Source organism: Bufo bufo, chromosome 2 (assembly GCF_905171765.1).
Source record: "Bufo bufo chromosome 2, aBufBuf1.1, whole genome shotgun sequence".
Lineage (NCBI taxonomy): Eukaryota > Metazoa > Chordata > Amphibia > Anura > Bufonidae > Bufo > Bufo bufo.
Window position 1 is genome coordinate 308,843,995 of NC_053390.1, and position 72,089 is coordinate 308,916,083.

The 72,089-nt window shown below is 45.1% G+C and overlaps 1 protein-coding gene across 1 annotated transcript; it reads left to right on the plus strand.

Annotated features, from left to right (window-relative positions):
• The first annotated feature begins 17,860 nt into the window (after positions 1-17,860).
• On the plus strand, positions 17,861-43,573 carry PCK2 (phosphoenolpyruvate carboxykinase 2, mitochondrial). Its single transcript, XM_040416910.1, has 10 exons — positions 17,861-18,117; positions 28,495-28,749; positions 38,595-38,779; positions 38,966-39,169; positions 39,263-39,450; positions 39,578-39,740; positions 41,194-41,412; positions 41,492-41,629; positions 42,337-42,432; positions 42,763-43,573. Exons 1-10 carry the CDS (start codon positions 18,089-18,091, stop codon positions 43,215-43,217), a joined length of 1,932 nt encoding a protein of 643 aa, XP_040272844.1. The 5' UTR covers positions 17,861-18,088; the 3' UTR covers positions 43,218-43,573.
• The last annotated feature ends 28,516 nt before the right edge of the window (positions 43,574-72,089 follow it).

A 72,089-nucleotide genomic window follows, 5' to 3' on the forward strand; every position in this document is an offset into this window, starting at 1 on the left:
TTACAGGCATCACTGCTGCCATGTAAAGAGATACTGGTGGTGGAGTGGTGGAGGATTTAAAGGGGTTGTCAAGGTTTTCAAGTTATCCTCTCCACACTATAGGGCATAACTATATGATTAGTGGGGTCCGATTCTTCAACCCCCACTGATCCCAGGAACAGGTCCTGTTCCCCCTTTTTGATGGCGTGGCAGGCCACACATATGCCCTGCTGATCCGTTTATTCTCTTTGGGACCACTGGAAATAGCCAGCCCTGTACTCTGCCATCTCCAGCGACCCCATAGAGAATGGATGGAGAGGCAGGGCATATGCTCGACCTGCCACTCAATCAAGAAGGGGGATCAGTGGGGGCTCCAGCGTTCAGACCCCCACTGATCACTTAGTTATCCCCGATCCTGTGCATAGAGGATAACTAGAAAAGTGGACACAGGTCCTTTAACAGGCGACCATTTCTATTTTAGTTTGACACATATTTTGGGCCAGATTTAAATTTTTTATTTTATAAAAAAAATTTATACCCAAAGAAAACCTTTAAGGATAGGGAATGTGAAAAGGTCCAACAGCTATGACACGACAGGTGATAAGTGTCTGAATGATGGGGGTCTAACTGCTGGGACCCCCATGATCAACGGAACGTGGTCTTAAGACCCTTGTGTACATAGATTTGCGGTAATGTGATTGAATGTCTCAGGACCCCTTTTTTCATGATCAGTGGGTGTTCCTGCAGTCAGACCCCAGCAATATGATATTTATCACCTATCCTGTAGATACGCAATAGGTCATTATGGTAGGACAACCCTTTTAATTATACTGTAGATTGTGTACAATAGGAGGTTAAGATTTGGTAAATTTCATGCCAGACATTTATACTTAACAAGGGGTTAAAGGGTTTGTCTCACTTCAGTAAATGGCATTTATCATGCAGTTAATACAAGGCACTTACTAATGTATTGTGAGTGTCCATATTTCCTCCTTTCCATCACATTATACACAGCACGTATCCGTGGTTATCACCACCGTGTAATCCAGCAGTGGTGGCCGTGCTTATACACGATAGGGAAAGGCTGGAAGTGCTCATAGGCCAACACTTTTACCTATAGTATGCAAGCACGGCCACCGTTTCTGGATTGCAGAGTGGTCAAAACCATGGATACGTGCTGTGTGTAATGTGATGGAAAAGAGGCAATATGGACAATCACAACACATTAGTAAGTGCCTTGTATTAACTTTCTCTACATGATAAATGCCAATTGCTGAAGTGAGACAACCCCTTTCCAGTGTGCTACACTTAATAGGGTTAGGCATAAATGTCTTGGTGTGTGCATTGCGTGTTTCCTATGTGTGATTGGTGTGTGCTATATATCTTCTATGTATCAGTGGTGTATGTGCAGTATGTGACATGCATCAGTGGCATGTGACCCATGTATAAGTGTCTTGTGTGCCACATCTGTCCAATGAGTGATTGGTGTGCGCTGCATGTGTCTTGTTTCTGACGGACTTAGGCTACATGCACACGACCGTATGTTTTTTGCGGTCCGCAAATTGCAGATCCGCAAAAAAAACGAATGACGTTCAGTATGGCATCCGTTTTTTTTGCGGATCCGTTTTTTTTGCGGATCCATTGTAATAATGCCTATCCTTGTCCGCAAACTAGAAAAAAATAGGACATGCCCAATTTTTTTTGCGGAGCAACGAAACGGACATACGGATGCTGAGAGCACACGGTGTGCTGTCTGCGTTTTTTGCGGACCCATTGAAATGAATGGGTCCGCATCCTATCCGCAAAAAAAATGGTTCGGACACGGAAACAAAATACGGTCGTGTGCATGAGGCCTTGAGTGCAGGATATCCATATATGTGTAAATTCTGCCACATGTATGTTTGTGCATTTTTCTGTGAATGTCTACATCATACTTCATCTTTAATATTTCTGTTATCACTGTAAGTGCTCATGAACACGACTGTTGGATGTTTTGTGGTCTGCAAATTGCGGATCCCCAAAACATGGATACGGGGTGTGTGCATTCCACATTATGTGGAACAGAACAGCCGGCCTCTAATAGAATGCACACGGAGTCTTTTTTTTTTTTTTGCAGCCCCATTGAAGTGAAGTGAACGGTGCAGACATGGGAAAAAAAATAAGTTAGTGTGCAGGAGCCCTAAGGTGGGCCCTAAGTACCCCAGTCCGACACTGCTTGAGAGATTAGTGAACGAATAGCCAGTTCTGAAAGGAAAATATGTGCTTTAACCCCTGCTGATTAGGCTAACCAAAGCAGTGAGCTCAGCAGAATCTTAACTTCATGCTACGATTGACAGATATATCATAGGGGTATGTCCAGTATCTGCCAACTGAATAACACAGCAGTGAGAAATAGGAGTTTGGTATCTTCCTGGGCTTCCATGAACACTCCAAAAATATATCTTTAAATAGATTTGTGGCTACCTGAGGTAGGGTAATTGGATGCCCCCTTCCTTCTCATCTATATATAAAATGCATTGAGGTGGCCACTTTTGAAGTTATTTGATCTATGGCCTGTGCCAGTGTTTACCAGGTTACACATATTTCTCTATCAGATCGATATCAATTTAAGGTGTACCTGTCCTTAAAAAAAAAAAACTTTTGATATGTCATAGCGACATATCAAAGGTTTTGATTGGTGGGGGTCTGAGTGCTGAGACCCCCCACTGATCGCTAGAACGAGGAGAGAGAAGAGCTCACATACTGTAGAAAGCCCTCTCTCATCACTGCAGGAAATCTAATCAAGATAGTCTTTCTATTGCATCCATTTCCTGCAGCGAGGAGAGAAAACGTGCTATGTGAGCATTTCTCTGTCCTCTTTCTAGTGATCAGTGGGGGGTCTCAGCACTCAGACCCCCACCAATCAAAACCTTTGATATGCTACAATGATGGTTGAACCCACAAATTTGGTGGGACCAGCCAACTTCTTATGCGTGGGTGAGGAGGACTTCTTCTTAATTCCAACATGCTCAGCTCATGAGACATAAGCTGCCACCAGAGTTGTCTGGCAGCGTCTCACTCCCCTTTCAACATCGAAAACACGTGCATGCTCGCCCATATGTTTGGGGAGTTTGAAGGAAAGGTCAGATTTTTCCTTTTTGACCCTGTTGTTTTCTCTAATATTGGAGGTCTAACCATATCCTATAATTTCTCTGGCGATGATTATTCCTGTCTATGACTTACCTTATGTTGCAAGCTCCTTTGGTTGCAAGGAGTAATGTGTATGCAATATAAAAGGGTAATAATTAAAGGGGAAAATGGAATAACTTGCTTGACTACAGTTAACATGTTAGAAACGTGTAGACTTTTAGTTGCTTTAGGAGATGAAAAGCTATGGTTTGGCAGGAGGACTCGCCTACTGATTTAATAGTCATGTCTGTAATGTGGCAGTCCGACAGACTTTTGTCACAAGTGGATTATAAATGAGACACATTGTATTGCAAAAAAAATCGCAGTTAGTGTGATCAAGATGGCTGCTTCCATGATGAACAGTAGACAATAAGGTAAGCAAAAGGACCTAACCAAAACAGCTTGTACAATGTCTGCCGTGGACGGCTTCTGAACTGCACACATCCCCCACTAACCTCTCTACAGAAAGATGACACCACACACATTAAGTTCCTGGCGGTGAATCCATTTCAAGGTTTAGCTTCAGCTACATCCTTCAGACCACCACAATAGATAGGAGCACTGATCACACTGCTCACAGACAAAACCAGAATGGCCTTCTACTGACAGAAGACGCCATATTCAAACCCTTCATCTGAGGCAAAGTTCACTCATTGCTTGTGGCATTTTCCTCATGTAATTTGTTTTCAGCTACATTCACACTGCGTTTGCAGTTTCCGGATGCACTGGGAAAGTACCTGGCGTATAGTTCAAATATTCCTCCGATGGGCTGGTATATGCTGTATGTCTATTTTTCCTGCTTTATGGAATAACGCAGTCCGCCGAACTATCTCATATGAAATACAATGTAGACCACAAGGTATAGTTTTCTAACATGGAAGCCTATGGGCAAGGTATGCCACTGTGGTGGCATAGTTCGGAGGAATCCATTGGACCTGGGGAGAAGTTCTCCTCTGAGAAATCTTTCCACAAATTTAAGAGCATGGTCATGTGAAAATCATACAGGTCAATCTTCATGGTTTCCCTATAGACTCATGATTCATGCTATTAGAGGAGTTATCATGCAGATTTTCATACATTTCATGCTTTGTTCTACGACTTCCATGGTGTCTCGGGTCTATATCGTAGACATGCACGTTCTTCCCAGCAACTACTAACCTTTCAAGTCTCATAAGGATTGCTGATCGGTGTTCTATGAACTGGTCACTCACACCATAAGAGGAACATACATGTGGCAGAGATGTAAATATTTCACTACATTAATTGTAACTGATACCGAAAATGAACTGAGATTAAAGGGATTCTGTCATGACATTTTAGGCCTATAACCTAAACATATGGCCAGGTCCGTCCAAATAGCATGAATCAGAAACTGTACTTATTAAATGTGCCTGTGGCTCTATTAGCACATAAAACAGGTTTTTATAACCTGTCATTCACCTACCTAAGGTGCCCAAGGGGACGTCGCTTCATACTGGGTGCCCGGCTGCAGCCATCTCCGTCTGGTGCCCAGCGCCGCCTTCCCAGTTGAAATCGCCGCCTTCCTCACCTCAGCCCCGCCTCTGCAATCGTCCGGTCCCTCAGGTTATGCCTAGTGCGCACGGAGGCGGGGCTGGACGATTGCGGAGGCGGGGCTGAGGTGAGGAAGGCGGCGATTTCAACTGGGAAGGCGGCGCTGGGCACCAGACGGAAATGGCTGCAGCCGGGCACCCAGTATGAAGCGACGTCCCCTTGGGCACCTTAGGTAGGTGAATGACAGGTTATAAAAACCTGTTTTATGTGCTAATAGAGCCACAGGCACATTTAATAAGTACAGTTTCTGATTCATGCTATTTGGACGGACCTGGCCATATGTTTAGGTTATAGGCCTAAAATGTCATGACAGAATCCCTTTAAACTGGTATATCATCAAAAAATAAATCCTTTATTGAATATGAATTACATATATTAAATGAGAACATGATACAACAGATAAAAAAATGACTACACCTGAGGAGGTATGTCAGCACTGGTAAATCAAAGAGAAAAAGGGAGTGGGGTAGAGGAATGGAGACAAAAAAAGTAAGGCATTGCCGAAACACGCGTCGGGGTACGTGGCTCTCCTGAGGTGGATATCCCCAACATGTCTCTGTGAGTTTTTAGGGATGTGGCTATAGGCCCTGGTCTTTGATTATATCTACTTAGGTCATTTTTAATTGATGTTGTTACTGTGCCGCGGCCATATAACTATGGATATGGAGTTTCAGTTGTTATCATGCACTTGCACTTTGCTGTGTTGCCTGTGACCGTTTATTGATGTGGTGATTTATTTTCATTACACTCTTTATATGCACTTGCACTTTACATCCTTTTGGATGTTATATGTCTTTATACATACATATCAATTGGGGTCACGGATTTATACACAGCATTAAGTCAGCTGTTTTACTTTTTTGTCTCCATTCTTCTACCCCACTCCCTTTACCAGTGCTGACATACCTCCTCAGGTGTAGTCATTTTTTATCTGTTGTATCATGTTCTCATTTTATATATGTAATTCATATTCAACAAAGGATTTATTTTTTGATGACACACCCGTTTAATCTCAGTTCATTTACGGTATTAGGTGTATTTATGTACACTGAGCGGGTTTATATCAACTCTTCAGGGTCTTTTTACATAGTACATTCATAGATCATTTATTTGTATGTCTGTTTTTATTATTTTTTAACCTATATGTAACAATTTAATTGTAACTGGAGCATGTGAAAGGTGCTGAGAGTCCTCCTATGGGGCAAAGTTCTGCCCGTGTGTTAGGAGTTGTAGCAAAGTGGTCACATAACATGGCAATAGATATATCATAGCTGTCATTAGAAGATTTCTTTAGAGGAAAGCTTTATAGCAATCTGCCCTTTGACATGCCCATCTGGTGTGTTAAAGACAGATAAGCAGCTGCTGGAGACCTCTGGATCCACATTTTACATCTGTATCAGCAGCAGTCCGCGGGGGAGTACTGTGAGGAGGATGAGAGTGATAGTAGGTCTGGTAACGTTAGTTTTCCTCACAGGTCACAGTGGCAATCCTCGCACTGATACCTCCTAGGGCAGGGGTACTCAAGTACTTTTTGTAAAGGTCCACATACCTGAATCTGCTGTAGGATGAAGGTCTGAGATGCAAAACAAAAAAATATATAAGGAGGGATAACACCATTGGCGTGTAGCGCTGCATTATTATATATTTCTTTTTACAATAATCCACACCTCCAAACCCACCTAATCTCCTTTCTGCTGACCAAACAGTAAGAATGTCCTTTCAGTGCCCCCTAACAATAATGATGCCCCTTAGACAGTAAGATATCTCTTTAGTGCTCCACAGAGTATGATACCCCTAAGTGCACCCTCACAGCAGAGTGATCCCTTGGTGCCCCCACACATTATGATGCTCCTTAGTGCCCCTCACACATCGTGATGCCTCCTTAGTTCCTCCCAACAGAGTATGAATACCCTAAGTGCCCCCTCACAGTAGTAATGCCCTAGTTGTGCCTCCTTTATATTAATAATCCCCAATGTGCCTCCTTCATAGTAATAATGCCTCGTAATATTAGTAATGCTCATTGTACCCCTTAATAGCAATAATGCGCATTGTGCCCCCTTAATAGTAGTAATGCCCATTGTGCTCCCTTCACAGTAATAATGCCCTCTGTGTCCCCTCCATAGTAGAAATGCCCATTGTTCCCCCTTAATAGTATTAATGCCCTCTGTGCTAGTAATGCCCATTGTGCCCCCTTCACAGTAATAATGCTCTCTGTGCCCCATTCATAGTAGTAAAGCCCTCTGTGCACTGTGCCACCTCCATATTAGAAATGCCCATTGTGCCCCCTACATAGTAGAAATGCCCATTGTGCCCCCTTTACATTAGCAATGCCCATTGTGCCCCTTCACATTAGCAATGCCCATTGTGCCCCCTCCATAGTAGAAATGCCCATTGTGCCCAATCCATAGTAGAAATGCCTATTGTGCCCCTTCACATTAGCAATGCCTATTGTGCCCTCTCCAGAGTAGAAATGTCCATTATGCCCCCTTCACATTTGCAATGCCCATTGTGCCTCCTCCAGAGTAAAAATGGCCATTGTGCCCCCTCCAGAGTAGAAATGCCCATTGTGCCCCCTCTGTGTTAACAAAAAACAAAAACACAGCAACTACTCACCTTGTCCCGTTCCTGAAGCTCACAGTCCTCTCACCCCGGAAGACACAGATCGCACTGCAGCACTGTGTGGGCGTGGCTTATGTAGATTTCCGGGTTGCAGGCCCTGCCCACACAGCCGTGCAGCGCGATCTGTGCCTGCAGGCTAAATGGTGGAGCACGGAGAAGTCTTTCTGCTTCACCATTCAGAGCGCCACCGGCCTGGAGGAGGGGAGGAGCACAGGGAGCTAAGCGGTCCGCCAGTTGAGTACCCCTGTCCTAGGGCTTTGCAGTGACAGGAGGGTGCACCATTTCTTCCCACAGGGCACTCCTGCATGGTGGTGATTGGGTTGCCCTTGTTAAGGGTTTTGGGAGGGTGCGGCAAAGTGGATAGTGAATGGTTGAGGAGTCAGTAACCAGGCCCATGTCAGTCAATAAATAAGTCTCTCTTTACTAAAGTGCAGGATAGGAGTAGTAGTACATCCAACAGTATCAAAGCATAGTTCTGAGCAGTTCACAGTACAAATCCTCCCTAACAGCAATGCATGAATAGCAGCAATAATGGGGGTTGTGGTGCTCCTACCCTCTGTCTCTCCAAAGTCTCTCTCCCTGCAGTACTTAAGTCTGGCAATGAGGGTCTTAGTAGATGTTTCCGTAAGTCCTGGGGTGGGTTGTACAGAATTAGGGATCATTCAGACGACCATATGCTGCCCGTGCAAATTGCGGTCCACAATGCACATTGACACCGACCGTGGGGCAGCGTCCGTTCTGCAAAAAGATAGTCCAGTGAGACTTCGTTGAATAACTTCGGTACTTGATTTTTAAAGTGAAAAACCACTTTAAAACTGGGAATCAAACTCAGCTCAAGTTCTGAGGTACCAGTCGGAACCGAAGCCGAGTTCGGTTCCAAGTTTTAAAGTGGTTTTCCACTTTAAAAATCAACTACTGAAGTTATTCAACGAAGTCTAGTGGGACTTCGCGAATAAATGACTTTGCCTCATCGGAGCCCGTACATTTTAATGCTGTACGGAGACGAATCTCCGTACAGTATTATTCCGAAGTTTTCAGTGCAGCGACTTCGGATGCAGTATCCGAATTTTGCTTTGCTCATCACTACTGATGACTTATCCTGAGAATAAGTCATAAATATGTTTTTCTGGATAACCCTTTAAGTTACAGCAGGCCAAGCCATCTTACAGTGTTGAAGGGTGTGTTAGCAATGTTCCTTCTCTCAGCAGTAAAGTTTATTTTTTCTACCATAGACTAGTACGATACCTTGCTGTCTGTCTCCAATGCACAATTCTGGACCTTCCACCTTTTTCTCTTTCTGGAGAATTTTAATGCAGCAGTTGTTCTTTAGCTTAGCTTTAGAAACCTCAGAGGTGATGATTCTCTGCATTCAGGCCTAGTTCTTAAGGAGTAAACACGGGCCCTCTCTCTTCCTCAGCTGGCTCAGATTTTCCACTAACTAGGGGCAGACCCAGGTCCATCCCCTAGCAACCTAAAGGAACTGAGTCAAGGGGTCAACACTGACATCCATACAATGGTGTTAGGTGTACAATTACAGTAAATTAGAACATTTCACTTAGCTGCATCTCTTACATCCATATTATGGTATATCTATATATGGTTTCTAGTTGTATCTGAAATAATGCAGAAAGCATAGCTAAAATAAAGACAAAATGTATTAACATATTTGGATAATTCGCAAAAAAAGTAAGTTTTTTTGCATTAGGACAAAAAGTATATCCACAATATACATGATGCTGCTTTTTCCTGCTATGGCGCACTGCTCATGCTGTATCGGACTGTGTTTCTAGCAGAGGACTGTAGTCCATTGTTAGGGCCCACAATGTGACTGCACTGGCGCAGGGATATATGAATACCTCACAGCACTGTGAATGGCTGCCATGCTCACAAGACCTAACGGCACAATGGACAACACATGAGTACTTGTAAACTGAGACTAGAGCAAGTATATTGGGAATATACTTGTAGTCCTAATGGGGGTCAAACTAAACAGAATTTTGGGTAGATTTAGATAAGATCATCTGTATTTCATGACAGTATTTAGCAATGTATATCATGTGTGTGTCATGTATAAGGGAACCTGTCATCACCTTTATGCTGCCCATACTAACAGCAGTATAAAGTAGAGACAGGTGAGTTGATTTCAGCGGTCTGTCATTTATAAGTTACAAGTAAGTGGTTGCCGAGAACCAACATCACAAACATTGCAGACCAGGCCTGGAAAAGAGTCCCGGCCACCTGAGAAGAGTCCTGTTATCCATGAGTTCCTGCTCTCCTGCCCACCTGCTGATGACAATCTTCTACCTAGTTTTCTCCCTTTCTCTCTAGGAGAGAACTGCCAATCATCAGCAGGTGGGCAGGAGATTATGTATAACCAGGACTCTTCTCAGGTAGATGTGACTCTTCTCAAGGCCTGGGCTGCAATGATTATGATGCTGGTTCTCAGCAACCAATTCCTTTTAGCTCATGAGTAACACATCGCTGACATCAGCATTTCTGTCACTATTTTATGTGGCCCTCAGTGAGGTCAGCATAGAGTTGATGACCGGTTCCCTTTAAACTTGTAAAAACTGGTACATGAATATATTCTTTAATAATATTGTGAACCCTTGCCTGTATATATAACTGGAGCCTGTATATATAACTCTGCCCTATGCATGAAGCCTAAAGTTGGACAATCTTTCAGAGACAACCATCTCTCCTGACTCCATATCAACTTATCCAAACATGTTTGGTTTGGCTTGGCCGAACATGTATGTGTATTCTATGGGAAGAGCAGAGAAAGCCCCTGCCAGACACCTCTGGCAACGGTTTTTCTCCCAGGAGAACAAAAGGATCAGGTGAAAATATTCATTTTAACCGATCCTTCTTTCTCCTGACATCAACTGTCAGGGACAAGTCAGGAGCTCCCCATACACATTAGAGTGTTGGCCAAACCAGCTGTTCTCAGGGGGTTCAGCCGACAATGCACTAATGTGTATAAGGGAAGGTCCTTATACAAAGACAAATATTCTGCCTGATAATGATTACCATTGGATGAGAACATCATCTCATTACTTGCATTTACATGCAATAATTACCTTTAGTATAGGGATGAACGATCAGTACTATAACAATCATCTCCATATAGCTTTGATTTGTTGGCAGCACATCCTCAGTTTATACTGTGCGATGGGCTGCCGACAAATGATTTTCAGTTCTGCATAAAAGATGTGATAAGGTGGCAAACAAATGTTTCCTCATTTGTCAGAAGATCAGCAGTGTGTTTACATGGAACAAGTTTTGTTCTTCCCAATCGAAAGTGTACCTGAGTGTTCAAAAAAAGTTTGCATAATGGCTGTGCTTCTTTGTAGAATTATAACTGTGAAGGGATAGTTCTTTTTTGGGCTTCTCTAATGTCTCTTTCAGCCATATTATTCCCTGTTTCAGCTGCACAGCTAGATGCATTTCCCTCAAAAGCAGTAAACGTCTCCCTTCTGTGGAATCTGCCAGCACTGTACTGCTGTGACGTCCTTTCCCTTACTTCCCACTATGTTTGTTTTCAGCTCCAGAGCTCAAAGAAAAGATAAGGAGGGGAAAATCACACTTAGGGCTCATGCACACAAACAATGTTTGGACCCTTTCACTTCAATGGGGCTGCAAAAAATGTGGACAGCACTCTGTATGCTGTCCACATCCCTTGCAATGCAAAGAAAAATACAACATGTCCTACAGTATTCTTGTCCGTTATGCGTTTTGATTAGAAATCACGTCTGTCCTTTATACTTTTTCTCCTTTTATGATCCATTCTAGATTTTGACTTCAAAAACTGCATCAGGAAACCTGAACATTTAGTCATAAGGCATTCAATCAGATTAGTAATTTTTGTAAGGCACTCTTAAAGAGATTCTGTCAGCCAGATTTTGTCTACAGAGCTTTTCATATCATTATATCAGTCCCCTTGATCGAGATAAAAATATACTAGTCATACCCCCACCTGTCTTTTCATTTTTACTAAAAATCATATGCTAATTACCTTCATAAGGAGCCCAAGGGGCTGTCCCTTCGGCCGTTGGAGCCCAGCCGCGCCCCTTATCTTGGAGCCCAGGGCCGCCATGCTGTTAATTATTCACTCCTCTCCTCTGCTTTTTTTTCCCCCAGTGCGCCATAATCTAGCGCATGCACCCTTGATTCACATATCCGGGCCCGCACGGTGTCCTGGCAGCAGCCTCATCCAGGGGAATCGCACGTGCGCCAGCTGTCTGCGCACTTCGCTCGACCAAAAAGTGCGCAGACAGCTGGCGTATGCGCGATTTCCCTGGACGAGGCTGCTGCCAGGACACTGCGCACAAGCACAAAAGGTCCTATACAGGGATGGGAGGTCCCCTACACAGGCACAGGAGGTTCCCTACACAAGCACAGGAGGTCCTCTACAAAAGGACAGGAAGTCACCTACAACAGGACAGTAGGTTCCCTACAAAAGGACAGGAGGTCCCCTATACAATGACAGGAGGTCCTCTGTAAAAGCACAAGAGATCCTACACATGGACAGGGGGTCCCATACACATGGACAGGTGATCCCCTACACAAGGACAGGGGGTCCCCTACGCAAGGACAGGGGGTCCCCTACGCAAGGATATGGGGTCCCCTACGCAAGGATATGGGGTCCCCTACGCAAGGATATGGGGTCTCCTACACAAGGACAGGAGGTCCTCTACAATAGGACAGGAGGTCCTCTACAATAGGACAGGAGATCCCCACACAAGCACAGTAGGTCCCCTATACAAGGACAGGAGGTCCCCTACACAAGGACAGAGGTTCCCCTACACAAGGACAAGATGTCTCTTATTTAAGCACAAGAGTTTCCATACACAAGGACAGGGGTTCCCTTACACAAGGAGAAGATGTCTCCTATATAAGGACAGGAGGTACCCTACACAAGGACAGGGATTCCCTTACACAAGGAGATGTCTCCTATATAAGGACAGGAGGTCCCCTACACAAGGACAGGGGTTCCCTTACACAAGGAGAAGATGTCTCCTATACAAGGACAGTAGGTCCCCTACACAAGGACAGGGGTTCCCCTACACAAGCACAGGAGGTCCCCTACACAAGGACAAGATGTCTCTTATACAAGCACAGGAGGTTCCCTACACAAGGACAGGGGTTCCCTTACACAAGGAGAAGATGTCTCCTATATAAGGACAGGAGGTTCCCTACACAAGGACAGGAGGTTCCCTACACAAGGACAGGGGGTTCCCTACACAAGGACAGGGGTTCCCTACACAAGGACAGGGGTTCCCTTACACAAGGAGAAAGGAGAAGATGTCTCCTATATAAGGACAGGAGGTTCCCTACACAAGGACAGGGGTTCCCTTACACAAGGAGAAGATGTCTCCTATATAAGGACAGGAGGTACCCTACACAAGGAGATGTCTCCTATATAAGGACAGGAGGTCCCCTAAACAAGGACAGGGGTTCTCTTATACAAGGAGAAGATGTCCCCTACACATGGACAGGTGACCCCCTACACAAGGACAGGGGGTCCCCTACGCAAGGACAGGGGGTCTCCTACGCAAGGACAGGGGGTCCCCTACAAAGGATATGGGGTCTCCTACACAAGGACAGGAGGTCCTCTACAATAGGACAGGAGATCCCCCACACAAGCACAGTAGGTCCCCTACACAAGGACAGGAGGTCCCCTAAACAAGCACAGGAGGTTCCCCTACACAAGGACAAGATGTCTCTTATTCAAGCACAAGAGGTTCCATACACAAGGACAGGGGTTCCCTTACACAAGGAGAAGATGTCTCCTACATAAGGACAGGAGGTACCCTACACAAGGACAGGGGTTCCCTTACACAAGGAGATGTCTCCTATATAAGGACAGGAGGTCCCCTACATAAGGACAGGGGTTCCCTTACACAAGGAGAAAGGAGAAGATGTCTCCTATGTAAGGACAGGGGTTCCCCTACATAAGGACTAGATGTCTCCTACACAAGGACTAGATGTCTCCTACACAAGGACAGGAGGTCCCCTACACAAGAACAGGAGGTCCCCTACACAAGCACAGGAGGTCCCCTACACAAGGACAAGATGTCTCTTATACAAGCACAGGAGGTTCCCTACACAAGGACAGGGGTTCCCTTACACAAGGACAGGGGGTCCCCTACGCAAGGATATGGGGTCCTCTACAATAGGACAGGAGGTCCTCTACAATAGGACAGGAGGTCCAATACAATAGGACAGGAGATCCCCCACACAAGCACAGTAGGTCCCCTATACAAGGACAGGAGGTCCCCTACACAAGGACAGAGGTTCCCCTACATAAGGACAAGATGTCTCTTATTCAAGCACAAGAGTTTCCATACATAAGGACAGGGGTTCCCCTACATAAGGACTAGATGTCCTCTATACAAGAACAGGAGGTCCCTTACACAAGGACAGGAGGTCCCCTACACAAACACAGGAGGTCCCCTACACAAGGACAAGATGTCTCTTATACAAGCACAGGAGATTCCCTACACAAGGACAGGGGTTCCCTTACACAAGGAGAAGATGTCTCCTATATAAGGACAGGAGGTTCCCTACACAAGGACAGGGGGTTCCCTACACAAGGACAGGGGTTCCCTTACAGAAGGAGAAAGGAGAAGATGTCTCCTATATAAGGACAGGAGGTTCCCTACACAAGGACAGGGGTTCCCTTACACAAGGAGAAGATGTCTCCTATATAAGGACAGGAGGTACCCTACACAAGGAGATGTCTCCTATATAAGGACAGGAGGTCCCCTAAACAAGGACAGGGGTTCCCTTATACAAGGAGAAGATGTCCCCTACACATGGACAGGTGATCCCCTACACAAGGACAGGGGGTCCCCTACGCAAGGACAGGGGGTCCCCTACGCAAGGATATGGGGTCTCCTACACAAGGACAGGAGGTCCTCTACAATAGGACAGGAGATCCCCCACACAAGCACAGTAGGTCCCCTACACAGGGACAGGAGGTCCCCTAAACAAGCACAGGAGGTTCCCCTACACAAAGACAAGATGTCTCTTATTCAAGCACAAGAGGTTCCATACACAAGGACAGGGGTTCCCTTACACAAGGAGAAGATGTCTCCTATATAAGGACAGGAGGTACCCTACACAAGGACAGGGGTTCCCTTACACAAGGAGAAGATGTCTCCTATATAAGGACAGGAGGTCCCCTACATAAGGACAGGGGTTCCCCTACATAAGGACTAGATGTCTCCTATACAAGGACAGGAGGTCCCCTACACAAGCACAGGAGGTCCCCTACACAAGCACAAGATGTCTCTTATACAAGCACAGGAAGGTTCCCTACACAAGGACAGGTGTTCCCTTACACAAGGACAGGGGGTCCCCTATGCAAGGATATGGGGTCTCCTACACAAGGACAGGAGGTCCTCTACAATAGGACAGGAGATCCCCCACACAAGCACAGTAGGTCCCCTATACAAGGACAGGAGGTCCCCTACACAAGGACAGAGGTTCCCCTACATAAGGACAAGATGTCTCTTATTCAAGCACAAGAGTTTCCATACACAAGGACAGGGGTTCCCTTACACAAGGAGAAGATGTCTCCTATATAAGGACAGGAGGTACCCTACACAAGGACAGGGATTCCCGTAGACAAGGAGATGTCTCCTATATAAGGACAGGAGGTCCCCTACACAAGGACAGGGGTTCCCTTACACAAGGAGAAGATGTCTCCTATATAAAGACAGGGGTTCCCTTACACAAGGAGAAGATGTCTCCTATACAAGGACAGGGGTTCCCTTACACAAGGAGAAGATGTCTCCTATACAAGGACAGGAGGTCCCCTACACAAGGACAGGGGTTCCCTTACACAAGGAGATGTCTCCTATATAAGGACAGGAGGTCTCCTACATAAGGACAGGGGTTACCTTACACAAGGAGAAGATGTCTCCTATATAAGGACAGGAGGTCCCCTACATAAGGACTAGATGTCTCCTATACAAGAACAGGAGGTCCCCTACACAAGGACAGGATGTCTCTTATACAAGCACAGGAGGTTCCCTACACAAGGACAGGGGTTCCCTTACACAAGGAGAAGATATCTCCTAAATAAGGACAGGAGGTCTCCTACATAAGGACAGGGGTTCCCTTACACAAGGAGAAAGGAGAAGATGTCTCCTATATAAGGACAGGAGGTCCCCTACATAAGGACAGGGGTTCCCCTACATAAGGACTAGATGTCTCCTATACAAGGACAGGAGGTCCCCTACACAAGAACAGGAGGTCCCCTACACAAGCACAGGAGGTCCCCTACACAAGGACAAGATGTCTCTTATACAAGCACAGGAGGTTTCCTACACAAGGACAGGGGTTCCCTTACACAAGGAGAAGATGTCTCCTATATAAGGACAGGAGGTTCCCTACACAAGGACAGGGGTTCCCTTACACAAGGAGAAAATGTCTCCTATATAAGGACAGAAGGTACCCTACACAAGGACAGGGGTTCCCTTACACAAGGAGAAAAGAGAAGATGTCTCCTATATAAAGACAGGAGGTTCCCTACACAAGGACAGGGGTTCCCTTACACAAGGAGAAGATGTCTCCTATATATGGACAGGAGGTCCCCTACATAAGGACAAGGATTCCCTTACACAAGGAGAAGATGTCTCCTATATAAGGACAGGAGGTCCCCTACATAAGGACAAGATGTCTCCTATACAAGACCAGGAGGTCAATATAACAAAATAATAGCAAAGACAGGTGCACGCTGCGGTCTTACTAAACCCTCAAACTGATTTTAAAATTGAGAGATTAGTCAAAATATCCTACGGTGTAGGACATGTCTAAGCCCGGGCACCACGCCAAGGTTTGTCAAGTAGCCCGGGACCTAACACTCTCCTAACTGAGCCGTATGGGCAATACCAGGAGCCAGTGGGCAAATTACAGGAGCATGAGGCCGACTCACAAACAACTCACCAGTTACCTCCAGCATGTAACCATGCTAGCAATGGGAGGAGGGAGGAGTCTGCGAGTCCCACTCAAGACTGGCTGATATGGCTCAGGCCTCACAGGTGCACCTAAATGTGACCTGTAGAGGGAAAACAGGCACATTTAAATTGGAGTTTATACACCTCCAGGAATCTCTATATATACAAACTGAAAAGACTGGCGTGGTATTAAACAGGCAGGAAGTGCTCAAACCCACATGCAGCCGTGCATATATATATAGGGGAGCAAATCCTGCACTTGTGGCCCGTTGCTAATGGCCTCATGCTCCTGTAATTTGCCCACTGGCTCCTGGTATTGCCCATACGGCTCAGTTAGGAGAGTGTTAGGTCCCGGGCTACTTGAGAAACCTTGGCGTGGTGCCCGGGCTTAGACATGTTCTACACCGTAGGACATGTTGACTAATCTCTCAATTTTAAAATCAGTTTCAGAGTTTAGTAAGACCGCAGCATGCACCTGTCTTTGCTATTATTTTGTTATATTGTTATATTGATTATTACATCCACACAATTGCTACCTTTTGTAGGATGTCTATTGTGGTACTTGTGGTTCGCTGCGGGCATCCTCCACCGTATGCATTTTTGCTGGGGATCGCCATTAGCAACGGGCCACAAGTGCAGGATTTGCTCCCCTATATATATGCACGACTGCATGTGGGTTCGAGCACCTCCTGCTAATACCACGCCATTCTTTTCAGTTTGTATATATAAAGACCAGGAGGTCCCCTAAACAAGGTCAGGAGGTCCTCTACAATAGGACAGGAGGTCCCCTACACAAGGTCAGGAGGTCCCCTACACAAGGTCAGGAGGTCCTCTACAATAGGACAGGAGGTCCCCTACACAAGGTCAGGAGGTCCTCTACAATAGGACAGGAGGTCCCCTACACAAGGTCAGGAGGTCCTCTACAATAGGACAGGAGGTCCCCTACACAAGGTCAGGAGGTTCTCTACAATAGGACAGGAGGTCCCCTACACAAGGTCAGGAGGTCCTCTACAATAGGACAGGAGGTCCCCTACACAAGGTCAGGAGGTCCTCTACAATAGGACAGGAGGTCCCCTACACAAGGTCAGGAGGTTCTCTACAATAGGACAGGAGGTCCCCTACACAAGGTCAGGAGGTCCTCTACAATAGGACAGGAGGTCCCCCTACACAAGGTCAGGAGGTCCTCTACAATAGGACAGGGGGTCCTCTACAATAGGACAGGAGGTCTCCCGCTAATGATCTCCTCAGAGATCCCACAGAATCTCCCCTGACACATGTGAAGCCATCATGGCCGCAGGGCTGAGACTACGTGACGGAATGAGAACATGTGGAGGAGACAGCTACTTAAGAGCAGGGCATTGTTACATCAGCTGGGTGAGGGGAGGGGTGTTAGCTCTGGGGGAAGACTTTGGAGGGACGTGACTGTTGGGATGGGATCCTCCAAATGTGTCAGGGGGTGGGGAAAGCGCGGGGCTGGAGGCTTGCCGCCCAGCAGCCAATGGCCGGGGCACCGGCTATTCTAGGACATTGTGGCCGGGTGGAGGAGGGGTGGCCGGGTGACACGATGCCACGGGTGTGTGCGCTGGAAATCTCATACAGGATGTAACTGACAAACAAGACCTTTAGTCCAGTTTGGCCACCCCAAACCGGTCTGCGTGTAGTCCTGCCTCCTGCTGGTGTGCCTGCCTCCGGTCCCTCCCTGGACGGTGTATCCCCTCACCTCCCCCTACTCCTCATCCTGCAGGATCTCTCCGCCCGGCTGCTGTCTGCCTCCTGCCGCTGACATGCCATCCTTCTCCGTGCGTGTTGTGGGGTGAGTAGGCAACCGGACGTTCACTTACTTTCTGTCTAGTGATGCCAGCTGTACCACCATTTAGTGTGATCAGGGCAAGCTCTTACTGTGAAGGCCATAGAAGTATGACATAAATACACATGTGTGATATTGATGTAGTAGGTGCTTACCTGGGCACATACTCCTGCATTATCATATCATCAGGACGGGATCAATCATATATAATGAGGACAGGTTCAGTAATATATGATGGTACAGGATCAGGACAGGTTCAGTAATATATGATGGGTACAGGATCAGGACAGGTTCAGTAATATATGATGGTACAGGATCAGGACAGGTTCAGTAATATATGATGGTACAGGATCAGGACAGGTTCAGTAATATATGATGGTACAGGATCAGGACAGGTTCAGTAATATATGATGGTACAGGATCAGGACAGGTTCAGTAATATATGATGGTACAGGATCAGGACAGGTTCAGTAATATATGATGGTACAGGATCAGGACAGGTTCAGTAATATATGATGGGTACAGGATCTGGACAGGTTCAGTAATATATGATGGTACAGGATCAGGACAGGTTCAGTAATATATGATGGTACAGGATCAGGACAGGTTCAGTAATATATGATGGTACAGGATCAGGACAGGTTCAGTAATATATGATGGTACAGGATCAGGACAGGTTCAGTAATATATGATGGTACAGGATCAGGACAGGTTCAGTAATATATGATGGGTACATTATCAGGACAGGTTCAGTAATATATGATGGGTACATTATCAGGACAGGTTCAGTAATATATGATGGGTACATTATCAGGACAGGTTCAGTAATATATGATGGGTACAGGATCAGGACAGGTTCAGTAATATGTGATGGTACAGGATCAGGACAGGTTCAGTAATATATGATGGTACAGGATCAGGACAGGTTCAGTAATATGTAAAGAAGAGGACCGGCACTCGCAAATGGAATTTTCACTGCTGTGGTTTATTCAGTCACTCTTAAAGACATAGTGACGCGTTTCAGCACATAGAAAGTGCTTTCATCAGACCATCATGGTCTGATGAAAGCACTTTCTATGTGCTGAAACGCGTCACTATGTCTTTAAGAGTGACTGAATAAACCACAGCAGTGAAAATTCCATTTGCGAGTGCCGGTCCTCTTCTTTACATTGTTTGCTGGGACGCCGACCTTTTGACACGTGCACCGCAGCCATCACAAGGCAGTGCCGACCCTTATCTTCAATATTAAAGGTTCAGTAATATATGATGGGTACATTATCAGGACAGGTTCAGTAATATATGATGGTACAGGATCAGGACAGGTTCAGTAATATATGATGGTACAGGATCAGCACAGGTTCAGTAATATATGATGGTACAGGATCAGGACAGGTTCAGTAATATATGATGGTACAGGATCAGGACAGGTTCAGTAATATATGATGGTACAGGATCAGGACAGGTTCAGTAATATATGATGGTACAGGATCAGGACAGGTTCAGTAATATGTGATGGTACAGGATCAGGACAGGTTCAGTAATATATGATGGTACAGGATCAGGACAGGTTCAGTAATATATGATGGTACAGGATCAGGACAGGTTCAGTAATATGTGATGGTACAGGATCAGGACAGGTTCAGTAATATATGATGGTACAGGATCAGGACAGGTTCAGTAATATGTGATGGTACAGGATCAGGACAGGTTCAGTAATATATGATGGTACAGGATCAGGACAGGTTCAGTAATATATGATGGGTACATGATCAGGACAGGTTCAGTAATATATGATGGTACAGGATCAGGACAGGTTCAGTAATATATGATGGTACAGGATCAGGACAGGTTCAGTAATATATGATGGTACAGGATCAGGACAGGTTCAGTAATATATGATGGTACAGGATCAGGACAGGTTCAGTAATATATGATGGTACAGGATCAGGACAGGTTCAGTAATATGTGATGGTACAGGATCAGGACAGGTTCAGTAATATATGATGGTACAGGATCAGGACAGGTTCAGTAATATATGATGGTACAGGATCAGGACAGGTTCAGTAATATATGATGGTACAGGATCAGGACAGGTTCAGTAATATATGATGGTACAGGATCAGGACAGGTTCAGTAATATGTGATGGTACAGGATCAGGACAGGTTCAGTAATATATGATGGTACAGGATCAGGACAGGTTCAGTAATATATGATGGAACAGGATCAGGACAGGTTCAGTAATATATGATGGTACAGGATCAGGAGAGGTTCAGTAATATATGATGGTACAGGATCAGGACAGGTTCAGTAATATATGATGGGTACATGATCAGGACAGGTTCAGTAATATATGATGGGTACATGATCAGGACAGGTTCAGTAATATATGATGGTACAGGATCAGGACAGGTTCAGTAATATATGATGGTACAGGATCAGGACAGGTTCAGTAATATATGATGGGTACATGATCAGGGACAGGTTCAGTAATATATGATGGTACAGGATCAGGACAGGTTCAGTAATATATGATGGTACAGGATCAGGACAGGTTCAGTAATATATGATGGTACAGGATCAGGACAGGTTCAGTAATATATGATGGTACAGGATCAGGACAGGTTCAGTAATATATGATGGTACAGGATCAGGACAGGTTCAGTAATATATGATGGGTACATGATCAGGACAGGTTCAGTAATATATGATGGTACAGGATCAGGACAGGTTCAGTAATATATGATGGTACAGGATCAGGACAGGTTCAGTAATATATGATGGTACAGGATCAGGACAGGTTCAGTAATATATGATGGTACAGGATCAGGACAGGTTCAGTAATATATGATGGTACAGGATCAGGACAGGTTCAGTAATATATGATGGTACAGGATCAGGACAGGTTCAGTAATATATGATGGGTACATTATCAGGACAGGTTCAGTAATATATGATGGTACAGGATCAGGACAGGTTCAGTAATATATGATGGTACAGGATCAGCACAGGTTCAGTAATATATGATGGTACAGGATCAGGACAGGTTCAGTAATATATGATGGTACAGGATCAGGACAGGTTCAGTAATATATGATGGTACAGGATCAGGACAGGTTCAGTAATATATGATGGTACAGGATCAGGACAGGTTCAGTAATATATGATGGTACAGGATCAGGACAGGTTCAGTAATATATGATGGTACAGGATCAGGACAGGTTCAGTATTATATGATGGTACAGGATCAGGACAGGTTCAGTAATATGTGATGGTACAGGATCAGGACAGGTTCAGTAATATATGATGGTACAGGATCAGGACAGGTTCAGTAATATATGATGGTACAGGATCAGGACAGTTTCAGTAATATATGATGGTACAGGATCAGGACAGTTTCAGTAATATATGATGGTACAGGATCAGGACAGGTTCAGTAATATATGATGGTACAGGATCAGGACAGGTTCAGTAATATATGATGGAACAGGATCAGGACAGGTTCAGTATTATATGATGGTACAGGGTCAGGACAGGTTCAGTAATACGTGATGGTACAGGATCAGGACAGGTTCAGTAATATATGATGGTACAGGATCAGGACAGGTTCAGTAATACGTGATGGTCACATGATGACAGGCTCAATAATGTATGATAGGTACATGATCACTAATATTTGGTGGTCAATTATTTAGGAATAATGAGAATTTGCAGTGAAGTTTGTGCAGATTTTACCCACAGACTTTTGTGCAGTTTTCCCTGCGTCTCTGCATCAAATCCGCACCAAAATCCACATGTGATATACGTATTTTGATGCGGATTTGCGCTAGTTCTCACCCTTTGCATAGCAAAGGGTTAAATCTACATTGAAAATGTGCACAAATAGTTGTCATGTGTGTGATTTCAAAATCGCACTGAAAATTTCTGTACAGCGTACATGAGATTCTGAAGATCTCATCTACTTAGCTGGTGCTGTACTGCGCTGCAGAAATCTGCATGTAATGCGCAGCGTGTGTATGTCGTCTTATATCTTCAGTACTCAGACTAGTGGCTTAAATAGGTATGTCGAGACACATTAAATAGCGGACTCACCTGCCAGCAGTCCCACCGGTGCTCCTTTCCCAGCCGCTTCCGATCCCTGTGGAACCAGGAAGCAGCTGGCTCCTGTGACTGCTGCAGCCAATCTCAGGCCTTGGTGGTCACATTGATTTGAACATTATATCACAGCTGTGAGGTACCATTCAAGCCGATGTGACCGCTGAGGCCTGTTAATGGTTGCAGCGGTCACGAGACCCAGCCACTTCATGGTCCAGTGGGGATCAAAAGTGGTAATGAACAGAGCAGCAGCCGGACCTGGCGAGTCTGCTTTTTTATGTTCACGAACACACGTCCAGATAGTCGGGATGGGCGAACTTCTGTTTTACAAGTTCGGGTTTTCTTAAAATTCCGATATGGTTTCTGTTACCATGGGCCATGACGGAATGCATAACGAAATGCCTATGAGGCCTTCCGTCATAATAGAAGTCTATGGGCCACATAATGGATCCATCTGGTTTCCGTTATGCACAAGTCCTCTCCTGCATAACGAAAACCAGACGGATGCGTTATGCGTCCCATAGACGTCTTCTATTATGACGGAATGCAAAATGGAATGTCTCTTCTAGGCGTTCTGTTATGCATTCCGTCATAGAATTCCGTTATGGCCCATGGTAACGGAATCCATATCGGAATTGTAATAAAACCCGAACTCGTAAAACAGAAGTTCGCTCATCCCTAGTTATCAGCCAGAAAGCTTAACGCTTCCTTGAATAGTTTTCTTTGCTTTTGTTTAGTCTAAAAAATGCATCCTTTTTATGTTAAATGTGGTTTTATGGTGTATTTTGAGACATTTTTGTTGCATTTTAGTGCCTTTTTTTATCCTACAGATAGCATAAACCCGTGGGGTAATGTATCAAATGTGTTGCGCTAGAAAAGTGAAGTGCTTTTGCCTGTTTTGTCAGTGGAGTGGGCATTTGCAACACATTTATGATGTTTTTGCGCCATTTCTGATGTGGTTTGTGCCAGGCCGACTGTTTACTTTTACTAAGGGACGACCAGATGTTTTGTAGGCAAAGCTTTTTTAACCAGAAGTAACGCTAAAAGTAATGCGTTATTCCATTCCCCTGGTGGAGTACAAACTGACAGCACCTTTACAATAGATTTGATTCCACTGAAAAACCCGTAGGTATTTTGTGCGACAAATTTAACAAATGGCGTGCAACGTTTTGTCAATTTGCTGCAAAAAACAAGTGCAAACCATGACAGACACTCCTAAAAAATGAGAGCAGAATGTTGCATCTTAGCACATGGGTGCGGGTTTTAGTGTGCAGTTTTTTGTTCGTTTCCGCACCAAAACGGTGCGGATTTGATGCAGTTTTGTCACAGATGTGACCCTTCTGTTGAAAAATGTCCGCACCAATAATCGCACAAACAATTGGCATACTGCAGATTTCAAAATGCTCCCTTATGCTCTCAGGTTTATGTGGCACCAAAGATGGGACATGTCCCATTTCTGGCCACAACATGAAGATCGCAGACCCACTGAGGTGGAACGGTCCGCACCGCAATGCTGGGTGTGCTCAGCTGGTGTCCTGTTTGCAAAACAGACACAATTGTGTGAATGTACCCTTAGGCTACATGCACACTACCGCTCCGTTTTTTTGCGATCCGCAGAACGGCACGGACAGCCTTTAATGTAACTGCCTATTCTTGTCCGCAAAGCGCGGACAAGAATAGGACATGTTATATTTTTTTTTTGCGGGGCCACGGAACGGAGCAACGGAGTGCTGTCCGCATCTTATGCGGCCCCATTGAAGTGAATGGGTCCGCATCCGAGCCGCCAAAACTGCGGCTCGGATGCGGACCAAAACAACGGCCGTGTGCATGAGGCCTTAGGTTCAGATTACACAGGGATTCTCGTGTGGAAGAAAATGCAGCGTAATACAATACCACCAGAGTGAATCTCACGTACACTGCTTTCTCCTGTGCGGAAATTGACCAGCTTTTAAATCTGGAGCATCTCAATTATTTGTGCGATTTTAAATTTTTTTAATTAATTTTTTTGTGTGCAGATTTCACCCTTTTCAATGCATTTCGCATGAAATCTGCGCCTAAAACCCGCAACAGACATGCAGTTTTTGATGCAGAAAAAACCTTCAGATTTTCTTTTTGAATCTGTGCAGGTAGCCTAGGCCAGGGATGGGCAAACTCGGCCCTCCAGCTGTTGTAAAACTACAAATCCCATCATTTCCAGTCTGCCTACAGCTATCAGCCTACAGAAGGGCATGTAGTTCTAAAACAGCTGGAGGCCCGAGTTTGCCCATCCCTGGCCTAGGCTGTCTAGACCTGGCCTTATCACAGTGGCTCCGGCTGGATGATACATTCAGTGCAGGGACAGACACTTGGATGTACAGGATGTGGTGACTTTATGTTTTTTTTTTGTTTTTGGAGTGTCTGCTTGGTTTGAAGTAATTTTACAAAATGTCACACGAATTAGGCCGGGTTCACATCACCATTTCAATTTCCATTCCTGTGATCCGTCAGAAGAACAAAGAACAAAAAAACAAAAAACTGATCCTGAATTTTAAGCATCCTTTATGCACAGCCATGCACATTTTTCATCCATTTTAGCCATTTCTGTCTGAGATCCGTTATTTTAGACAGACAAAAAAATATAAAATACTTGTGTAGGACTTTTTTTTTTTCCATCTAAAATAATGGATCTTAGACTTTCCTTCATTGGGTGAGTTCACATCACCGTTTAGCTTTCCATTCTTCTGATCCCTCAGAAGAAGAAGAAAGAGAGAGACAGGGGGGAAAAAATGGATCATGTTGCATCAGTTATGCATAGGATCCATTTTTTACAGGATCTAGATCCGGTTTTTTTTTAGACGGAAACAAAAGTACCACATGCAGGACCTTTTTTCCCGTCTAACAAAAACGGATCTCAGACAGAAATGGCTCAAATGGATGCAACAGGATCCTGTTTTTTTTTCCTCTCTCTCTTCTTCTAATGGATCAGAAGAACGGAAAGCTATACAGAGCAGTGTAAACCATGAAGGGGACACGGTGCTCACCACCGGACCACCACAGCGCCATCAAACCACAGTGATACAAGATATATATGTTATAGCGAGACTAGGAGAAGCAGTCTGGATGTTTTGGGCCTAATATCATTTCAGGATATACTTGGCTTCCTTAGTAAAGTATCTGGGCCTTCCTGAGTACTGATTTATTAGCAGTATCTTTTCCAGACTGATACGTGGTGCTGTGGTGGGTGAAGGCTGAATACATGTTGATCCGGTGTTTCTGCATATCTTCTCCACGACCTTCGCACTTTGTACGTGGTGTTTATCCAGTGCTGGGGTTAAAGGTGGCAGAGGTGGAGGAATGTAATTGCAGAGTTGAGCAAAACAAGATGCAGACAGAATCTGACTTGGATGACTCAGGATATTTTCCTCAATGACTCGAACCCGAAAGGTGTCAATGTCTACATACAAAGCTTACAGTAGAATAGCGCCACCAGTGGAAACATAACGGGAAAAAGCAGCTTTCCAATAGAAGCAGAGTTTTGTTTCTCCTTATAGACAAGTCCATTTTTTTCTTTCTTTTTCTTTTTCTTTTTTCTTTTTATGAAACACGTGACAGAGGTCAAAAAGAGTAATACATGACTATGAAGAACTATAGCCAATATGCTAACTGGTATGGTACATGTTAGGCCTCCTGCACACGACCGTTGTGTGCACCCGTGGCCGTTGTGCCGTTTTCCGTTTTTTTTCACGGACCCATTGACTTTCAATGGGTCCGTGGAAAAAACGGAAAATGCACCGTTTTGCAGCCGCATCCGAGATCCGTGTTTTCTGGCCGTGAAAAAAATATGACCTGTCCTATTTTTTTCACGGCCAACGGTTTACGAACCCATTCAAGTCAATGGGTCCGTGAAAGAACACGGATGCACACAAGATTGGCATCCGTGTCCGTGATCCGTGGCCGTAGGTTAGTTTTTATACAGACGGATCCGAAGATCCGTCTGCATAAAAGCTTTTTCAAAGCTGAGTTTTCACTTCGTGAAAATTCAGAACCGACAGTATATTCTAACACAGAAGCGTTCCCATGGTGATGGGGACGCTTCTAGTTAGAATACACTACAAACTGTGTACAAGACTGCCCCCTGCTGCCTGGCAGCACCTGATCTCTTACAGGGGGCCGTGATCAGCACAATTAACCCCTTCAGGTGCCGCACCTGAAGGGGTTAATTGTGCTGATCACGGCCCCCTGTAAGAGATCAGGGCTGCCAGGCAGCAGGGGGCAGACCCCCCCCCCCTCCCCAGTTTGAATATCATTGGTGGCCAGTGCGGCGCCCCCCCCCCCTCTATTGTAATAATAAGTTGGTGGCCAGTGCGGCCCCCCCCTCCCTCTATTGTAATAATTCGTTGGTGGCACAGTGTGCGCCCCCCCCCCCCTCCCTCCCTCTATTGTAATAATTCGTTGGTGGCACAGTGTGCGCCCCCCCCCCCCCTCCCTCCCTCTATTGTAATAATTCGTTGGTGGCACAGTGTGCGCCCCCCCCCCCCCCCTCCCTCTATTGTAATAATTCGTTGGTGGCACAGTGTGCGCCGTGAAAGGTGATGGGTGATGGGGACGCTTCAAGTTAAAATATACCATCGGATTGGAGAAAACTCCGATCCTATGGTATAAAAGGGACTCCAGACTTTACATTGAAAGTCAATGGGGACGGATCCGTTTGAAATGGCACCATATTGTGTCAACGTCAAACGGATCCGTCCCCATTGACTTGCATTGTAATTCAGGACGGATCCGTTTGGCTCCGCACGGCCAGGCGGACACCAAATCGACCTTTTTTTCATGTCCGTGGATCCTCCAAAAATCAAGGAAGACCCACGGACGAAAAAACGGTCACGGGAAAACGGGACCCGTTTTTGCGGACCGCCAAAAAATACGTTCGTGTGCAGGAGGCCTTATACAGCTGGAGGGGTTCTCATGATTTTTCTTAGTTAATATTATACTTATGTGGTCAGCTAGTCCTCAACACGTATTTTATTCTAGTATACTATAACGCTGGCCTTTAACTAGGTGTGTTAGATGTTTCAGAGTAGGATTAAAACTAAGGCTACTTTAATGGATCTGCAGATAATACAACTGTCTGCATCCGTTCAGAACCGATCCGTTTGTATTATCTCTAACATTGCCAAAACGGATCCGTCTTGAACACCATTGAAAGTCAATGGAGGGCGGATCCGTTTTCTATTGTGTCAGTGAAAACGGATCCGTCCCCATTGACTTACATTGTGTGCCAGGACGGATCCGTTTGGCTCCACTATATCAAGCGGACAGCAAGATGCTGCAAAGCAGCGTTTTGGTGTCCGCCTCCAAAGCGGAATGGAGACTGATCAGAGGCAAACTGATGGATTCTGAGCGGATCCTTTTCCATTCAGAATGCATTAAGGGCAAAACTGATCTGTTTTGGACCGCTCGTGAGAGCCCTGAACGTATCTCGCAAACGGAAACCAAAACGCCAGTGTGAAAGTAGCCTAAGGGTGGCCATACACATTAAATTAATGCCAGCCAAATTGCTGACCATCTAGTGCAGGGATACCCAACCTGCGGCCCTCCAGCTGTTCCAAAACTACAACTCCCAGTATTCTTCGACAGTCTATAGCTATTATGGCATATTGGGAGTTGTAGTTGTGCAACAAGTTGAGCATCTCTGATCAAGTGCTTATGGTGGTGTCCCAACTTTCAGCAAATAGCACGTCGGTGGAAAGAAATGTTTGGCGTAGTAAATTTCAACATGCTCAGTCCTTTGTCAGAAGTGTCTGCGGCGGATTGGCAGCCACCTACTTTCCTCTCCCTATTGAGAACACATGCACTCAGCCAAGCGTGCATGTGTTCTGAATGGGGAGCTGGGAGAAAGCTGCCGCCATTTCCCCTAAGAACAAAATATTGAGTATGATGAAATCCAATACCCTGATCTTTCTGACGAGGGAGACTTGGGATACATTAGATGGTCAGCGGTATGACCTATATTGATTTATAGTCCTCCTAAGGTTTATATAACCGAAAAAGGCCTAAAATCCACCAGTAGTAACCATGATGGCAATAAAGATTTGATTTGTATGTAATCATCACTAGTTAATAATTGCCTTCAGAACCGGCCAAATGTTGATGGCTACATGCATGGTTGACCAACCAGATACAGGTGGCTATTTTCTGCCCATAAGTTATTACCACCCACATTGTTATAATGTTGGAGAAATATTAAGATTCTTTGTTTATTTCAAATCTGGAAATAGATTTGAGTAATATCGTCCTTAATCTTTACACAGGCCATGTTCCCGGACCATTAAAGCATGGGTGCAATCACAGCAGGTAAGCAGCCGGCAGGCGCATGCCCTGCGGGTCCTGAGTGGGCAAATAGAGCGGCTTCCTCCTGCCGTCCGAGAATTTGTGATAAGAGGAGCCGAACTGTGTGGCCCCTCAAATATCCATATATGTGATGGCACCACCGCGGAAAATGACACCATCCTGACTGTATTACAACAAGAGGGGATGATAAAGAAACTGCACAAGTATCCAAACTGGTGAGTCTAGATTTGTTTCCACTGCTTTCCATTCCCAGTTGTCTCTGTTATTGCACCCACAACCCACCCATTGCCTTTAGTTGTGCTGCCTGTACAGTGGTCCCTCAAGTTCCGATATTAATTGGTTCTAGGGCGACCATTGTATGTTGAAACCATTGTAAGTTGAGTAATTGGTTCCAAAGCCCCAAAATGTCATCCAAGATAAGAGAAAATTAGGATTTAAGAAAAATAAGCAGATAACTAAGACAGATAAAACAAGTCCTTACAGTGTGCTGTTCTCCTCATATTTAATCGTACACTGTATTATTAATTCTTCTTTCACCGTGTTGTTTCTATGTATTGTTCTGTTGCCGCCATCTGCTGGCCAGAATTGTATGCTGCACACCTCTGCTCTTGCTAGTAAAGTTTTTTCTCTGCTGGGCGTGGTTTTAGCTGCCTCAGTCCATGTCACTTCCTTCAGCCATTTTCAGTGCTGCATAGCTGTGTGACTGGATATTCTAATATTTATGGGCTAGTGGAGGCATCCGTTTTTGACGAGCAGTTAGCCGCAGGAAAGACATCAACAGGACAGAATCAATACCACTACTACATTACAGTATTGTATCATCGTTGTCGCTGTATTTGGATCAAATAAACCCACGTTGATTTCATTCCCGTGTCTACGTTTTGGATCCATCTAACCCGAGCATCTGCTGGTCCGGTCTGCTCAACTGCTTGGATACGAAGGTAGGAAGTCACACAGCCATTATCAGTTACAGTCAGGTCCATAAATTTTGGCACATCAACACAATTCTAACATTTTTGGCTCTATACATCACCACAATGGATTTGAAATGAAACGAAGATGTGCTTTAACTGCAGACTGTCAGCTTTAATTTGATGGTATTTACATCCAAATCAGGTGAACGGTGCAGGAATTACAACAGTTTGCATATGTGCCTCCCACTTGTTAAGGAACCAAAAGTAATGGGACAATTGGCTTCTCGGCTGTTCCATAGCCAGGTGTGTGTTATTCCCTCATTATCCCAATTACAATGAGCAGATAAAAGGTCCAGGGTTCATTTCAAGTGTGCTATTTGCATTTGGAATCTGTTGCTGTCAACTCTCAAGATGAGATCCAAAGAGCTGTCACTATAAGTGAAGCAAGCCATCATTAGGCTGAAAAAACAAAACAACCCCATCAGAGAGATAGCAAAAACATTAGACGTGGCCAAAACAATTGTTTGGAACATTCTTAAAAAGAAGGAACGCATCGATGAGCTTAGCAACACCAAAAGACCCGGAAGACCACGGAAAACAAATGTGGTGAATGACCGAATAATTCTTTCCCTGGTGAAGAAAAAACCCTTCACAGCAGTTAGCCAGATCAAGAACACTCTCCAGTAGGTAGGTGTATGTGTGTCAAAGTCAACAATCAAGAGAAGACTCTACCAGAGTGAGTACAGAGGGGTCACCACAAGATGTAAACCATTGGTGAGCCTCAAAAACAGGAAGGCCAGATTAGAGTTTGCCAAACGACATCTAAAAAAGCCTTCACAGTTCTGGAACAACATCCTATGGATGTGGTACGAGATCAACTTGTACCACAGTGATGGGAAGAGAAGAGTATGGAGAAGGAAAGGAACTTCTCATGATCCTAAGCATACCACCTCATCAGTGAAGCATGGTGGTGGTAGTGTCATGGCGTGGGCATGTTTGGCTGCCAATGGAACTGGTTCTCTTGTATTTATTGATGATGTGACTGCTGACATAAGCAGCAGGATGAATTCTGAAGTGTTTCGGGCAATATTATTTGCTCATATTCATCCAAATGCTTCAGAACTCATTGGATGTCGCTTCACAGTGCAGATGGACAATGACCCAAAGCATACTTCAAAAGCAACCAAAGAGTTTTTTAAGGGAAAGAAGTGGAATGTTATGCAATGGCCAAGTCAATCACCTGACCTGAATCCGATTGAGCATGCATTTCACTTGCTGAAGACAAAACTGAAGGGAAAATGCCCCAAGAACAAGCAGGAACTGAAGACAGTTGCAGTAGAGGCCTGGCAGAGCATCACCAGGGATGAAACCCAGCGTCTGGTGATGTCTATGCGTTCCAGACTTCAGGCTGTAATCGACTGCAAAGGATTTGCAACCAAGTATTAAAAAGTGAAAGTTTGATTTATGATTATTATTCTGTCCCATTACTTTTGGTCCCTTAACAAGTGGGAGGCACATATGCAAACTGTTCCCCTGATTTGGATGTAAATGCCCTCAAATTAAAGCTGACAGTCTGCAGTTAAAGCACATCTTGTTCGTTTCATTTCAAATCCATTGTGGTGGTGTATAGAGCCAAAAATGTTACAATTGTGTCGATGTCCCAATATTTATGGACCTGACTGTATATCTTCATTCGCCTTCATGTGGGGACAGAACAGTCAAAAACTGCCTTAAAGTCCATACCCTGGCTACAGATTCCCTCAAAGTCCAGTACCACACTCAGGAATCTCCCTTGCAACAATCCCACTTGCAGCAAATCTGCCCGGCTACAGTGCATGTCCGACAAGCCTAAGGGGAAGCACTGCGCATCTGCAAGATCTATACTCTCGACTGGAAGTCCTCCAGAACTCGCCAGGCCATTTTCTACATTCTATATTAACCTTTGCTCGCAGAATAGAAGAACTGTTTATGCAGGCGGGGTCTCCCTCAAACCATACCCTTTATAGAGACTTGCTGCATATCTCCTTACATTGCCGTGGTAACCCCAAAACCCCGCAATTCACTCAAAACACCTTAGGAATTTTGTCAAGGTGCCCTATCGGAGCCGTGCTGTGATTTTCAGCCCCCAATTCAAAAGTTCATTCTCTTAAAGAGACAGCGCACCTTAAGTCAAAATGGACGAAAAGTACTTTGCACAGTTCCCCAGTGATGAAATAAAGCAAATGCAACCTGATAATGATCATTATGAACAGCAGGAAGCAGAACCCACACTTCCAGCAGACCAAGTCGTGCGACCAATACGCTCTCTAAAACCGAAGATAAAGGTAATTGAAAACTATCACACCATGAAAGATGAGCTATGTGATAACCTGGAAGAGCGATAGGAATGAATACTAAGTAGAACTAAGCAAGGCAGAATCTATACACTGACAAAGCGATGCCATGGTGCTGGATGTAAAAGATAAAGCGGAACTCTGTATCTCTCATTTGCAAGAAACTAGATCACACAGATCAAATTCATCTAAACATTCCTCTCGGTCATACAGATCCTCGTGCTCAAGAAGCTCATCCCTGAGTGACAGCGCCACCCACAGCACCCAAGCTACCTAATAACCATCACCCGGATGTGCTCTCTCAAGGACAGTTTTTACAGCAAGATAGCTATCAGGTGTTTTCTGGCCTACCTCCACAGCTCAAGCAGAAGTCATCAGAATCTATAGAGGCTAAACCAAAGCTCAACCCTGCAGCAACATCATTCTGCCCTTTCACGCCAGGCAGCCCATACACCCCAGGATCATCACAGGTTGTCATAGCAACAAGCAGTGAGAAATCAGATATGTCTGAGTTTGCCAGGTTTATGTTGAGCAGAGAGCTAATCAACACCAGTCTCTCAAAATTTGATGACCGTGCGGAGAGCTACAGAGCTTGGAAGGCGACCTTCAAAGCCGCCATTGCCAACCTCAACCTAACCGCAGAGCAGGAGCTTGACCTCTTGATCAAAAGGCTGGGCCAAGACTCCACAAATCGTATCACGAGCCTCAGAACTGTCTACGTGGGACAAGCAGAAGGAGGTCTCGCTGCCGCTTGGCAGAGACTCGAACATACCTTCTGCAGCGCAGAAGCAATAGAGAAGGCCCTATTCAAGAGACTGCAGAACGTCCCAAAGATCAATCTTAAGGATGTCCATAATATTCAGGATTTAAGTGATCTGCTCATGGAACTGGAGCTTGCCAAAAGAGACCCTCGTCTCTTTGGGCTGTGCTACCTGGATACAGATCATGGAGTGAACCCAATCATCGTGAAGCTACTATACAGTCTGCGAGAAAAGTGGACGGCAACAGTTTCAAGGATCAAAAGAGCACGACATCACCTTTCCCCCATTTATTCATTTTTGTAGGTTCATTGATGAACAGTCCGAGATGAGGAACGACTCCAGCCTCAACTTCCTGGAGTTCAACACTACAGCTTCAGCGACATCATCATCAAGGTATGAAAGGGTCATGCATAAACACAGAGACTATAAGAGCAGCTTGAGTTTGAGAAAGACTCACCTGCAGTACCCACGGGTAAACAGTACACTACCTCATCAGGAGACAAGTTTGAGGAGTGTCATAGTAATAGACATGCACCCAATCCCACTCGCCAGAGATTCACCAACTGCCTTCGCAACCAGTCCTGCTCCAAGTCATGGCGGGGAGCCCCTGGATCACGCAATCACAGCCACCGCTGTTTCCTGCTCATGCTTGGACGTATGTGGGGAGGGCCAGAGTGAGAAGTGTTGTACCCGAATATGCATAATCAAGGTCTACCCAGAGGGACTACCAGAAAAGGCAGTGACAATCTAAGGGTACACAAGGTGCGTCAACAGTGTAATGGTCCCGACTATGCGCCATACGCCAAGAGACTGGACTTGGGATGGGTAGTCATAGGAAATGTATGGTTGGATCAACCAGGAATCGGCTCTTTCAAAACGTAAGTGCGTGGAGATGGACGCACAACTTGCATTAAGCCATGTCCTCATCACTATGAGGTGAAAGAAGTCTCAAGACTTCATACAACCACCTGACGTTCTTTCTCCCCTCTTTGCCGACAACTTGGGGAGATCAGTCTTTCACACAACCAAGGACGACGATAAAGCCTTGTCAGTAGAGGACAGAGAATTTGTCAAGATAATAGACAGTGAGTTCTTTAAAGACAAAACCAATCACTGGGTTTCTCCATTACCCTTCCAAGCTACCAGGGTAAGACTCCCAGACAAACGGGAACAAGCTCTGTCTAGATTTAACTCTCTTCAGCGTACCATGAACAGCAAGCCTGAAATGAGAGAACACATCGTCGCCTTTATGGATAAAATATTCCGTAACAACCATGCAGAACCAGCTGCATCCTTAAAGGGGTTGTCCGAGTTATGAAAAAAAATAATATAGCACTGAAAATGATATAAATAACTGAGCTAAGCAAGTTTTATGCAAAAAAAATATATATATATTTCCTAATTTCCCTGGTTCTTTTCTGGCCCTTTGTTTACATGCAATAAAAACAACCTCTGCCCCTCCCCCTGCTCTGCTAAGGGAGTGGCTACAAGTGCTGCCCTGAGTGACATGTCTGCCTGCCGGGAGACCCAGCAGCATGTTGTATGTGTAGGACTACAAGTCCCAGCTGTATAATAACACTGCTAAGGGAGTGGATACAAGAGCTGCCCTGAGTGACATGTCTGCCTGCTGGGAGACTCAGCAGCATGTTGTATGTGTAGGACTACAAGTCCCAGCTGTATAATGACACTGCTAAGGGGATGAATACAAGAGCTGCCCTGAGTGCTGGGAGACTCTGCAACATGTTGTATGTGTAGGACTACAAGTCCCACCTGTATAATGACTGCTAATACACACAGGATCTTCCCCCTACCTTCTTGTGCAATGCTCTCTCTAGTATGTCAGCTCCTGTGTCCAGAATTGTCTCCTCACTGCCTGCAGAGCTGTGCAGCTGAAGGGGTTAAGAATCCTAGCAGAGAGTAGCTCATTTACAGGCTTGTAAACGACCTTTATCAGAGCAGGGAGAGAAGCTGACATCACAGGTCATGTGACCCTCAGTGAAATCTGAGAAACCAGCCACTGGAGATAAAGTGAGTTAATTGGAAAGCTGTTACATTTGCTTAGTTAGGAACATAGAACAAAAAAATAACTCGGATAACCCTTTTAAGGAAGAACGACGAGTGCTGGTACTTGCCTTCATTCGGAGTGTATCATCCATAGAAACCTAATCAAATTAGGGTTGTTTTTGACTCAAGCGCCAAACATCAAGGTGTATCTCTTAATGATGTTCTTCTCACCAGTCCTAATCTGACGAATAACCTAGTAGGAGTCATGATGAGGTTCAGGAAAGAGCTCGTTGCCATCACTGCTGACATTGAACAGATGTTCCACTGTTTTGTAGTCAGAGAGGACCAATGGAATTTCCTCAGGTTTCTGTTGTACAAGGACAATGGCACCAACGCAGAGATGGTGGGTTATCGAATGAGGGTACATGTATTTGGAAACAGCCCTTCACCTGCCATAGCGACTTACGGCCTTTGGAGAACTGCGTTAGAAGGAGAATACGAATGCGGTACAGACGCCAGAGACTTTGTGGAAAAAGACCTTTACGTAGATGATGGACTCAAATCACTATCAACTGAAGAAACAGCTATCGATCTGCTCAAAAGGACTCAAAGTATGTTGTACCAAGCTAAACTTAGACTACACAAAATTGCTTCAAACAGCCTGGCCATAATGAGAGCCTTCAAATCAGGTGATCATGCACATAGAATCATCGACATTAACCGGGGATTGGACAGTCCACCTGTGCAGAGGAGCTTGGGCCTCAGATGGGATCTCTCGGCTGACTACTTTGGCTTGTCTGCACAACTTATTTGAAAACTATTCACAAAACATGGTGTCCTATCAGTGGTGAACAGCCTATTTGATCCGCTGGGATTTGTAGCGCCCATCACCATACAAGGTAAATCCCTACTGAGACAGCTTTCTGAAACCATCAAGGATTGGGATACCCCACTTCCCTCCGATAAAGAACAAAAATGGGAAGCCTGGAAGCAACCTTTGTGTGCCTTGGATGGGATCCATATCCCGAGATGCCATATTAAAACCTCACTTACCTCTAGCGTAAAGAAGGAACTCCACGTGTTCTCGGACGCCTCCACAGAGGCCATAGCAGCGGTTGCCTATCTGAAGGTCACAGAACCCAACAATCAAAATCACGTTGGATTCGTCTTTGGTAAGGCTAAGTTAGCCCCCAAGCCGGATCCTACTATTCCCAGACTTGAACTCTGTGGGACTGTGTTGGGAGTGGAGATTGCAGACTTCATAAAACAAGAACTGGGTGTCAACATAGCTAAAGTTCAGTATTACACGGACAGTAAGATCGTTTTAGGTTACATCCACAATCAGACAAAACAATTTTATGTGTAAGTCAGTAACCACATAGAGAGAATCAGGAGGTCCTCCAAACCTGAACAATGGCACTATGTACCATCCGAACTTAATCCAGAAGATCACTCCACTAGCCCTATGTCTATAGGTTCCTTTACTAACTCTACTTGACTTACATGTCCGGAGTTTGTGCTAGGACATGCGGACAAATGTGTACAGGAAGTTTTCAGCATCCAGGATCCGGATAATGATCCAGAAATCCCCGCTGAAGTTAGTGCATTAATCACTGGAACAAAGCAAACCTCCAACCTCGGTTGTCAGCGCTTTGAACGTTTCTCCAGTTGGATGAAACTCGTCAGAACTATTAGTGCACATTGCGAGATGTTATCACAATACTCACGAAGATAAAGATTGTCATGGTTGGCAGGTCTGCCAAAAACCCTTCTCTGCTGAGGACATCTCTCATAGTGAATCCCTCATAATAAGTCACGTCTAGCAGGGAGAATTTAACGTAGAATGGAAGTGCTTGTACAACAAACAGCAGATCCCAATAAAAAGCCCCCTTGCCAACTTAAATCCAGTTATTGACAGTTTTGGCTTGCTCAGAGTTGGTGGTCGTTTGAATCAAGCCCACCTAGGAGTTGCAGAACAAAATCCTCTCGTCATTCCGGGCAAACATTATATCACCGTCTTGCTGACACTACCACAAAAAGGCTGAACACCAGGGCGGGCAAATCACTGAGGGCAAGTTACGGTCTGCAGGCCTTTGGATTATAGGTATGAAAAAACGTGTGGCCCAAGTACTGCATGACTTAAAACAACTACACCAACAAATGGTTGACTTGCCTGCGGATAGACTATGTACAGAGCCGCCTTTCACCTCCATTGGCCTAGACTTCTTTGGGCCATGCTCGCGGCGGTCACGCAAACAGTAAGCGTTGGGCTGTACTATTTACTTGCATTAGTGTGCGAGCCATTTACATAAAGGTGATAGAATCCATGGACACATCCAGCCTTATTAATGCCTTAAGACGGTTCTTTGCAATCAGAGGACCCGCAAAACAGTTGAGGTCTGACCGTGGAAGCAATTTCATCAGAGCCTGTAGAGAACTGAACATCGACACCAAGCCCATTCAAGATCAGTTGGCAGAACAGGGTTGCACCTGGATTTTCAATCCTCCTCATAGTTTCCACATGGGGGGCTCCTGGGAGAGAATGATCGGGATCTCACGCAACATCTTGAATTCTATGTTGATGGATGTAAACTCTTCAAGACTCACACATGAGACTCTAGTCACCCTTCTCGCTGAAGTTTCGGTCATAAATAATCAATTCAATACCCCTTATGCCAGTGTCTATGGATCCTGAAACACCAGCCTTACTGACTCCGGCTATTCTACTTACCCAAAAAACTGAGAATACGCTAATGCCTAGTGGAGAATTTACTCATGCGAATATCTACAAAAAACACTGGAAACGTGTACAATACCTAGCGGATTACTTCTGGAACAGGTGGCGAAAGGAGTATCTCAATATTCTTAAAGGAAGAAGAAAATGGCAACACCACAAACCAAACTTGAAAGAAGGAGACCTCGTGTTGATGAAGGAGCAACAAACCGAACGGATTGACTGGCCTATGGGACTAATTACAAAGGTTTTTTCTAGTAAGGATGGCAAGGTCCGGAAGGTGGAGCTGAATATCTTCAGAAAGGGTGAGCTTGAAACGTTTGCAAGGCCAATTAACAAACTCATTTTGATACTACTCATCGAGAACGTCCCTGCAAGGTGAACAGGACTGAACTTCAACTTCGTGGATCTTCTCCACTCCAAGTCGGAAAACTACTATCTTGTTATGTTTTATTGCATTCTAACATGTTCTTTGTTACAGGTTTGTTCTATATTTTATGGACACTAGTCATAGTGAAATCCCCAATGGGAATTTTAGACAGTGTGCTGTTCTCCTCATATTTAATCGTACACTGTATTATTAATTCTTCTTTCACCATGTTGTTTCTATGTATTGTTCTGTTGCTGCCATCTGCTGGCCAGAATTGTATGCTGCACACCTCTGCTCTTGCTGGTAAAGTTTTTTCTCTGCTGGGCGTGGTTTTAGCTGCCTCAGTCCATATCACTTCCTGCATTTTCAGTGCTGCATAGCTGTGTGACTGGATATTCTAACATTTTTGGGCTAGTTAAGGCATCAGCTTTTGACGAGCAGTTAGCTGCAGGAAAGACATCAACAGGACAGAATCAATACCACTACTACATTACAGTATTGTATCATCGTTGTCGCTGTATTTGGATCAAATAAACCCACGTTGATTTCATTCCTGTGTCTACGTTTTGGATCCATCTAACCCGAGCATCTGCCGGTCCGGTCTGCTCCACTGCTTGGATACGAAGGTAGGAAGTCACACAGCCATTATCAGTTATATCTTCATTTGCCTTCATGTGGAGACAGAACAGTCAGGAATACCTGCTAACTAATCCAGCTATTTTACCAGACAAGTGGCCTTGATTGGTTGGATCTGAGTCTCAAGCATTGCATGTTGAGTCTAGTTTCAAATTACGATGGGTCAGAAAAGACCACTGTATGTTGAAAATATTGTATCCTAAGGCCATTGTATCTTGAGGGATCACTGTATAGTGTATTGCTTGTTTTCCCTCTTTGTGCCCCCTGGCCATCTCTGATGCATCTTCTTTATCTTATCTGTCCTCCAGCTGGTTGGCTAGAACTGACCCAAAGGATGTGGCTCGAGTTGAGAGTAAGACGGTTATAGTAACTGCAAACAAGAGGGACACTGTTCCCATTCCTGCAGAAGGAGCTAAGGGTCAACTGGGTAACTGGATGTCCCCAGGAGATTTTGAAAGAGCCAAGAATGATCGCTTTCCTGGTTGTATGAAAGGTTTGTAAAATTCTGTGAACCCTATACTTTTTTTACATCTAGTTTTTGTTTTGTTTCCAATCTGAAACACCCGTTTCCTTTGCCAACAAGGCTTCTTCACCTCGCAGAATACATACAGTTTGTGTGAATATAACTATAAGTAGTTATGTCAATGGATCTTAATTTGGCTTTGTTCTCTTTTCCTAGGTCGTACGATGTATGTATTGCCATTCAGTATGGGTCCGGTTGGCTCTCCTCTGTCTAAATATGGGGTTCAGCTAACAGACTCCCCATATGTAGTTGCCAGCATGCGTATCATGACTCGTATGGGTACACCAGTCTTGGATGCTCTGGGAGATGGTGACTTTGTGAAATGTCTACACTCCGTAGGGCAACCACTTCCACTAAAGGGTAAGAATGTTCTCATGGTATTAATTATTTCACTCTGCAGATGCAGTATACGGGTCAAATGACTAAACAGATCTCTTTATGTCTTCTGTACAGCCCCCCTGGTGAATTCATGGCCCTGCAACCCTGAAAAGACACTCATTGCCCATGTTCCTGATAACCGTGAGATTGTCTCTTTTGGCAGTGGATACGGAGGAAACTCTCTCTTGGGAAAAAAATGCTTTGCTCTGCGCATAGCCTCCCGAATTGCCAAGGATGAGGGCTGGTTGGCTGAGCATATGCTGGTGAGAGAGGAGCGAACGGCCCCTTGTACACTCTCTCCTGCACTAGACCTTCTTTCTTCTGTTTCCTGAGACATCTTTACCTGCTGTTTGTACATTCTCTTGTTATGGGGTTTCTTTCCCATATTAGATTTTGGGTATCACAAACCCTGCTGGACGTAAGAGGTACATCGCTGCTGCCTTCCCAAGTGCCTGTGGAAAAACAAATCTTGCAATGATGCGGCCATCGCTGCCTGGCTGGAAAGTACAGTGTGTGGGAGATGACATTGCCTGGATGAAATTTGATAGTGAAGGTTTGTAACACATTAGGATTTGACAATGAAGTGAAGTTAAAGTATCACAAGCAGTGAATGTTGGAGGTTTTACCACTAACTTTGCAGCAACAAAGCATTTAACATTTAAGAATCACAATATTCTGGCAGTGCAGGTTATTCAATCCCAACTTAGTTGCATTTATACATTTTGAACCCTTATATTATGGGCATCTGTGTCATGTGATCTAAGTCTGACTACCAGTCCAGATCTTGCTTTCGCTCTCCTGTGTAGAGCGCATGTAAGTCTCTCATGCATGGCTGACTTTTTGTGAACTACAAGAGTACTGTAAAAAACGTACCTGTCCGAGCTCCAGCAACGCGATCCTCAGCCTTGAGCCATGGCCCCTGGTAACGCGGCATCAACCCTATCAACAGGATGGCAGTGCTCTGTTTTTCCCTGCAGCATACATGTGCTGGGGGAGATAAGCAGTGGGCTGATTGCTCAGATGCTCTATTACTGTGTGCTAGTGTTTCTGACTAATAGAGCCCCAGTGATGGACCTATCAGGTCCTGATCCAAGGAACTCGGCACTTTAAAACCCTTCCTGGCCATGCACCAGTGCCGGTGATGGTCTCTGACTCACTAGCTGTGTTCCTGGCTCATTGTTCCTGTGCTTATTGGATTACTTGTCTTCTGACCATTCTCTGCCTCTTGTTTGGTACTGCGTTGTCTGTCTGGTTCTGATCTTGGCTTGTCTACCGACCACTCTCTGTCTCTCGTTTTGTACTGCATAACTTGTCTGGTTCTGATCGATTTATGTCCGATTCTAGTATTATGTCTGTCTTGTTGTTTGTCCATCTCTGCACTTAAATAGCGCAGGGACCGTCGACCAGTTGCAGCCTAGCTATCTAGGGCTTGTACTGCAAGTAGGTAGGGAAAGCTGTCAGGGTTCTAACCTTAGGCCTCACTGCCCTTGTCTGTCCTTTCCTACAGTCGTAACAATTACATCATGTATCAAATTCTGCCCTCATTATTCTGTATGTCAACTCATGACTTATGCCCAGGGCATAATTGGAAATGTAAGTGGCAGTAGGGAAACCCATACTTAGCAACTGTCCTGATTTTTGTGGGACAGCCCCACCAGCTGCACCACAGAGAGAAGAGGTTTATGCAAACCCCACCCAAAAGCACCAGTTTGAGGAGTTCCTAGTGGAACAGGGCTTCCAATTTGTCCAGTTTTGTCTATGTAAATAATGGTAAGTATGGAGGAGACAGAATGAAGAGGGCAGTCTGCTCATAAGATGAAACAGGTATACACAAGGCAAACTTGAGCCTTTACATTATTCTTTAATAATAGCCTGTGCTGCACTATATAGGCAGAAAATGCTGAAGTGCTTCTAGTAGATCTGCACCATAATTATAGCATTATGTACCAAAGACTGTGAAGTTATAATCTCCCCTCTGATATTAACACCTTTTCTTTACTTTATAGGACGTCTTCGGGCTATTAACCCAGAAAATGGCTTCTTTGGTGTGGCTCCTGGCACCTCTGTAAAAACAAATCCCAATGCCCTGCATACGGTGGAGAAGAACACTATTTTCACCAATGTAGGAGAGACTAGTGATGGAGGCGTGTACTGGGAAGGATTGGATCAAGATCTTCCACCTGGGGTGACTGTCACATCCTGGCTAGGAAAACCCTGGCAGAAAGGTGAAATAAGTGCACTCATTTTTCTAATTCTATTGCTTTTTGAATCTTCTAGTTTGTGTAAAACAATTTTTCTCTACAGGAGATAAGGAGCCCTCCGCACACCCAAATTCACGTTTCTGTGCTCCTGCTGCTCAGTGTCCTATTATGGATGAGGCTTGGGAGTCACCAGAGGGTGTTCCAATAGATGCTATTATCTTTGGTGGTAGAAGACCTGAGGGTAAGGGATAGTCTATATTTCCATTACTTGACTGTCTCCTTTATTTACGTCAGAATCCCGTAAATATTGGGGAACAGCTTATAAACACACATAATAGCAGAAAATGATCTATGCGTATCATTCGTATGTCTGGTGCCAGTCACACTTTATGATTCACCATTGCATATTTCTCTGAGGTCTAACTAGCAGCCTGTGATTTTGTGTTTGGCTATCAATATTCTATGCAAAACTATTCCCTTTCTAAAGAAAATGGTCACACTCAGGGGCAGACACCCCATTGGTGCAACCTGTGCAGATGCATAGGAGACCTTTTTGGCAAGGGGGACCCATATCACAATAAAGGTTTTCTTGGTTTAAAGTTATTGATGGATTCTATTTCATCCGATGAAGGATGATGAGCCACGCACTTGATAAATTAGGGGAACCTTTAGTATAGTACAATAAAAAAAAGGGCACCAAGGTTCCCTTGGGTCAAAATTATTGATGGATTCTGATCCATAAGATGGAGAGTCCTAGAAAGGAGTAAAGAGCCATATGATGAGCTGTTAAACAGTAATGAGCCCACACACTGTTCTTTCACAGGGGGTCCTCTAATGTCGATGCTTGCTCCTAGTCACACTTGTGTGTATAAGCTGGATGCATGGAGGAGATTTATAATAAAGATACTAGTACAAGATCAAGCTAAACACAATAATTTATTTTTCTAGGTGTGCCTTTGGTCTATGAAAGCTTCAACTGGAACCATGGGGTGTTTGTTGGAGCTGCTATGAGATCTGAAGCTACCGCAGCTGCAGAGCACAAAGGTAAGTGAAGTTCATTGTACTTGTGCAGAGGATCCTATGGTAGGTCCAGTCTTGGAAGCCATAGTGGGCCTCACAGATCCAGGAGAAAAAAAATCCCATTTGGAGCTATCGCTTGCCACTAGGGTATATTTATTTTATTCAAAACCTGTTAGACTTTATTGATGATATGGGGATTGGGCCCCAAAAATAATTTCCTCTGGTGGGCCCAAGGAACCCCAGTCTGACACTGTACTTGTGTACTAATTCATCACACCTCTCTGTTGTTTTAATTTTTTATTATATAAATTATATGTATTTATATTTATTATTGTTCACTTATGTATCCCTTAGGCAAAATTATCATGCATGATCCTTTTGCAATGAGGCCTTTCTTCGGTTATAACTTTGGCCATTACCTTTCTCACTGGCTGAGCCTGCAAAACAGGCCTGGACTACGTCTTCCCAAAATATTCCATGTCAACTGGTTCCGAAAAGATGACAAAGGGCAGTTCTTATGGCCAGGCTTTGGGGAGAATTCCAGGGTACTAGACTGGATCTTCCGTAGGACTGAAGGAGAGGAGAGTGCTCGACAGACACCTATCGGCTATCTTCCTGCTGAGGGGGCATTGAATCTAGAAGGCTTAGGTGGAGTTGACACAAACCAACTATTTTCTCTCCCCAAAGGATTTTGGGAAAAAGAAGTGCAAGAGGTAGGGAAATACCTGACAGAGCAAGTGACTGATGACTTGCCTTCACAAATTATGCAGGAGCTTAATGGCCTGGAGAGCAGGGTAAAACAAATGTAAAGAGATACTACAGGGAACTGAACTGAAAAGCAATAAAAAGGGAGAGGTACACTACTCGAGATCTATGGAGAATAAGTGCCTTATGTCACACTCAGGAAACCATGTGGAGCACCATAACTATGATGCATATAACGAACTAGAAACATGGCCAAAGCGTGAGAATATAAAAATATTTTGCATATATTAAGTCAAGACATCCAGCCTATACAGCAAAGAAAAACATAGATGAGTTACGGTTCGATCCACCCCAATCTGCCAAGTTCCATTGGAGGTGACCTCAGGAATTCTTTGTGTTTTATTTTTTTAAAACTGTCCATCTTTGTTTTTTTATGCAAGTAAAATAGTTTTTTCTTATCTTTGTCATGGTCTTCATTTATCCTGCTTCATCGCCTAAAGAGTTTATATTTCACACTATGTGCTGCTATATTTTATATATACTGTATATATCCAATTGTAGATGATCAGCTCAGTATTTTCTTTTCTTTTTTTTTAACTTTAAACTTGCTTTTCTGGTAATTTTTCAGAATTAACACACGTGTGTGTACATGAAGAAAAAGACTATCTAAATGTTATTATCTCACTTGCATCTGGCATTTAAGCATTTCCCCTCTGAAATCTGTCTGTACTTCTAATTTAGTTTTTCTGAGCTAGTAGGTGGAGACTAGCTGGGATCATGTCTGCCAATACGCAGGACATGGAGAAACTGCTTTCTAACTCTCTGGAGCACAACCTTAGGACCAGCAGCACTAATGGAGGACATTACACAAGAGAACTAAGCATGTTTAGATGTAAATACAGCAATGAAGTTAGACAGTAAGGGCTCATTCAGGTGACCGTATCTGTTTTGGGATTTGCAAAACAGATACAGGCCATGTGTATTCCGCATTTTGCGGAACGGGCAGCCCTATGATAAAAATGCCTATTGTCTGCAATTGCGGACAGGAATAGGACATGTTCTATCTTTTTTGCAGGGCCACGGAAAGGAAGTGCGGATGCGGACATCACATAGTGTTCTGTCCGCATCTTTTGGCTGCAGTTGCCACGGTGAGGTGCAGATCCTCAAAGTCCATAGCCATAAATGAGCTTTATCTATACTAACACACACAGTCCCATGTTTCCACAATGGAGGGATGCAAGCATGTGCCACCATTACAAAGTGGTGCTGTATGGAGAATTAGTGGCAATGCTTCATTAAAAAATAACATGCAAAGAGGTATTTCCCAGAAAAAGAGAACCATCTTGTTAGTACCACCTAATTGCCGCCATAAACAGCTTGTCCACTTAAAAGGGTTTTCTGGGATTACTATTTTTGCTCTTAGTTGCTTACCTCATGAACAATTTTCCCAAGTTTTTTTTTTCAGTTTGAACTCTACTGACCTATGTTCTCCATGTAAACTAATCACTCTGGTTGGTTTCCATTCTTTATGTAGCACAACCTGTTGCTGTATCTATCTTTCTCTGCCACAACTCGAACAATGGCCGGGTACTTTATAGCTACTGTCACCCAGCGACTTACATAGACACTCCCCTAATAGAAAGGCTACATAGTAAATTCTGTTGAAAAAAGAAAGACATAAGTCCATCAAGTGCAACCAAGGCATAGGTGGGGACACAAATTTTTGAGAAAGGGGAGTGAGGCCAAGATTTCTACACATTTTCATAAGCATTAATGTCATTGACTTTTAAGAATTCATCTAAGCCCTTTTTAAAACTGTCCTCTGTTCCTTCTGTGACCACGTCCTGAGGAAGTCTATTCCACAGATTCACAGTTCTTACAGTAAAGAAGCTTTGATGCTTCTGGAGACTGAACTTTTTCTTCTCCAGTCGGAGGCAGTGCCCCCTTGTCTTTGAGGGCATTTTAGATGGAAAAGTTTTTCACTGTATTTTTTGTATGGCCCATTTATATATTTGTATAGGTTAATCATATCCCCCTTAGACGTCTCTTCTCAAGACTAAATAAATGTAGTTATTTTAATCTTTCCTCATAACTAAGACCCTCCATGCCCCTTATCAGTTTAGTCTCTCTCGTTTGTACTTTTATTCCAGCTCCAGGGCATCCTTTCTATAGACTGGTGCCCAGGACTGAACTGCATAATCCAGATGAGGCCGCACCAAAGCTTTGTAAAGTGGTAATATTACATCCAGGTTGGGTTGGCACTACTCACACATTCTTACAGATCACTCCAGGGACATGTGCAGCTTCACAGGTGCTCCACAATCCGGAAGGTGCTCAGTGTTTCTCAGAAATGTACTACCAAAGGAAAAAGATATATAACGACCACTGCACTTCTTCAAGTAAATAGTTCCAACTGTGCAGCTCACTGCTTTGACACACCTATGGACATAACATCACAGGAAATAACAGACACAGCCCAGAACAGAAGATTAAAGCAATTAAGGTAAAAGAGATACATAAAACTACAGCCACCTTCATTAATGATCCTTTTAAAGAATACTGATGCAAACCAGAAAACCCCTTTAAGGAGAACCAATGCATCCTCTAAGCTGTCTCCATATCATCTAACTCAGCCAGAATCCTATTATGTACTCATGAAGGGCACGTACAATGAAACAGCTATTTGCAAATGGATTTATGGTTTGGCTATTTTCCCGGGTCATGTTCCAAGGTTTGTTGAAAAGTCAAACATTGACTAAGTCACCCACTTTTTATAGGTGGTGGCAGTAGCAAGATGGTTCCCTTTTTCCGGGAGACACTTCTTTTTTAGTTCCACTAGGGGATTTGATCTTCTGAGGCTGTGACAGAGGGAGCCCCCTTGCTCTTATATGGCTCCTTCGCTATGAACAGTGACATTTAAGGGGTTAAACAGGCAGGATCTAAGTTATTGCAGCAGAGTGTCAGTTGTATTATTATACAGCACTCACCCGCTATGCATTGCACAGGCTAAGCTCCTGACTGAACATGTACAGTTGTGGCCAAACGTTTTGAAACTGATGCAAATTTTGGTTTTCACAAAGTTTGATGCTTCAGTGTTTTTCGATGTTTTTGTCAGATGTTTCTATGGTATGCTGAAGTACAATTATAAGCATTTCATAAGTTTTTTTTTTTACTTTTTATTAACAAATACATCAAGTTTATGTATATTTGCAGTGTTGGCCCTTCTTTTTCAAGACTTCTGCAACTCACCCTGGCTCTCTGTTTATTAGGATATGTCATCAATAGCGGATTGGTGGTGGTTTGACACGAGGCACCCCTGCTGGCCTTCTCACAGCATACCAAGCACAGCGCCATTCATTGGCTGTTTTTGGCATTGTAGCTCATGGCCATTCTCAGGAATGGGACTTGGCTGCACCTATGCAATGTGACCGATGAAAAATGAAATGTGCATAAGGCTTGAGAGCAGTGTTTTTGCATTGAGATAATGCTGTGCATTATGGCACATGCACATGAATGAATACATTGTGTCCATTAGTTTTTTTTTGTGTGGCCCGTATGCAGAACCATTCACTTCAATGGGGCTGCAAAAAAAAGGAAAAACAGAATTGGCTCCGTGTGCATTCCATGTCCATTTGGCAGTTATGCAAAAAATAGAACATGTCCTATGATAGGATAGGACTATTATATTAGGGAGTCGGCCGTTCCGTTCCCGCAAAATGCAGAATGCACTCGGCTAGTACCCGTGTTTTGTGAATCCACAATTTTTTTTATCTAACTTTGCTGTAATGGTCATTTTTCAGTAGATGATAAGTCAGAAGATAATCAGCACATTAAAAAGTGCTTAGCTGTTCCGCATTACCTCTTAGCGAGTATGTTACAGGAGAGTAATGTGTTCTGCATACAGTATAATTATGTGATCCACTCTTCATGGCAGTATGCAAGCACAGACTTCATTACACAACGATAACAGTTACAACATAGTACATAAGGCCATAAAAAGACATTTGTCCATCCAGTTCAGCCTGTCATCCTGCAAGTTGATCCAGAGGAAGGCAAAAAAAAAACCTGTGAGGTAGAAGATAATTTTCCCCACTTTAGGGGAATAAAAAATCCTTCCAGACTCCAATCAGGCAATCAGAATAACTCCCTGCATCAAGGACCCCTCTCTAGTAGCTATAATTTTAAAACAGAAACGAGATGATGTGATCTTTGGTTCTTATGCTCACCGCCACATCTAAAACTTACATGGAAAAAAAGAAAAAGTTTTCTGCACACAGTTTTGTCCCTGGCAATTTTCGGCTTAAAAATGCTTTAAAAGCACCTACAACATCAGCATTTTTTTGCCATTTTTGCCTAGACAGTACGTGCCCCCTGTGATTTCACTTTTTCTGGAAAGCTGCATAGGAAAAAAAAAGCTGTGTTAAATAAAGCCATTTAAAAACAAAAAAAAAAGGTCTATGGGAGAAAAACACCAGGTAATTAGGGGAAAAAATGCCCGACTCATTCTGCAATCTACAATTCGTCTGACTGCACCTCCAGCGTGAACAAACACGATTATAAGAAATGCATCTTTATACTGCATTTCATATTTCCCATACACTTCCATGCAACATCTAGAACTGGAATTTTTTGTCTAAAAAATGCAGCAAGAATGAGTCGGGCATTTTTTATGCACCAGAACCCACAAAACCCCTTCAAACACCCAAAAAACCTACATGTGACACCAGCCTGAAGAACACAGATACAGATGAATACAGTGATGAAACATTCACTGACTTGCTCTCTCCCCAGTAGCAGACGCAATGCAATGACATCATCGCGACTGTTGGGCTGTGTAGGAGGAATGCACAGGCAAGCCAAGAAATCGTCCTGTGCACTCTTCCGTCCAGCTCAGGTGACATAATCACGCCTACTGTTGGGGAGAGAATGATGTGTTACGATTAGGGATGAGCGGACCCGTGGATGTTGGGGTTCGGCCGAACTTCGGGTCAAAGTTCGGGTTCGGGACCCGAACTCGAACCCCATTGAAGTCAATGGGGACCTGAATTTTATTGCACTAAAATGGCTGTAAAATAGTCATAGTAAGGGCTAGAGGGCTGCAAAAGGAAGCAAAATGAGGGTACAAGCAAGTCAATTGCCCTGCAAACAAATGTGGATAAGGAAATGACTTAAAATAACAGAATAGAAAAAAAAAAATATAATAATCTTGAACTAGGAGGCGGAGGTCAAAGTGGAGCAGGAGGCGGTGGAGGAGGAGGTGGCCAACATTTGTGTGTGTTTGTTTTTATTTTTTTATAACTTTGGGAAGGCCTCAAAACATTGGGAAATAGAAAAGAGAACGCAAAGAGAAAGTGCGTTGGAGTATAACAATGGCTGGGTGCGGTCGGTATACTTGTCTACTCAGCACAAGCAGGGCCGATGCAAGGATTTTTGCCGCCCTAGGCAAGATAAAAATTGCCGCCCCCCCCTTATCAGATGATCTGCCCATATCATGACATCACATATGTTCCACCCCTTTCTCAGCTTTTAAATTAAAAGAACTGCTATGTTTCCCTTAGGGTTAATCCAGCTTCTTGTAGCGGTCTCTTTTTGCGGAACGGAATTGCGGACCCATACATTTCTATGGGATCCGCAATTCCGATCCTGAAAAAAAATAGAACATGTCCTATTCTTGTCCGCAATAGCGGACAAGAATAGGCATATTCTCTTAGTGCCCGCAAAATGCGGAACGCACATTGCTGCTGTCCGTGTTTTGTGGATCCGCAAAACACACATGGATGTGTGAATGGACCCTAAATGTGAGGTAAATTAGTCTCCAATGTAGTATTAATAACTAAACAATTACATAATAAACATATTGCATTGTCTACTTACCACCAGGACAATAAGATGATCTGGTCTCTGGCTGCAGTCTGGCTCTTGGTCTGGCTCTGGGGACTCCCTTGTCACTCTCTTCTCCCCCCCCCCTCCCTTGTCACACTCATTCCAGCCCCCCCTTCCTTGTCACTCATTTTAACCCCCCCCCCCCTCCCTTGTCACTCTCATTTTACCCTCCCCTCCCTTGTCACACTCATTCCAGCCCCCCCTCCCTTGTCACACTCATTGCAGCCCCCCCCCTCCCTTGTCACTCTCATTGCAGCCCCCCTCCCTTGTCACTCTCATTGCAGCCCCCCCTCCCTTGTCACTCTCATTGCAGCCCCCCCTTGTCACTCTCATTGCAGCCCCCCCTTGTCACTCTCATTGCAGCCCCCCTTTGTCACTCTCATTGCAGCCCCCCCCTTGTCACTCTCATTGCAGCCCCCCCCCTTGTCACTCTCATTGCACCCCCCCCCCTTGTCACTCTCATTGCAGCAGCCCCCCCCCTTGTCACTCTCATTGCAGCCCCCCCTTGTCACTCTCATTGCAGCCCCCCTTGTCACTCTCATTGCAGCCCCCCCCCCTTGTCACTCTCATTGCAGCCCCCCCTTGTCACTCTCATTTTACCCTCCACTCCCTTGTCACACTCATTCCAGCCCCCCCCCCTCCCTTGTCACTCTCATTGCAGCCTCCCCCCCCCTTGTCACTCTCATTGCAGCCCCCCCTTGTCACTCTCATTGCAGCCCCCCCTTGTCACTCTCATTGCAGCCCCCCCTTGTCACTCTCATTGCAGCCCCCCCCCCCCTTGTCACTCTCATTGCAGCCCCCCTTGTCACTCTCATTGCAGCCCCCCTTGTCACTCTCATTGCAGCCCCCCCTTGTCACTCTCATTGCAGCCCCCCCTTGTCACTCATTGCAGCCCCCCCTTGTCACTCTCATTGCAGCCCCCCCCTTGTCACTCTCATTGCTGCCCCCCCCTTGTCACTCTCATTGCAGCCACCCCCCCCTTGTCACTCTCATTGCAGCCACCCCCCCCTTGTCACTCTCATTGCAGCCACCCCCCTCCTTGTCACTCTCATTGCAGCCCCCCCCCCTTGTCACTCTCATTGCAGCCACCCCCCCCCCTTGTCACTCTCATTGCAGCCACCCCCCTTGTCACTCTCATTGCAGCCACCCCCCCCTTGTCACTCTCATTGCAGCCACCCCCCCCCCTTGTCACTCTCATTGCAGCCACCCCCCCCCCCTTGTCACTCTCATTGCAGCCACCCCCCCCCCTTGTCACTCTCATTGCAGCCAGCCCCCCCCCTTGTCACTCTCATTGCAGCCAGCCCCCCCCCCTTGTCACTCTCATTGCAGCCAGCCCCCCCCCTTGTCACTCTCATTGCAGCCAGCCCCCCCCCCCCCCTTGTCACTCTCATTGCAGCCAGCCCCCCTCCCCCCGTCACCTCTAGTGTAGCGTGGCCGAGCTCTGTTCGGTCCACGGTACAGGAGCATTTGTTTCCTGTACCCGGCCGGACTAACAGGAAGTGCACACTAAGTGAGCACTTCCTGTCAGTCCGGCCGGGTACAGGAAACAAAAGCTCCTGTACCGCGGACCGAACAGAGCTCGGCCACGGCACGGACACAGCACAGAGCAGACACAGAATGACAGCAGGTGCAGGCTGGCTGCGCAGCACTGAGCCGGCGTCCGGAGATTCTTTAGAGTGGCAAGCGCTCAGCCGCTCAGGAGGCGCAGCATGAGGGGCGCCGCCAGCCGGCCAAACTTATATAACCAACCTTTTTTTTTTTTTTACACTGCAACGGGCGCCCCCTGCTAAATGGCGCCCTAGGCGACTGCCTAAGTCGCCTTACTGGTGGCGCCGGCCCTGAGCACAAGGTACGGACAAGTCCTGTGGGATCCATGCCTGGTTCATTTTAATGAACGTGAGCTTGTCCACATTGGCTGTGGACAGGCGGATACGCTTGTCTGTAATCACTCCCCCCCCCCCCCCGCAATGCTAAACACACATTTGGACAATAGACTGGCTCCTCCAAGGCGTAAAGGACCAGCTCAGGCCATGTGCCTAATTTGGAGACCCAGAAGTTGAAGGGGCAGACCCGTCATTCAGTACGTGTAGGCGTGTGCACACATACTGCTCCACCATGTTGGTGAAATGCTGCCTCCTGCTAAGATGTTCCGTATCAGCTGGTGGTGCTGGTTGTTGGGGCGTGCAAAGCTTTTCCACATTTCAGCCATGCTAACCCTCCCTTCCGAGGTGCTAGCGGTACCCCAGCTGTGTTGGCGACTTCTTCCTCCTCCTCCTCTGCCTTCGCCTTGTGCTTGCACTGAGCCCCTGCTGTCTGGTGGGAATGCCATCAGCGCGTCTACCAGCGTGCGCTTGTACTTGCGCATCTTCCGTTCACACTCCAGTGATCGAATTAAGGACAGCAAGTTGTCCTTGTAGAGGGGAAACAGCAGGGAGGCCACCCAGTAATCAGCACTGGTTAGAATGTGGGCAACTCTGTGGTCGTTGCTCAGGCACTGCAGCATGTAGTTGCTCATGTGTGCCAGGCTGCCCAGAGGCAATGACAAGCTGTTCTCTGTGGGAGGTGTATCGTCTGTATCCCCCCAGCCACGCTCTAGTGACGAAAGCGAAAGTGAAACCTAGGTAGGGCTGAATTACGAGGGTGATACACCTATACGATATGCCTTATATTCTGCTATCTTTGTGAGTATAATAAATGCTAATTGATTTTACTCTGTTGGTGGTTCTTCATTATTTTTGCATCATTCTTGGCATCCACAGAAAGACCAATTTGAGAATTGCGAGTTCCCTGTGGGCCATCCATGTTTGCCTATATTCAAACGTGGTTGCTGACCGGATATCTTCTACAAATTGGGAGCAGCACGGTCCTACATTGAGACTTAGGCCTCTTGCGGTCCGCAATACACGGGCACTGACCGTGGGCCACGTGTGGATTGCGATCCCATTCACTTAAATGGGGTTCACGATCCGTCCGTTCCACAAAAAGATAGGACAAGTTCTAGGACACCTCCAGATTTGCGGATCCATTCAAGTGAATGGGTCCGCATCCGTGATGCAGAATGCACACGGCCGGTGTCCCGTGTATTGCGGACTCGCCGCATGCGGGCCGCAATACGGCCATGGGGGACACACGGTCGTGTGCAAGAGGCCTTATTAACGCATTGTGTGAAAGAAACCCACTTCACCCTGGGACCTGCAGCGCCATTGACAGGCAACGTGACTGAGAACTTTAATTTCTATTTGAGACAGATTAATTATTATATTTCTGTGTCAGCGGTGCAAAGATGGTGCATTGCACCCACAAAAAATCACTATAGGTCACCCACAGAATAAATAGCCAGATGAAATTCCTAACATTCTCCTTCACTTCAGCTGCCTGCTTCCTGTCCCTGCACTACTCAGAGCTGATGGGCGGTTCTACATGTGATCCAGCTTGTATAGAGGCTGGGTCACATGATGTACTGGCCAATCACAGCCATGCCATTACTAGGCATGGCTGTGATGGCTTCTAAGTGCCCACAGCTTAAAAGCTTGTTGATTGGCTGCTCTGCAGTCTTTCAACAGGCTTTATTAAATTCCCGAACACTGAACTCAAACCGGGTACCAGGTACCCAAACTCGCAAAGTTCGGTATGGACCTGAACTTTGCAGTTTAGGTTCGCTCAACACTAGTTACGATCATCGGGGGAACGGAGCTATGTATTATTTTTTTCTTTTATTAACCTTAAAGGGAACCTGTCACCGGGATTTTATGTATAGAGCTGAGGACATGGGTTGCTAGATGGCCGCTAGCACATCCGCAATACCCAGTCCCCATAGCTCTGTGTGCTTTTATTGTGTAAAAAAAAATTATTTGATACATATGCAAATTAACCTGAGATGAGTCCTCTCCCTTGACTCATCTCAGGGACAGGACTCAGTCTCAGGTTAATTTGCATATGTATCAGATCAGATCATTTTTTTTACGCAATAAAAGCACACAGAGCTATGGGAACTGGGTATTGCGGATGTGCTAACTGCCATCTAGCAACCCATGTCCTCAGCTCTATACACAAAATCCTGGTGACAGGTTCTCTTTAATGGGCAGCATTACAAGAGCAACATTGTTCTGAAGGGGCAGAACTACTCTAAAGGGGGATAACTACTGTGTGGGGAAACTATGGTGGCATACTGTGTTGGGGCACTAAGGGGGCATTCTACTGTGTTGGGGCAGTAGAGAGGCATAATTACAAACCGGATTCCAAAAAAGTTGGGACACTATACAAATCGTGAATAAAAACTGAATGCAATGATGTGGAGGTGCCAACTTCTAATATTTTATTCAGAATAGAACATAAATCACGGAACAAAAGTTTAAACTGCGAAAATGTACAATTTTAAGGGAAAAAAATGTTGAATCAGAATTTCATGGTGTCAACAAATCCCCCAAAAGTTGGGACAAGGCCATTTTCACCACTGTGTGGCATCTCCCCTTCTTCTTACAACACTCAACAGACGTCTGGGGACCGAGGAGACCAGTTTCTCAAGTTTAGAAATAGGAATGCTCTCCCATTCTTGTCTAATACAGGCCTCTAACTGTTCAATCGTCTTGGGCCTTCTTTGTTGCACCTTCCTCTTTATGATGCGCCAAATGTTCTCTATAGGTGAAAGATCTGGACTGCAGACTGGCCATTTCAGTACCCGGATCCTTCTCCTAGGCAGCCATGATGTTGTGATTGATGCAGAATGTGGTCTGGCATTATCTTGTTGAAAAATGCAGGGTCTTCCCTGAAAGAGATGACGTCTGGATGGGAGCATATGTTGTTCTAGAACCTGAATATATTTTTCTGCATTGATGGTGCCTTTCCAGACATGCAAGCTGCCCATGCCACACGCACTCATGCAACCCCATACCATCAGAGATGCAGGCTTCTGAACTGAGCGTTGATAACAACTTGGGTTGTCCTTGTCCTCTTTGGTCCGGATGACATTGCGTCCCAGATTTCCAAAAAGAACTTCGAATCGTGACTCGTCTGACCACAGAACAGTCTTCCATTTTGCCACACTCCATTTTAAATGATCCCTGGCCCAGTGAAAAATGGCTTCTTCTTTGCACTGTAGAGTTTCAGCTGGCAACGGCGGATGGCACGGTGGATTGTGTTCACTGACAATGGTTTCTGGAAGTATTCCTGAGCCCATTCTGTGATTTCCTTTACAGTAGCATTCCTGTTTGTGGTGCAGTGTCGTTTAAGGGCCCGGAGATCACGGGCATCCAGTATGGTTTTACGGCCTTGACCCTTACGCACAGAGATTGTTCCAGATTCTCTGAATCTTCGGATGATGTTATGCACAGTTGATGATGATAGATGCAAAGTCTTTGCAATTTTTCGCTGGGTAACACCTTTCTGATATTGCTCCACTATCTTTCTGCGCAACATTGTGGGAATTGGTGATCCTCTACCCATCTTGGCTTCTGAGAGACACTGCCACTCTGAGAAGCTCTTTTTATACCCAATCATGTTTCCAATTGACCTAATTAGTGTTAATTGGTCTTCCAGCTCTTCGTTATGCTCAAATTTACTTTTTCCAGCCTCTTATTGCTACTTGTCCCAACTTTTTGGGGATTTGTTGACAATGTGAAATTTTGAATCAACGTATTTTTCCTTTAAAATGATACATTTACTCGGATTAAACGTTTGATCTGTCATCTACGTTCTATTACAAATAAAATATTGACATTTGCCATCTCCACATCATTGCATTCATTTTTTATTCATAATTTGTTTAGTGTCCCAACTTTTTTGGAATCCGGTTTGTACTTTGTGGAGGCACTAAGGGGGCATAACTACTGTGTGGGGCACAAAGGGGACATAACTACTGTGTGGGGAGACAAAGGGGGCATAATTACTGGGTGGGGGCAGTAAGAGGGCATAACTATGGGGGTACTAAGGGATCATTCTAATATGAAGGGGGCACTAAGGGGGCATAATTACTGAGTGGAGATACTAAGGGGGGGAATAACTGCTGTGTGGTGGCACTAAGGGGTCTGGGCAGGATTGGTCATGCATAGATAGACATTGGCTGGGATTAGAGGGGCATGGCTTAGTGTAAAAATAGTGGGGCACATTTACTAAAGTGTTTGCTTCTGTTTTTAGTCTACAAAATGCTGTATGAGACGGTCTTATTTTTTTTTGGTCACATTTACTACTGAAATTGTGCCCGTTTTGGAGGCTTTTTCAGCTCATTTGACTATTTAGATTTTTTTTTTAGTAATTCAGCATACTGCAGACTGATGTAGGGAAAAGTATAAAATAGTAAGTTTAAAAGTGCATGCAGCAATGACTGCAGACTGCAGGCGTAAAAGGGATTTTGGAGGAGAAACAGTCCTTGATGTAGACCAGGTGGCTGGATTTAGCTGTTCATTACTACAGCTTTCTCCAATAGCAAGTCCTAGTTGGAAAAATGCAGTCTGGCAGCAATGAGAAATAACAGGTTAGGCAAACAGCTCTGTCCTTTGTAATGAAGGCACGGGTGACGTTGGAACCAGGGTCAGAGTCTGCTCTTCATGTCATGAAAAATGATAGCTGCCAGAACAAAGATAAAAGGCCAAAAGAAACCATTAATAGCTTACTGTTCACTGCATTGTTTTTCAGTTTTCGTAACTTGTTACCTACATAGAGGGGAAACTCGAAAAATTGGAATATTGTGCAAAAGTTTATTTATTTCAGTAAAGCAGCTTAAAATTAGAATTTTGTGAAAAGGTTGAATATTCTAGGCTCAAAGTGTCACACTCTAGTTAGCTAATTAATCCATACTCCCTGAGCAAAGGGGACCTGAGATTGTGACTTTGGGGTTTTCATAAGCTGTAAGCCATAATCATCCAAATTATAACAAATAAAGGCTTGAAATATCTCGCTTTGCCAGAAAATTTACCACATAAAGGCTTTCCCCATGTTATCCTCTGGGGTTGAAAAGTGTCAATCCCTGCCCTGTTCTGCTGTATAAATAATGATGTCTTGTGGCTTTTCTAAAGCAGAATGGGGAAGATTTATCAAAAGTGTTGTAAAGGAAAACTGGCTTGTTTGCCTATAGCAACCAATCAGATTCCGCCTTTCCATTTTCAGAGCCCCTTTTAAAAATAAAAGTTGGAATCTCATTGGTTGCTATGGGCAAACAAGCCTGTTTTCCTTTACCCCACTTTCTATAAATCTCCCCCACATTTCCATTCATTTTAGGCCTCATGCACACAATCGTATTTGCGGCTTGGATGCGGACCCATTCATTTTAATGGGGTCGCAAAAGATGCGAAGAGCACTCTGTGTGCTGTCCGCATCCGTTGCTCCGTTCCGTGGTCCGCATAAAAAATATAACCTGTCCTATTATTGTCCATTTTACGGACAAGAATAGGCAGCTATATTAATGGCTGTCTGCGCCGTTCCACAAATTGCGGAACGGACGCCATCCGTGTTTTGTGGATTCGCAATTTGTGGACCGCAAAACACACAACGGTCGTGGGCATGAGACCTTAATGGGAGATGAAACTTGCAACAAAATCCCAGCAGCTTGTGCCCCCAATGATTACATGATCGCTAGGACCATGAAGCAGCAGCATTGCCGTTTCCTGACCTGTATGCACACTGCACATTGGGGGAGATTTATCAAAACTGGTGTAAGGGAAAACTGGCTTATTTGCCCATAGCAACCAATTAGATGTCACCTTTTATTTTCCAAAGGAGCTCTGAAAAATGTGAGGTGGAATCTGATTGGTTGCAATAGGTAACTGAGCCAGCCTTGACACCATCACACTCACTATCACCTATTTTTCTGAGAATTACAATTTCTACTTCCTTGTTTGGTAACAATGCAGGACCTGTGGAGAACAAGTTATTGTGCAGGTTTGTGCAGGACCTGCCTTGTATTCATTACAACCAAAGACTTTTTTTTACAGCCCAATATATGAAAATTATATTATAGTAAAAGAGTTTTCCACAATTAACATTTATACTCCTGTTAAGGCCTTATGCACACGAACGCATTTTTATTCCGTTTCCATTCCGTTTTTTTGCGGACCGTATACGGAACCATTCATTTCAATGTGTCCGCAAAAAGAACGGAAAGCACTCCGTGTTCATTCCGTTTCCGTATTTCCGTTTCGCAAGAAAAATATAACATGTCCTATTATTGTCCGCATTACGGACAAGGATAGTACTGTTTTATTAGGGACCAGCTGTTCTGTTACTCAAAATACGGAATGCACACGGATGTGATCCGTATTTTTTGCGTACCGCAAAATACATACGGTCGTGTGCAAGAGGCCTAAGTCAGCAGACTGTGCTCACTGGCTTCCTGCTCCTGTGTTCTGGCAGCTCAGACCTGCCAGTCTTCTTCTTGGCAGTGGGCGCACATGCTCTCCCTCCAGCTCTTAAAAAGCCAGTGTGTACGCCATAATCTTTCGCAGTCAATGGCTCATCACCCAGGGGTACTTTTAGCACCTTCGTCTGTGAGAAGGTGCCTGAACAATAGGTTCTGGTTTACTAGTTCTTGCAAAAGTGTGCTGATTATGTGCATCTGCCTGTGTACTGACTTCTGCCTGTTTCCTGAATTTTTACCTTTCGCTACCTGACCTGACTTTTGCCTGATCTCTGTTTTGACCCTGAGCTTCCCACCCTGACCTTGGACTGTTTATTAGATTGCACAAACTCTGCCTGCCCTTACTTAGGCCTGTTCCTGACTATGGTTTGCCTGATCCCTCTGTGTTTCACACCAGTGTCTCTTGACCCCCATGGGTCAGCCGTCACTTGAACAGAGATTATTCCAAGAGGTAGCAGCATGGTGGTTCCCCTGCAGCGGAATACGGGTTAAAGAGCAGCGAGACTTAAAGAATACCCTTAGGAATAGCCTCAAGCCAAACTTGTTCAAGTAACACAGTGGATCCACATCTGCTTCACAACACATCTATTATATCACCTACATTCACCCTATAAGACCCACTTTTTCCACCAAAAAAGTGGGGGGGGGGGGGGGAAGCTCAGTGCATCTGATAAGACAAATACTGAGTTATTCCATTATGGAAGCGCTCATTAGTACAGTAGGACCGGGGAGTGGTCAATACAGCGCTCCCTGGTCTTCAACTACTGGTGCCAAATGCTGTGCTGTGACCTGTGCACAGCGTAAGGACATAGACACGCTTTGTGATTTCACGCTGTGCAACGTCAGGTCACAGAACCCTGTCTAATCTGAGGTCTGATTACCATTGGGAACCTGATCTGAGGCCTTATTAGGGGTCTTATTAACATTGGGGGTCTGATCAGAGGTCTTTTTGGGGGTCTGATTAACATTGGGGGGTCTGATTCGAGATCTGATGAAAGATACTTTCTTTTCCTACTGCCTCTTATGAGCAAGAAATTACAAAAACACAAAACACAATGCAAAAGCACTCTGCAAACATATACCAAAATATATGAAATGCTGTGGCTAGGTTATCTCTTTTGGACAGGAACTTACACTAAATGTTACCTCTTTTGGTGGCAACTGACCTCCATTAAATTCAAGGAATGCAGGTTCCACAACATTGTGGGTCTGATGAAAAATATTTATTCTCTTATTTTCCTCCTCTAAAGCCTAGGTCCATCTTATGGGCAGGTGCATCTTATAGGGTGAAAAATACGGTACTTATCAGGAGTACTATTCTAGATATTGTTGGGGTCCTTGTGGGGGCCCCCAGTGATTAGACATTTATTGCTAATCCTTTATAAGGTAGGTGATAAATGCTGATAGTGAGAAAACCTCTCATGATGGCAAGATGGATAAAAATACTGTAAAGTTATACTGCCCTATATACAAGTGACTCAGGAGACATATATGGCTCGCGACCCCCCAGCTGTGTGGCTTGCCATCGAAGTCTTGTGTTATGAACATATGTATTAACAATCAGGGCCGGCGCCACCCATAAGCAGAGAAGCCCACTGCGTAGAGCGCACTCTTGCTGGGTGTGTCGGCGCTCTGGAGTCTGGCCGCCAGTGGCGCTGCGAGGTGGGTGTGTCGGGTGCGGGCCGCACCGGGTGACACTAGTCTGATGGGGTGTCACCCGCCGGACCCAAGTTCCCAACACCACTAGCACCTGTCACCTTGTACTTGTGTCGCTGATCTGATCCTGTATTTGCTGGCCAAGCGGGCATGAGTTCAGTCACTTCAGCGTGCAATCCCGCGAGACCCGTGACCTCCCGAGGAGGGTCTCATGGGATGACGCGCCGCAGGACGGGATTGCGCGCCGAAGACACTGAACTTAACTGAACTAATGCTCGTGCAGCCGGCAAGTACAGACTGTACAGGATCAGCAACACAAGTATGGGGGGGGGGGGGGGGGGGCAAATTACATAATGGAGGGCAGTCTGGGGCAAAATAAATTTTTGAGGGGGCAAATTACTTAGTGGGGGGCAAATTACATAATGTACATAATGGAGGGCAGTGTGGGGGCAAAATTACTTAGTGTGGGGGCAAATTACATAATGGAGGGCAGTGTGGGGGCAAACAAAATAATATGGGGCAATGTGGGGGCAAATTACTTAATGTGGGGGGTAAACCACATAATGTGGGCCAGTGTGGGGGGCAAATTGCATAATGTGAGGCAGTGTGGGGGGCAAATTTCGTAATGTGGGGCAGTGTGGGGGCAAATTTCGTAATGTGGGGCAGTGTGGGGGCAAATTACTTAATATGGGGCAGTGTGGGGGCAAATTACATAATGTGAGGCAGTGTTGGGGGCAAATTACATAATGTGAGGCAGTGTGGGGGGGGCAAATTACATAATGTGAGGCAGTGTGGGGGGGGCAAATTACATAATGTGAGGCAGTGTGGGGGGGCAAATTACATAATGTGAGGCAGTGTGGGGGGCAAATTACATAATGTGAGGCAGTGTGGGTGGAAAATTACATAATGTGAGGCAGTGTGGGGGGCAAATTCAGGGCCGGATTAACGTAGGGGCTGATGAAGCTGCAGCTCAAGGCCCCTACCATAAAATAGGCCCATCCGCCAGCCAAAAGGCCGTCGGGAGCGGCCCGCGCTAAAAGTCCTCTGTTGTACACAGCGCAGCGTCACATAGCGCACAGACAATGCAGAGACGCTCACCTCACGCTGGCAGCAGGGAGCCTGAGGGAGGGACTCGGGAGGAGCGTAATATGATCCTAGAGTGGAAGCTGCTTCTGCCAGCCCCTCCCCTCCCCGCCCACCAACCAATCAGAGCTGAGGCAAGGCAAGCACTAGCAGCTCTGAGTCGTCTGAGTAGTGCAGGGAGTCTAAGAATAGAAATGAATCGAATGAGTCTCAGGTTAAAAGAATCTAAAGATCCAATTAGTTAGAGACTCATTCCATTCTTTGAGTTAAAAGAGCCGGGAGTCAGAGTCTAGAACAGGTTACACTGAGGCTCTCAGCTGCTTTTGTTGCAGCAGTGATAAGATTAAGGGACAGGAGCAGAGAGATAAGAGAAGTGACAGATGACACAGAGTTTAGATTACAGGTTAAATTAACCCTTTAGGATCAAATTGGCTTCTCAGGAGATATATATGTTAAAGGCATCTCGTTCAGTAGCTATATAACTAAGGGTGGGTTCACATCTCCTTTATGGATTCCGTTAAGTGGGGACTATTTTATTATCAGCCAGTGACTGTGTTACTGTAATACTGTTATCAATTCAGCACATAGTTTTCCCTGTGCGTGCATTCACATTTCACTTCACTTGGTTCGTTGTACTACTGTCAGTGTCAGACTGTTGTCACTGTGGGTAACAATGCACAGCAGACAACAATGCACACCACAGTGACAGCTCCTGAGTCCTCCTGTCCGGCGTCAGCCTCAGCTTCACTATCACTATAATCAATCACTCTTCCTGATCCTGACTCACTCATTAGAGAGCTGGAGAGCCGACTGAGTCAGCAGCAGCAAGTGAATCGGATGGATAGCATCTGCGCATGCGCACCGGCACCTAGAGTCTTCGGTTCACTTGCGAGTCAGCTCAGCAGTCAGTGACTCAGCAAGTGAACCGAAGATCGGATTCATCTGAAAGATCCGAACTTCCCATCACTACTGAGGTCATATCCGGCTGGCCGGCATTACGCCGGATATACGTCACAGGATATCCGGCGGCAGGACGTCAGAGCAGCTGGTGCGGTTCCTGTAATGCCGGCCCGCCGGATATGACCTCAGTGCGCCCGCGGTTATCCCTCCTGCACGCTGCGCTGTGTACAACCTGCTCAGCAGTTTCGACCAGCACACGGCCCACAGCGCTCAGCCACACCAGCCCGCGAGACAGCAGGAGCTTCTGGAGCAGGTATCAGATAAACTCATCCAGTTGGAAGGGAGGGCAATCATAGTGCTGTTATGATTTATGGACACAGCTCTCAGCATGCTTAGCCAGCCTTCTATCTGGCTGTTTCTGAGCCTGTGGACTGTGACTCTCAAGAAGCACAGCCGGATAGAAGGCTGGCTAAGCATGCTGAGAGCTGTGTCCATAAATCATAACAGCACTATGAAAATTACTGACTGGCTAAGCATGCTGAGAGCTCAGTCTAAATAACATAACACATAAAGAAATTACTGTTTCTAGCTGCTAGTCCACAGGATTCTGTCACCAGGTTTGACCCCTGTCAGCTAAATATATGCTGATGTTCAGGGCATCTTCACGATTCCTAATGTGGGCTTATAAATGTCATCTGTGGGCTTATTTAGCTAAAAAACAGCTATTACTAACCTGTCAGTCAAACAAATAAGGTGCCCAAGGGTATGTTAATGGTTGCAAGGTGCCGACCGCACCCGCCGCCGTTCATGCCCAGCGCCGCCTTTCCGGACTTCTGCACCGCCTCCTAATCCTCTGTGCCGCCTCTCGCTCTCCCTCCCTCCCCCCTCCTTCTGCTGTAAGATCTTGCGCTTGCGCACAGGGCTCTGCCTAATGCGCCCGTGCGGACTTCTCCATTTGGCTTCTTACAGCGAAGTGCGCATGTGCCGGCACTTCGCTCAACCCCTGTATGCGCGATATCTTACAGCAGGAGGAGGGGGGAGGGAGGGAGAGCGAGAGGCCACAGAGGATTAGGAGGCGGCGCAGAAGTCTGGAAAGGCGGCGCTGGGCACGAACGGCGGCGGGTGCGGCGGGCACCTTGCACCCATTAACATCCCCTTGGGCACCTTATTTTTTTGACTGACAGGTTAGTAAAAGCTGTTTTTTTAGCTAAATAAGCCCACAGATGACATTTATAAGCCCACATTAGGAATCGTGAAGACGCCCTGAACATCAGCATATTTGTAGCTGACAGGGGTGAAACCTGGTGACAGAATCCCTTTAATGTGTTATGTTATTTAGACACAGCTCTCAGCATGCTTAGCCAGCCTTCTATCTGACTGGCTAAGCATGCTGAGTGCTGTGTCCATAAATCATAACACAGCTCTATGAAAATTACTGTTTCTAGCTGCTGTTGTCCACAGTCCACAGCAGCTAGAAAACAGTAATCTTCATAGTAATGTTAAATGATCACTATAGTGTCAGGAAAACAAAGCGGTTTTCCTGACACTATAGTGCCCTGAGGGTGCCCCCACCCTCAGGGTCCCCCTCCCGTGGTCCCCCTCCATGTTGCCAAGATAGACGCCAAATGAAGGGGTAGTTGCAGGAACAAAATACTTTAATGGTATCGATAAAATATATATGTAATTATGACACTGAGTGCAGTTCCATAAAAAGGCCCAGCAAAATCCTCAGCACCAGGCCCATGATGCTCTTAATCTGGCCCTGGGCAAATTACATAATGTGAGGCAGTGTTGGGGGCAAATTACTTAATGTGGGGCAGTGTAGGGGGCAGTATTACTAATGAGGGCATTCTAGAAGGGAATTACTACTATTGGTGGGACAAGGAGGAGCACTATTCCTAGGGGGCACTATTATTTCTTCAGGATAGTATTTGTGGTATTGGGGCCGAGGCACAGTGAGCAGCAGGATAACACTGTGGGGACTGCAGGTTGGTGGATGATGATAGAAAAGTAAGGACACTAAGATGTCTGTGTGTCACACTCTGCAGAGACGAGGCGGCTGAGAGAAGTGTCCGGACCGAATGGAGATGATGACAGAGAAGATCTACATTGGAGGAGACGTCACCTGGAGGCCCTGGATGTGAGAGGTATGTGCTGCTGTATATGTGCAATGCTGCTATTTTATGTTTTGCATATGAGAAAATGTTTACAATTAAAATGTTTTAATTAAATGTTCTATTTTACTATTTTTATTATTTGGTTGAAATGCTGATTGGGGGAGGGGGGATTGTAATGGGACTGCTGTAGAATATCTAAAATTAGCTGGTCAAGTAAAATGTTGCATGCAACAATCATTAGGTGGCCGACAAAAAAGGGGCGGGTCAAAGGGCGTGGTCAATGGGCGGCAAAATTTGCTTTTGCCTAGGGTGGCAAAACTCCTTGCACCAGCCCTGTTGACAATTGATGGTGTTGCAGACCTATCCTAGATTTACCACCAAACAGTGAAAACTTGGATGTATAATACTAATGTTAAATTTCACACTGAAATATTTATCAACAAATCTTTGCAATTTCATGTTTTTTGTTTCTCAAATTTTTTCTTCTCTATTTTTGAATTACCTGTTGCTCTCGACCATCACTGAAAGATGAATATGGCACACAACATACAAAATGTTGGTGACCTCTGCTGTAAAGTATAGTACAGGTCAATAATATACTGTAGTTGGAATGGAAGACCCCTGCACCCTCTAGTGGTCGGTAGTGGAACTCCTTTTTTTGGATAAGTCTATGAAATAATGTACTGTATGTGATTACATTAGCATTTCTATTAGTTTTGCCTATCTTTAGGCAACCATGAAGAGCTATGTTCAGGGCCTGCTCCAGGTTCATGTGGGCCCTTGGGCGATAAAGCAAAAATGCTTTTGTTACTGATAATACAACCATCTTTATCCATTATGAACGGATCCGGTTGTATTATCTTTAACATAGCCAAGACGGATCCGTCATGAACTCCATTGAAAGTCAATGGGGGACAGATCCGTTTTCTATTGTCAGATTGTGCCAGAGAAAACTGATCCGTCCCCATTGACTTGCATTGGGGGTCTTGCTTCGCATCCCAGGACAGAAAGAAAACCGCAGCATGCTGCGGTTTTCACTCCGGTCTGGAAATGCAACTGAAAGGAACAAAATGCATTTTGGGGACAAAATGGAAGCAGTTTTTTTCCGGCATTGAGCCCCAATGACGGAACTCAATACCGGAAAACTTTAATGCTAGTGTGAAAGTACCCTTATATATGGTGCCAAATACAATAGACAGAACACGCTACAGAGTGGATATATATGAATCAATCCTTATGTCTGCCTCTCATTACTGATTACCACAAGACTGTACTGGTAGAGAGTATGGCAGAGAACTATAAGGCTCAGCATGTCCAACCTGTGTCATTACTGATTACCAAAGAACAGTACTAGGAGGGAGCATAAGAGCAGAGAACTATAAGGCACAGCATGTCCAGTCTGTCATTACTGATTACCAGAGGACAGTAATGGGAAGGCGTATAAGTGCAGAGAACTATAAGGCTCAGCATGTCCAGGCTGTCATTATTGATTACCAGAGGACAGTACTAGGAGGGAGCATAAGAGCAGAGAACTACAAAGCTCAGCATGTCCAGTCTGTCATTACTGATTACCAGAGGACAGTACTGGGAAGGCGTATAAGGGCAGAGAACTAGAAGGCTCAGCATGCCCAGCCTGTCATTACTGATTACCACAGGACAGTACTAGGAGGGAGCATAAGAGCAGAGAACTATAAGGCTCATCTCAGTACTGATGGATAGTATAGCAGAGATACTATCCACCAGTACTGTCCTCTGGTAATCAATAATGACAGCCTGGACATTTTGAGCCTTGTAGTTCTCTGCCCTTATACGCCTTCCCAGTACTGTCCTCTGGTAATCAGTAATGACAGCCTGGACATGCTGAGCCTTGTAGTTCTCTGCCCTTATACGCCTTCCCAGTACTGTCCTCTAGTAATCAATAATGACAGCCTGGACATTTTGAGCCTTGTAGTTCTCTGCCCTTATACGCCTTCCCAGTACTGTCCTCTGGTAATCAGTAATGACAGGCTGGACATGCTGAGCCTTGTAGTTCTCTGAGAGAACTACAAGGCTCAGCATGTCCAGCCTCAGCAGCCTGTCATTATTGATTACCAGCAATAGCATGTCAGTGCAACTAAGGCTCATTCAAAGGGAGAACTACAAGTCTGTGTCTGAAACCAGTTACACACCACTTCCTTCCCTCACAGGCCAGCTCCATGTCAAACACTGCGAAGCCCCGCCCCCTCATGTAACCGTTCACCTGATCATAATAAAACTGCTGGTTTCTTCGGCTCCTATGCTGTCCTTTGCTGAAAAGCTCCGCCCCAGCTGTGATCCGTCCTCCTCCTCAGTATGTAATCTGTCTGTGCATGTGAATTACTGCTGATCCCACTGTACTCACGCACAGACGCTCCGCAGCCCTGGAGATCTTGTGCAGTGACATCATGCGCAGGCAGCGCAGTAGCAGTATGTCTCCGCCCGGTGATGTTTAAAGGGACCGCGGCCACCACAATTTTGAAGTCAGGAAACAAGTGGGCCCCCTAAGAAGCAGTGGGCCCTGGCACTTGCCCGGGTGTGCCGGGTGCTGACGCCAGCCCTGGCTATGTTGTAACAATTTTTGACCCTCAGAACATGTTCAGTAAACAGTTGCAGCAACTTTTAGCTCGACTTTCAATGGCTTTTGTTAAAAGGGTTGTCTCATCTCAGGCAATGGGGGCATATCGCTAGGATATGCACCTATATCGGGAACAAAGCCCCGCAAGGTGGTGGCTGGAGGACTCCGGTCCGGCCACCACCAAGCGCACTCCCCATAAAAGTGAATGGGAGCGCACCGCTTATGACCGGCCACCGCTCCCATTCATTTCTATGGGCCCGATGGAAATAGCCGAGCCAGTGCTCAGCTATTTTCGGCGGCCTCATAGAAAATGAACGGAGGGAGGCTTCGTATGCGCAGTGTGCCCTCCAGCACTTTCGGGACTCCGTTCTCGATATAGGTGCAGGTCCCAGAGGTGGACCGGCACCTATAAAACAATGAGGGCATACCCTAGCGATATGCCCCCATTGTCTGTGATGAGACAACCCCTTTAAGTATCAGTTTAAAGTTTTGTGCAATAGTGTATTTAAAGGGGTTTTCCAGGCTCCCAATATTGATGATCTCTCCTCAGGCTAAGGGCTCATGCACATGACCATGGTTAGTCCGAGAACCACTGTTTGTGTGTCAGCCTCCAGTTCGGCTCCCCTGACCCGGATTGACTGTATCATAGTAATCTATGATGCAGTCAGTCTCTATCTGATCTCGGGGCTATTGCAGTGTACTCACATCATCATATGATGGCAAACTGTGTTAGCATGCGTTATCTGTAAGAAAGTGACAGATTGACCATTGGTCGATAATGCAAACTCACTTTTGTCACAAAATGGCCACCACAAATCATTAAAAAAAAGACACTGATTTTTAATTTGAGGTGTACCGTATATCCACTTTTGATTGTTACGGTTTTACAGTACCATGTTTTCTGGCTTTGGAGCCTCCTCACAAACAATCCGCAGACCACTGGCAGCTGCCATATCAGTGCGGATATTAGAACAATGCCCTTTAGAAAGTTATGATCGGTTACTATAACATCACATTTTGGGTCCCGGTGTAAACAGGAGAGGAGCGTCATCTTTGAGGACATTTGCTGACAGATATGAATCATTTCTAGACAATGATATACCGTAATTCATTTATTATGCTTTATTTCCACACCAATCAGCCTGTCACCTATCTCTAATAATAATGTATTGAGGGTGCACTGTTGACACAGTTTTGTGAGTCGGAGTTGACATAATGTCATAAAGATATCTGCTTCATTTTAATCAAATTGGCTTCCTTTGCTAAACAATGGCTATTTTGGTGGATATTTCCAGGATTACATTTTTTGTACGCGGTAGGCCAAAATTACTAATTAACCTGTTCATGAATAGATCATTAAAGGGGTTATCCGAGACTAAAAAAATGTCCCCCATATGCCCGGGCCCCTCACACTAAATCTTACCCCGCTTCCCGCACCGCTCCTGGTCCCCACACCGCCGCCGCTGTTTCTCCCTGCGCGCGGATGAAAACATCTGGTGTCGGGGGGAGCAGCCAATGACAGGTGGTGACGGGGACAAACCTCCCCAGCGCCACCCACGATGCTAGAGCGGGACATGCAGAACGGGAAAATGGGGAACGCTATGGCCGGTATCTGTTATGCAGATCCACGATTTGTGGACCGTAAAACGGATACAGTCATGTGCATGAGGCCTAAGGTGAAGGGAAGCAGATGAGATTTCTTAATATATTTATGGCAGTTGTCTGGTATAAATACATTGAGAAATATAGTGTTCAGAATTAGGCTACTTTCACACTAGGCCCTACTTTCCGGCAGGGCTCAGCACAAACGCTTCCATTACTGATAATACAACTATCTGCATCCGTTATGAACGGATCCGTTTGTATTATCTTTAAAATAGCCAAGACAGATCCGTCATGAACTCAATTGAAAGTCAATGGGGTACAGATCCGTTTTCTATTGTGTCAGAGTTAAACGGATTCATCCCCATTGACTTGCATTGTGGGTCATGACGGATCCGTCTTGCTCCGCATCCCATGATGGAAAGAAAAACGCAGCTTGCAGCGGTTTACGCTCCTATATGAGAACGCAACCAAACAGAACGGAATGCATTTTGGAGCATTCCATTAGATTCAGTTACGTTTTGTCCCTATTGACAATGAATGGAGACAAAACAGAAGCGTTTTCTCCGGTATTGAGATCCTCTGCCGGATCTCAATACTGGAAAATGTAAACGCAAGTGTGAAGGTAGCCTTACTTTAAACACTTGTCATATGCTCAATATTATAGATGCATTAGTTGCGGTACAGCTCTTATTTGAAGTTGGGGAGCAGCGTGACAAGTTTTACGGATGAGTATACAAAAGACAACAGGAAGAAATCCTATTACTGTATCTGTCTTCCCTCCCTATGTACAGAATTCAAGAGATCCAGTGGGGGGCAGGAACTTTCCTTAATCTATACTCCCGTTACCAACCAGGGAGAATATCTGCCCTCTGATTGTCACATTTGAGGAGGGAGGCAGGGCTTCAGAGAAAAACAATTATTGGGGCGCTTTGAATTCTCACAATGTAGCAGCTAAATTATATATTTTTTAGCTGCCAAATTAAAAAGCAACATTATGTGTAAGAATAAGTGATTATTTTCTTCACTGCAGCTTGACAGCAACCTGCAGAATAATTGCCTGACAAGCATTTACAGCTCTATATTCTGGTTTCCTGCAGCGGCCACTAGAGGGAGCTTCAGAACTTTATGCATAATGAAATTTAGCTCAATTATAACTTAATATCTAAAAAGCTTTCTTTAGTGACATCTGCGTGCATCCAGAATGTTACAATTTATCCCCTAAAGGATGAAGCCAGTTTTCATGGTTTCTTCTTCGATACCTTCCACGTGTCATAACTTTTTTTACTTTCTATTTACACATTCATATGAGGACTTGTTTTCTCATAGAAAAAGTTGTATTTTAATTGCCCTATTTAATTTACAAAGTCTTGTACTGAAAAATGGGGAAAAAACATTTGTGAGGTAAAACTGAAAGAAAAAACACAATTCTGCCATTGATTTTTGGATTTTACACCGTGTTCACTGTGAGGTAAAACTGACATGTTACCTTTTTTTAAAGGGTTTCTATCACTTCGTATGACATAATTAGCTGTCAGACACTAGCGATCTGCTAGTGTCTGCTCTGGCCAACCATCCTACTATAATCACTTGTGGGGCAGCGGTTTTGCTAAAAAACTAACTTTTATAAATATGCTAATGAGCCTCTAGGTGCTATGTGGGCGTCATTAGCACCTAGAGGCTCCGTCTACCTTCATACACAGCCGCCGCCCAGCGCGTCCCTCCAGCCCGCCCATGTCCTCCTCCGTGTGACGCAGCGGACGAGTTCTCGCGCATGCGCCGTGCGCGGCTGTATTCGGCGCATTTGATATCTCAGCTCGGAGCGGTCAGACATTCAATGCGCATGCGCGGCTGTATTCGGCACATGCGCATTGAATGTCTGACCGCTCCGAGCTGAGATCTCAAATGCGCCGAATACAGCCGCGCACGGCGCATGCGCGAGAACTCGTCCGCTGCGTCACACGGAGGAGGACATGGGCGGGCTGGAGGGACGCGCTGGGCGGCGGCTGTGTATGAAGGTAGACGGAGCCTCTAGGTGCTAATGACGCCCACATAGCACCTAGAGGCTCATTAGCATATTTATAAAAGTTAGTTTTTTACCAAAACCGCTGCCCCACAAGTGATTATAGTAGGATGGTTGGCCAGAGCAGACACTAGCAGATCGCTAGTGTCTGACAACTAATTATGTCATACGAAGTGATAGAAACCCTTTAAAATTTATATAGATTTTCTTATGTTTGGAAAACAAATTTTGCTTTGTTTCACCTTATTCTGACACCAATACATTTTTTTGTTTCTATGTAATTTGATCACTTTTTATAAAAAAAATTCAGGGGCTCAGGTGACCAATAATTAGGCCATTTATATTTTTCATTGTTTATGTATTTTGATATGTAGAATTGGGAAAGAGTGATTAAAATTTTTAATACTTTTGGGAACAGATAAGGAGATCTGTGACAAAGACTGGGATTGTCGAATGGTGTGTTGCCTTCCTGGCGCTCGAGTTCGACACATCGCGGATGGGGTTGACAGATTACTGGGAGGGGCTGGAGAAGATCCAGCAGTTATGGTCCATATCGGAGCCAATGACAAAGTTTGAGTAAGGTGGAGAGTCCTTAAAAATTATTTTATGGATTTAGGTCAAAAGCTTAGGGAGAGGACCTTAAAGGTAGTGTTTTCCGAAATGCTACCTGTACCACGAGCCACACAAGAAAGGCAGCGGGAGATTAGGGAGGTTAACAAGTGGCTCAAGAACTGGTGTAGGAAGGAGGGGTTTGGGTTCCTGGAGAACCGGGCCGACTTCTCTGTCGGCTACAGGCTCTATCGTAGGGATGGTCTGCACCTCAATGGGGAAGGGGCAGCTGAGTTGGGGGAGAAGATGGCTAGAAGGTTGGAGGAGTGTTTAAACTAGGGACTGGGGCGAGGGTAATTACATTATAGGAGGGGAGGAATGGAAGGAGGGACTAGAACAGTTCAGAAGGAAAGGTGTAGGGTAAAAAATTGACATAAACCTCTTAATTGTATGTATACTAATGCCAGAAGCCTGACTAATAAAACTGGTGCACTGGAATTAGTGATGTGTGAGGAGAACTATGACATAGTAGGAATAACTGAGACATGGCTGTATGATAGCTATGACTGGGTGGCTAACATACAGGGTTACAGTCTGTTTAGAAAGGATCGCAAAAAACGGAGAGGGGGAGGGGTCTGCCTTTATGTAAAGTCCTGTCTAAAGCCCACAGTCCGAGAAGATATAAGTGAGGTACATGAACATGTGGAGTCACTGTGGGTAGAAATACATGGGAGGCAAAAACAATAATAAAATACTAATAGGAGTTTATTATAAACCACCTAATATATCTGAGTCCACAGAAAATCTGCTACTAAATGAGATAGACAAAGCGGCAGATCGTAATGAGGTCGTTATTATGGGGGACTTTAACTACCCAGATATAGACTGGGAAACTGAAACCTGTATATCTCATAAAGGAAACAGGTTCTTGGCAATAACCAAAGACAATTGCAATGAGCCGGACCGTGGTACGGTTAGGCGGACGCCAAAATTATGCAGTGGGTCTGGATATGGGTATATAAGTCTATAGTTTTTGTTTGTGACGCCAATTGCAGCGTGCGCAGGGTACAATCTCAGGGCCCTTTAAGGTGTTGCAACTCACGTACCAGGTGAGGGATGCCAGAGTGGTGTAATGTCTCGGTGTAGTAGTAGGTATAGTGTCAACGGTGTGTCCTACCTTGGTACGGCTGGACTCCTGGCTCACTTGCAATAAATTAGTGTGTTGCTAATAGGAGTAATTGAGGGATTTTGGAAGTAATGAATGGGATCCAGACTTGGGATATAATTCAACTTGTCTTTACTGGTTGCAGCTTTAATCCATATGAGTTACAGCAATAGTCTTGGGTCCCAGCAGGTATTGGCAATGTATGGCAGGGATCAATATCTCTTCTGCTCCTATCATGTGCCTGGAGAATATGGCAGGAATCTGTCTTCTGCTCTGTCTATCTTCTGCTGTGTGTGGGACTGACTAGCTGAGGAGGAATTTGGCTTCTCCTGGTCTCTGGATAGTACTCACAGTTAGCTCACAGGGAATGGTTCTTCCTGGAGTCCTGGAGGTGGCTGCTTGCTTTCTACCAGCTGAGGCTGAAGGCTCAGACTGGGGATGAAGATCTTTGGTCTCAGCCGAGACAAGATTCTGGCTTGGATCCCTAGAACTGGGAGCTCCTACCAGCACAGCCTTCCCCTAGCCGGGGTGGCTGGCACACACTAACTATAACTTCCTTCTCCTCCCCATGAGGCAGGACATGGGCCAGCCCACTTCTGCTCAAAGAGGGGGGAGCTAAACTGGAATAAACTATTCCAGTCTAGATATACTAAACTGAACTAAGGCCTTGCTAAACATTGCTGCCACCTGCTGGTGTACATGGAAATTACAGCAAAATACATGTAACAAGGATTAGAAATTGCACATTTGTGAGGAATATTACATAAAATCACATTACATGACAAGGCACATATATTATCCAAAACAGAAAGGGGGCACATCAAAGTTAGGGTAAGAGTGCCGGCACACGGTATGAAACACACTATATGAATGCAAAAGACAGACACAACAAAAGATTCAATAAAAACATTGTATACAATGAATCTGGGCCATGTAAGTGAATCATATAACATGCCCTACCTGACACACCACACTGAAGTAAGCAAACCCCCACACATATAAATGAACAGAAGCATATAGTACATGTAATCCATCAACATTAAAATGAGTGGAAAGCT

What these genes read in the sequence shown, in the direction of transcription:
- PCK2 (XM_040416910.1), top strand. Translation starts at nt 18,089, where the DNA reads ATGCCATCCTTCTCCGTGCGTGTTGTGGG. An exon ending in AGGAAAACCCTGGCAGAAAG is followed by an intron (nt 41,413 to 41,491) that starts GTGAAATAAGTG and finishes TTTTCTCTACAG; the next exon opens with GAGATAAGGAGCCCTCCGCA. An exon ending in CGCAGCTGCAGAGCACAAAG is followed by an intron (nt 42,433 to 42,762) that starts GTAAGTGAAGTT and finishes TGTATCCCTTAG; the next exon opens with GCAAAATTATCATGCATGAT.